The 72,089-nt window shown below is 42.8% G+C and overlaps 2 protein-coding genes and 1 long non-coding RNA gene across 8 annotated transcripts; all 3 read right to left on the bottom strand.

Moving 5' to 3' along the window:
* Positions 1 to 31,055: 31,055 nt before the first annotated feature.
* LOC103177465 lies at positions 31,056 to 38,822 on the bottom strand. 6 transcript variants are annotated; one of them, XR_006085056.1, is made up of 4 exons: positions 38,808 to 38,822; positions 37,686 to 37,763; positions 32,982 to 33,109; positions 31,056 to 31,526 (listed from the first exon to the last, which is right to left on the bottom strand). It is a non-coding gene; the product is annotated as an uncharacterized LOC103177465 (long non-coding RNA). The 6 variants fall into 6 exon arrangements; XR_006085052.1 differs by lacking the exons at positions 37,686 to 37,763; positions 38,808 to 38,822 and adding an exon at positions 36,347 to 36,404; XR_006085051.1 differs by lacking the exons at positions 37,686 to 37,763; positions 38,808 to 38,822 and adding an exon at positions 35,126 to 35,259.
* Positions 38,823 to 41,050: 2,228 nt separating this feature from the next.
* LOC103177589 (toll-like receptor 8) lies at positions 41,051 to 65,549 on the bottom strand. The gene is made up of 4 exons (XM_042334075.1): positions 65,402 to 65,549; positions 57,546 to 57,597; positions 56,351 to 56,420; positions 41,051 to 44,912 (listed from the first exon to the last, which is right to left on the bottom strand). Exons 1-4 carry the CDS (start codon positions 65,547 to 65,549, stop codon positions 41,775 to 41,777), a joined length of 3,408 nt encoding a protein of 1,135 aa, XP_042190009.1. The 3' UTR covers positions 41,051 to 41,774.
* On the bottom strand, positions 65,321 to 71,690 carry tlr7 (toll-like receptor 7). Its single transcript, XM_007891618.2, has 2 exons — positions 71,506 to 71,690; positions 65,321 to 68,905 (listed from the first exon to the last, which is right to left on the bottom strand). Exons 1-2 carry the CDS (start codon positions 71,506 to 71,508, stop codon positions 65,780 to 65,782), a joined length of 3,129 nt encoding a protein of 1,042 aa, XP_007889809.1. The 5' UTR covers positions 71,509 to 71,690; the 3' UTR covers positions 65,321 to 65,779.
* Positions 71,691 to 72,089: the final 399 nt, after the last annotated feature.

The following is a 72,089-nucleotide window of genomic DNA, read 5'->3' as shown; positions in this document are numbered from 1 at the left end:
TATAGCACGCTTCACGTGGAGTAGCATCTCACAGCGCTTAAAGAGTAGCAGTAGGAGGAGAAGAAACAGAATAAAGTACTTTTTTTCTTTTCTGGATTGCTGCACAAAACATTCAGGCTCCAGCCCCACATCCAGCACAAAGCTAAAGCAGCAATAGTGTCCAGAAGACCTTTATCAACTAGAAGTCTGGGGAGTTTCTATCGTTTTTCATAACAGTTTGCAACCATCCCTCTGGCTTTTGAGGTTTTGAGCAGGAGGTGTCAGAAACATGACCACAGATATCACTGGCTTGTAGCAGCCAAGTGTTCCCAGCAATATTAATGTTGGCTCTTCCTTTCCTGAAACCGAATTCACGAAGTGTTACATTGTCCATGGCCTAATAGGGAACATGAGCTGGAGTTACTTTTAAATAATACTCTTTGCACTTGATATAATAATAATATAATAATAATCCTTGCATTTGATATAGCGCTTTTCACGTCGAGAGGACGTCCCAAAGCGCTGATATGGTGCTTTATTACATTGTTGAAACATCTCAAAGCTCTTTAAAAGTTTTACTGTAAAGTCTAGTGATTTGTAGCGGAAGGTGATCTGTGCACAGCAATGTCGGACAAAGATTCAAAATGAGAATGACCAGTTTTATCTTGGTAATTCAAGACACCTGGAAAAACTTTTTTTTGAGCAGAATCCACATCCATGCCATGACAGGCACTGCCTACCACCACCTCCGCAACATTGCCAGACTCCTCCACTGCCTCACCCCTCAGGCTGACGAAACCCTCACCCACGCATTCGTCACATCAAGGCTTGATGACGGAAACTCCCTCCTCATCAGCCTTCCCAACTCTTCCCTTCACAAGCTGCAGATCATTCAAAACTCTGCAGCTCGTGTACTCTCGTGCACCAGGCTCCGCGACCCCATCACTCCCACCCTCACTCGACTCCATTGGCTCCCTATCTTTCAGAGGATCCAGTTCAAAATTCTGATCCTCACTTACAAAGCCCTCAATGGCCTCGCCCCACTCTACCTCTGCAATCTCCTAACTCCCTACCAATCCATCCGCTCCCTCCGCTCAGCCGGCTCCGGCCTGCTCCATGTCCCCCGACCCATCCTCCCCGCCATTGACGGGAGAGCCTTTATCCACTCTGCCCCCAACCTCTGGAACTCCATCCCCCAATCACTCCACCTCACCCCCTCCTTAGCCTCCTTCAAGTCCCGCCTCAAAACCCTCCTCTTTGACCATGCCATCGGCCATCCCCCTACCCCTCCCCTCCCTTCTCCCCCCTAACCCCAGCTCGGGTCTGAAATGCTGTACACTGTCCAGCGTCTTGGGACGTCCTCCCGACGTGAAAGGCGCTATACAAATGTAATCTTGTTTTTTTTAAACCAAATAATGTTGAGCCTTCGGCAATTTGCTCTGCAATAATCTCAATGATTTTTTTAAAAATAAAAATAAATATTTGTTGTTGGACCTTCTGGGTCCAGAGAGAGATCCAGTAACCTGGCTGAGATCAGCCCTTCTCTCTTCTCAAATGTTGCCACTTTCTTCTGAATTGCCAGTTATGACTTCTACAACTTTCTGACTCTGTGTTTTGTCTCCCGGAGTCCTGGTGGGAACGTTGAGTTTTTGTAACTTAATCTGAAATTCAAATGAAACATTTCATAAAAATACAGATGTTCCAGAATATCTGGACCACCGGTGAGAATAACAGCAGAAATATTCACTTCTATAAGCGTCTTTCACATAGGGAGAATGTCTCAAAATGCTTTTCAAAGACTGAGGGGGAGCGTGAGCTGAAACAGAGATAGGAGGGGTAGGCTTGAGGTGACTGAAGATACAGACACACACACACGAATGAAATAGGTTTGAAGGTGGGGTGGTGGTGGGGGGAGAGATAGGAAGCAGAGTGATTTTAGACAAGACTTTCAGAGGGTGTGGGCAAAGTGACTGCAACCATATTGCAACTTTCCAGCCAGATAATAACTAACGCAATGCAAGTGATAGTTCTAGATGCATTGTCTATTTACTATGCATCTGTTCTAAAATACAACATGAGATCCTTGACCTGTAATGAAATAGCTGATTTCAGTCTGGGCAGCAGCGGGAACAGTATAATTTGCCTCTGTGACCCATGGGAAAAAAAACAGCCGGTGTCCTGATCACTATCAATGATCTCTGCTGCGAAGAGTATGTGGGTGGAAGTTGGGAGAGGATAGGTTGTGATGTCCTGTCACAGTTGAAAACCTCTCGCCACTCACTACCCAGGTTAATATACGAAGAATTGTCCATTGGAAGTTGCCGACGATCCGGCATGATTCAGTGCCTTCAGGAGAGAAGTGGGAAAATTGGAGGTGGAAAGGAATGAAGAAAAACACATTGAAAAGGGGGACATAGTAGCTGGGAGGCGACCTTTTGCTGTGATAATGAATAGAAACTGTAGTTTTCTTATATCTTATGACACAATCTCCTCAGCTGGTGTATGCTAAATTGCTATAAAATATCTTGTGTTGTATCTATTACTTGTGTGTCAAATTTGTGATTCGTGTAGTACTTATCTCACTGAAAGCACAGCACCCGCCCCCACTCTCGATGCCGTTCTCTTAACAGAAAAGTTGGGAGGTTTTGGAGCTGTGGACTTTGGCTGGAAGATCGCAGCCTCTGACTGCCAATAAGCCTTGTTTTTTTATATAACAACAAACAAAACCTAAAAGCTGGTATCCAGCTGACAGGCGGTTGAAGGCCATGAAGCAGAAATGCAATGCCAAAAGGACCCAGGTTCTTTGACTTCCGAAAGAAAATATTACATGGACTGCAAATTTGACCCTTTCACGTCTGTTAAAACATGATTTTTTTTCTTGACAAAGTAAACAGCTGGGAAAGCGCATCATTCAAATCCTAACATTCCTGAGTTAGAATGAGATCAGATGGGCTGAAGGGCCTTCTTCGTCCGAACCAATCTTGTGATTTCGTGAAATATTTCACTCCTACACTATCAGAACCCTCACAAACCACCTAGCGCATTTTGAATCTTTTTCGAAATACTACTTGTGAAGCAGGGTTCAAACTGCGAGCGGTTGTAACTATTGCAACAAGAGAAATATTTCCCCGCTGCAATTTAGTGAATTATATCACAATTTTCTGTGCAAACCTTGCTTCATTCTCTTTTTAAAACATAGTGAAAGATTAAAATAAGTCTGGCCTTAAAGGGAATGGCACATTTTTGTAGATAATGGATGAACTCCCAGGAGTGTGACATGCCAGGAAATGGGATTTCTCAGAACTCCAAACATTGAGATTGGAATGTGTCCAGAGTCTGCTTACCATAACCACTCTAGGTGCAGGCAAGCATTCACAGCAGCAATTCCAAATCTAGGTCATCAAGAGGAATACTACCATGTTGTAAACAGGAAGTGCTGCTTGTAGCCTGTGCCCAATGTCTTTTTCTCATTGACAAGCAGTGAACTTAAACGCTGCACAACTGCGACCAAACTTTTACAAAAAATACAATCAAACAAAAGTGTACATTAATAGGAATTCATTGTTTTATATTAAATGGCAGCTCTCTATCGACTTGAGCTTGAAAGAGGGTTGTAGCACTGACAAAAATTAATGTCATCAACCACAAATCTACATTGCATGTAATCGCAGGTTTGCTAACCCGCAAAGGTTTAGGTTAAAAGACGTACTGCATAAAACAACAGCTTGGAGTATTGTATCAAAGCTCTTATTGACATGTAGTGGTTAGGCTATATTAGACAGACTCGGGCGTGTTGTGTCGTTCCCCCCCTCCCCCCGCCCTCCTCCTCACCACCGGTGGCCGAGTCTTCAAAAACTACTCCTTAACCTCTGTGGCTCCTTTTGTCTTGCCCCCCTCTCTATCGTTTTGAAATCCTGCCTTAATATCTTACCCTCTCCTGCCTGGCTCAGCACATAGTACCATCTCTGTGAAGTGCTGCGAGGAATTATTCAACCCGAAGGCCATTATATTAAGTGCAAGTTGCTGTATTTGCACCCTCACCTAATGAGGGCTCAAACCTGGACTTGCTGGATGTCAAATGACCAACCTGTGACAATCCTTCTTGGGGAGCATGTAAGTGAGATCGCTGTGAAGCTGAACTTGCTCCAAGGTGACATGCCTGGCAACAGAATGTCAGAATCAAATCAACCCTTTGTGCCAATTTCTGTAGTCTGAGCAGACTGGACCTCAGTACTCCGGGGCACTGTTCATGACAGACCAGCCAGCCTGGGAGCAGAGATGCTTCCCAGAATCAGGACAAAAGTGTACATTAATAGGAAGATCGAATCCCTAAAGGAAGGGGTGGGGTAGGGGTTGGTCCCAACTTGAAAAGCAGCAGGAAGCTTGTCAGCCTGTGTTCTCAATAGCAAACTTTGCAATTTTAGCTGGTTGAACTCCAGCAGTACCCCAAGGCACACTCTGGGGCTCACAAGCTTTGGCTCTTGCCAGCCTACACCTAATGCTCTCTAGAATTAATGAAGCAAAGGGAGAGAGTGCACATTCTATTCCAGATAGATGACATTTCCAATCGTGGGTGGCATATGTATGTGGAACTCTCAGTCTGGTTTGGATACTCTTAAGACGGGTTTCCACATGCCCCAGACAATTGGCTGACTGAATAAAACCGCACCTTTGGCTGTGAAAATTGTGTCCTGTGATGCATTTATTGATATCAGTGTTCACTGAAATAACCTAATTTACAACCGTCATTGTGAGGGAATTACTCATTGCGAAAGACACTGACTGGTTTTGGCCTTGCATTCGTGTGGTGTGTGTGTGCGTGTGTCTGCATGCATCTGTATTCCATTGTTTCATGAGCACCCAGGGTATTGGTGGGGACTGTTGCAGAGGAAGAAATGATCTTTGAAGCACATTCACACCTTATTAAAAGCAACAAATACACAGCTACTACACTTTACAATATATCCTAGGAAGTGTTTTGAGATGGTCTCCCAATGTGGGAAATGCTAGATTAAATGCAAGGGTAATTATTATTAACGACAGCATGCATTCAATGCAAGATTGCTTTCTGTCTGCAAGACATCTTGGGTTGGATTTTGTACTGATCAATAAATGTATTGTCCTTGACAGTTTGAGTTCATATGTGATTGCTGTCCACTTCTCCTACATTTACAGATTTACAGACGAGTGATTCTATTTGTGTTGCTCAGAGAGTTCAACAGCCTTGCTGGTGGAACACAATGGAGCCAAAGCTGGTAAATTTAACAACAGAAAAGCTTTGTATTGCATCCGTAGTGCCTTTACCCCAAGCGTATTTTATTGTTCAGTGCCGCTGAATTGGAAGTCATTCTATTGGATTTACTGCAACTCAGGAATGCCAAACTCGGTCTCATTCCTCATGGATGTCCCCAAACTTTACTCTCAGTATGAAATCTGATCAGATGAACTATGTTTACATTCAATTACTATTCAGACCATTGAGAGTGATGCACCAGTTTATTAAATTTTGCCAGATATTTTAATCCCATTGTCTCATTGCTTTGTCATACCACTTAATACCGTTACTACCCATTTTCTCAGTCTCGATCAGTTTACAAAGACAAGAGGCCAGAAATGCTACTCAGTTTTAATATAAACTAAAAGCCAAGGATTTGCTGTGATGGAAGGTAATTACAATAAATTGTGAGCATTAGGATTATCGCCTAACAAATATAGTTACTCCAATTCACAGCATATCCCATGAAGCACTTTGAGACGTTGTGAAAGGCGCTATAATGCAAGGATTATTATTATTCTCCCAGGAGACAAAATGAACTCAAATAAACCCAGGTTTCAGGTCAGTCTTACTTGTTTTGTAACCAAATCCCAATGACATTACACTCTGGGAGAAGAGCCAACAGTGATTTCACTAAACGTGAAATTCAAGTATCCTCTGGTGATGCACTGCCCTGCAAACACCAGTTCAGAGGATGCATCAGATGGGTGTAATTCAGTGATTACATTGGATATTTATCACATTGAACATTTTTGGATGTCAGAAGTGGGCACTATATAGCACCACTTTTAATGGGGATACATGGATAGCCGGGCAACCACTGATCAGCAGTTGGAAGCTACGATTCGTAATATATAATAATAATCCTTGCATTTGTGGAGTCCTGTAGCTCAGTGGTTAGAGCACTCGCTTTGCAAGTGAGAGACCTGAGTTCAATTCCAGGCAGGTCAGGGCGAAACCTTGGGCAAGTTTCCTTACTCCACACGCCTAATAATAATCCCTCCAAGAACCAAAAACAATAATTAAATTAGTCATTTTCAACCTACGACTGTTTGTGGGACATTGCTGTGCGCAATCGGCTGCCGCGTTCGCCCACAAATATACAGTCAATTCACTTTACAGTGTGTTCTGTGAAGCGCTTTGGGACGTCCTCCCGACGTGAAAAGCGCTAAATCAAATGCAAGGATTATTATTATTATTATTATTTGATAGAGTGCCTTATCACGTCTTCTAGACGTCTCAAAGCTCTTCATACAATATACTGCAAAGTGAATTGACTGTATATTTTGTGGGCGAAACACGGCAGACAATTGCGCACAGCAGTGTCCCACAGACAGTCGTGGATTAAATGACCAAATTATTATTACTATTTTTTCTTAATTTTTTTGAGGGATTATTATCCCCGAAAAAGCGATCTGCCAATTGACTAACAACCGTGTTCCTACTTACTACTAGGTAAGGAGGCGTGTGGATTAAGTAAACTTGGCCAACGTTTCGCCCTGCCGGGGAATCAACCCAGGTCCTCTCGCTTGCGAAGTGAGTGCTCTAACCATTAATAATAATTCTTGCATGTGATGTAGCTCCTCAACAAGTCTTCAAGACCTCTCAAAGCGCTTCACAGAATATATTGCAAAGGGAATTGACTGTATATTTTTTGGGGAAAATTGCTGAAACCCTTTAGTGAGCAATTACAGGAAATGTATCGGAAAATGAAAATCCTGTTCCAGCTTCAACTCTGACTTTACCTTAGTTACTCGGTTACTCAAAATGTAATATCCTTTCATTCTCTCGGATGGAAGCAGAAACCAACGGATAAGCAAGAGTTCCTTCCTTTTCTAAATATCTCATCACTTCCTCATTTTTATATTGCTAACTTGATCCAGGCCGCTGCCCTTTGCGTATTGTGTATCATTTCACACGTACCTTACAGCCAACCATATGTTCAGTGTTGTAGTATTTCGACATTCTGATTTAACATGATGGGGTTGCTGTGATTGAACACTTCCTGCACCTGCAAGTCATAGTGATTTTACTATCCACTCAAACATTCTCAACAGATTGAATTGTGTTACAGTGCAGCCCAGGGAGTTATTTCCCTTCCTTGTGAATTCTTTCCTGTGACCCAAGCACCATTCTTTTCAGTTCAGTAAGTTTTTGATCTGACTTCCCCCACCTCCGGAACATCACCGGGCTCCGCCACTGCCTCTTCCCTCAGGCCGCCGCAACCCTCATCCATGCATTTGTTACCTCTAGGCTCGATTATGCCAACTCTCTGCTTATTGGCCTCCCAAATGCTTCCCTCCACAAGCTGCAGATCATTCAGAACTCTGCAGCTCCTGTCCTTTCCCGCACCAGGCTCCGTGACCCTATTTAACCCCATCCTCGCCCGGCTCCACTGGGTCTCCATACTCCAGAGAATAGAGTTCAAAATCCTCATCCTCACCTTCAAAGCACACCACGGCTTTGCTCCTTCCTACTTCTGTGTTCTGCTAATACCATATCAAACGGTTCTGCTCCAGCCTGCTCCACATCCCCCGCCCAGTCCACCCCACTATCAGTAGTCAGGCCTTCATCCTCTCTGTCCTCACACTTTGGACTCCATCCCACAGTTCCTTCACCTCGCTCCCTCCGTTGCCTCCTTCAAGGCAAGTCTCAAGATCCTCCTATTCGACTGAGTCTTCGGTCACACTCCTAAACCTACCCTCCCTGTGCAGTCACAAATAGTCATAATGCAACTTTAAAGTCAAAATAACATGAGCCAGAATAATAGACAAATCACAACAAGGGAGGAGGTCATTCAGACCATTGAGTCTCAATTAATGCTGGGTTATCTTCGCCAAGCCCAATTCTTTGCTCTTTTCCCCTTTCATATTCTTCCACTGCTCAACTGTTTATTCATTTTCCCTTTTAAAGATTGTTGTGGTTTTAGTCTTAATTGTCACTCATGACAAAACAGTGTCAGCCTGCCTCAGTTGATAGCACGCTTGCTGTGTGCATTTGGCTGCTGCGTTTCACCCACAAATATACAGTCAATTCACTTTACAGCATATTCTGTGAAGCGCTTTGAGGCATTGAGAAGACGTGAAAAGCGCTATATCAAATGCAAGGATTACTATTACTCTGAGTCAGAAGGTTGTGGGTTTTAAGCCCCAAACTGCCTTCCAGTGTATAAGGGCTTAGTGTGGCAGTTCCTTCACAATTAGAATAGCAGGAAGTCCTATCTTAGTCTTTATTAATTGTTGCAGATATCATAATCAAATATCAGTAGAAATTTACTGGACTGAAACTTTCTTACATTTGAAGGCATGTGGGTTGTCTGCAATTGTTTTGCTGTTAATTGTGGCATCTAATAATTTCCTTAACCTCCAATTTATCATATTCCTATTTTATAATGTAATTCGGTGTGCTAAAGAATTTATTCAGAATTACAAATGTAACATCAATGCATTGATGCAGCAGATGCCTCTTTGCCTTCACCAAGCCTCCTCCAGTAATCCAGAGGATTGATCAACACTGAACTGGTGTATGTGTAGCAGAATTGTGTAGCAGCATCCTCAGGAATTGACTGCTGAGGATAGACCAGATAACGCTTAAAAATAAAAATTAAAAATAAAAATAACACTAACACTTGATGACATTCAACACACTGTTTACATAGTTAAAAATAAAGACCTCTTTGGTCAGTGAGGTGTCTGACACACAGGGAGGGGAAACCCAGCACCAGGAGGAGTCTCCAAGATAAACTCCTGAGATATGCACATAAAGCATGGTTTCCATGTTATAGTTTAGTTCCCAACCCGGTTGTGCCTTTACTAACTGAGTCATCAATAATCCACTAAAATATCTTGTTTTGTTTCATTGAAGTATTCTATGTTTTGGGCCCATATGGTTGACTCAGATTTATTCCCTGAAAAGCCTCAAACAGGCTGATACCAGCATTTCCGTGCTTCCTATCTATGTTAGCAAACTAAGCAGGACAGACGGCTTTCACCAGTAGTTAAGAAGACCCATGTAATGTGCAGCATTGATAAAGCCTGATAAAAATCTGCTTACTGTCCTGTTAAAGGATTCTGTGATCTTAAATATTTTCCTAATTTTACCTACAGAAGTGCCAGCAATCCTGGCTTTATTGTACGTGTTTGTGAAGTTTCTGAATTCAATATGTTAAGGCTTCCTATGAGATCTGGATATCTGTTACTCTGAAGGGAGCCATCCCCACCAAGAGATTTATGTTCTAAAATGTCAGGAATTAGAGGCACCACTCAGACTGAGCAATTAAAGAGGCTTTATCAGCTTTCAGCAAAGGCTTGGTAATAAGTTCACTTGTTTGATACCACTTGGTTGATTTCAACAACAACGTCGACAACATTACATTTGTATTGAACCTTTCGCGTCGGAATGACATCCCAAGGTGTTGGTCAAACAGTTTCGGACCTGAGCTGGGGGGTCAGGGTCGGGGAATCTGGAGGGCAGGGAAGCAGGGAGATCGAAAGCACGGTTGAAGAAGAGGGTCTTGAGATGGGTCTGGAAGGAGACAAGGGAGGGGGTGAGGTGGAGGGACTGTGGGATGGAGTTCCAGAGGGTGGGGGCAGAGTGGCAGAAGGCCCGCCCGCCAATAGTGGTGAGAGCGAGGCGTGGGACTTGATGCAGGCCGAAGCCCTCTGAGCGGAGGGAGCGAGCAGGATGGTAGGGGGTTAGGATGTCGCAGAGGTTGGGGGGAGCAAGACCACAGAGGACTTTGAAGGTGAGGACCAGGATCTTGAACTGTATCCTCTGTGTGATGGGAAGCCAGTGGAGTTGGACGAGAATGGGGATGAGAGGGTCACGGAGCCTGGTGCGGGAGAGGACTTGGGCTGCAGAGTTCTGGATGATCTGCAGCCTATGGAGGGAGGAGTTGGGGAAGCCAACAAGCAATGAGTTTGCATAGTCATGCCTCGATGTAATGAAAGCATGTATGAGGGTTTCGGTAGCCTGCGGTGTGAGATGGTGGCGGAGCCGGGCGATGTTACGGAGGTGGGGGAAGGCAGAGTAGGGTAGAAAGGATAGTTGAGGGTCAAACAAGATGCCAAGGTTCCAGACTAGCTTAGCAAGATGGGGTGTGGATGGTGAGGAGGCGCTGACGGGAGCCAATCAGGAGAACCTCGGTCTTGTTGACTTTCAACTGAAGAAAGTTCGCTCTCATCCAGGACTTGATGTCTGACAGACATTCTGTCAGGACAGCAGTGGTCCTGGAGTCGAGGGTGGAGGCAGAGAGATTCAGTTGCGTGTCATCCGCATACATATGGAAGTTGACTCCATGTCTGCGGATGATGTCACTCCCTCAAATGCCCCGGCTAATGCTCCTCATGTGCATTGAAAGATGGTTTCCTGAGAGGGTGGTCCATAAGAAGTTTAAACTGACTTTCTGAATTTTGCTGTACACTGGACGTATATAATGATATGAAGGTCAAGCTCCATGTCAGAACATGGATCTCATTGTCTAGGATGACACTCTATTGCAGTGCCGGATTGTGTTGCATTGTTGGGTGCTGTCCTTTGGGTGAGACGTTAAACCAAGTTTACCTTGCAGAAGTAGGAACCCAGTTGTTAGTCGGTCGGAGGATTGCTTTCCGGGGATAATAATCCCTCTAAAAATAATAATAATAATTCAGTCACTCAATCCACGACTGTTTGTGGGACACTGCTGTGTGCAATTGGCTACTGCGTTTCACCCACAAAATACATAGTCCTGTACATGGAGTCCTGTAGCTCAGTGGTTAGAGCACTCGCTTTGCAAGTGAGAAACCTAGGTTCAATTCCAGGCAGGGCGAAACCTTGGGCAAGTTTCCTTACTCCACACGCCTAATAATAATCCCTCCAAAAACAATAATAAATTAGTCATTTTCAATCTACGACTGTTTGTGGGACATTGCTGTGCGCAATTGGCTGCCGTGTTTGCCCACAAATATGCAGTCAATTCCCTCTACAGTGTGTTCTGTGAAGCGCTTTGGGACGTCCTCCCGACGTGAAAAGCGCTATATCAAATGCAAGGATTATTATTATTATTATTATATAGTGAATCCACTTTACAGTATGTTCTGTGAACCTCTTTGAGACATCTCAACAACATGATAAGGTACTATATCAAATGCAAAGGTTATTATTATTATTATTGTTATTATTATCCCATCTGTCTGTTCAGTTGGAAGTTAAAAATTCCATGACACTATTCAAAAAGAAAAGGCAGTTTCTCCTGGTGTCTTGGCCAACAATCATCCAGATAAAATGAATCATTCACTTTGTGGCTATTTGTAGGACATTTGTGTGTGCAAATTGGTTGCTGGGGTTCCCTACAAAAATGCACATCCCCCATACTTTACAGTAAATCCTGCAAAGCACTTTCGGACATCTTCCACTGGCTTCCCATCACACAGAGGATACAGTTCAGGATCCTGGTCCTCATCTTCAAAGCCCTCCATGGCTTTGCTCCCCTCTACCTCTGTGACCTCCTAACTCCCTACCATCCTGCCAGCTCTGGCCTGCTGCACGTCCTCCACCTCACCTGCCCCACCATTGGAGGGTGGGCTTTCTGTCACTCTGCTCCCACCCTCCTCTTCCACCGTGCTTTCTATCACCCTGCTTTCCCTCCTGCCCTCCACCCTCCCCAATCACGTACCCCAGCTCGGGTCCGAAAAACTGACTGTCCAGACCTTGGGACATCCTCCCGACGTGAAAGGTGCTCTACAAATGTAAATTTGTTGTTGTTCCTGACGTGTAAGGCGCTAAATCAAATGCAAGGATTATTTTTATCACTGAACATAGAGCAGTCGGCTTGAATTAAGCACGTGATCACATTGTTGTTCCACCAGTTGTGTCATTGTGACCTGCTCTGTTCACAAAGCACAACCATTCCCTTTAAAATGTTATTGCTTTGCCTGTGCTGTGCTCCTCCCGATTGACTTGAAAGGGATCTACCGGTGTGGTCGGAGAACACGATGAGCCTTTTGCTTACAGACCACGACCCAAGAGTCAAAGAAATAAAACATATTCCTGGACGAATAAGACCAATAAAGTTTACATAATGATGCAAAATATTCAGTTACTGTAGCCCAAGTCTTAACACATAATATTAACTGAATTTATATTACTCTAACAAGTGAATATTCGCTCTGATGGGCATCTATCCGATATTGGTTTAAGAGAAGAAATCAAATTAAAATGTATTTCATAACATGTCGGATTGTAAACCTTGGATAGCACGAGTGATGCAATTGACTCGCTGGGGTAAACTGTCACCAGGAATTGCTTTTGCGGCTCAAAGTTTTTACTATCAGACCCTTTATGAGGTACCTTTTGGTAAGAAATTGAACACTATGTGCAGTCGGATTAAATATAATATTGCTATGTGTTTGGTTAATTTCATAGCTGAGTTGCCAAGTTCCCAAATTACTATAGAGTGGCTTAGCTCTGCATGTTTGGGCTGTTTGTTGCAAACACTGGTTAAATATTGTGGCTGCATCAACTCCAAGTGCTAACTCTTTCATCATGTAATGACAAGCAGTGCTCAAACCTCATTAGTAATCATTAAGGTACAAATATATAGATGTGAGTCAGTGTACAGCATACGTGGCACAAAATACATTGACATGCACACTGCATGTAAGAGGAATTGCACTCACAGGAATATGAAAAAAAAGCAACACCGAATCATTAGTTTTTGGAGTTTCTCAGTAGAAACAATTGGCGTTGAGAGATGAATGAGAAACTTCTCCTGTTTCGTTCAATAATACCAGCCTCCCGGGCCCACCCTAGGAGGTGAAAGACAAGAATGACAGGCCGTCCTAGGTCAAGAAGGTTAAAATGTTCCTTCCCCACCCCCAGCTCTCACTTGTTGTCAGGGGCCCAATCTTAGGATTTCCGTGTAAACATACCAGTAGCTTGGATGAAAAAAAATCCAGTACAATATCAGCGACTACCAGAGAAACTGTGCTTGTCTCGCAGCAGCACATTACAGGCCAATGAGTTACGTTCGAAACCTGTCACAAAAGAGTTCAGAGTTCTAGGGGTGCAGCGTACTCTGATCACTGGAAATGTAATACACCCGCCAGTCACACTTGTTTTAAAAAGAACAATGTTGGATCCAGAGGACAGTATTGAGACTGACTGCTGGCTGTTCTTTGTGTCTGAATCAGCTGTCAGTCTGGGAAACGACCAGCTGGCAAATGCATTAGAAGAGGTTGCCCTTTGGCTACAGGGCAGGGGATTGGGCAATCCAAATGAGTCTGACTACATTGTGTGGAGGGTATCAGATTGCACTCAAGTTACAGCAGAAATGCATTAACACACTTGCACATTTGTCCAATTTAAAAATAATTATCATTTCACTTTGCCTTTATACTAAGGGAATTTTTTAATAGATCTAATTTGCAAAAAGGGTAGGAAATACTAGTTGTAATTTCAGAAAAGCAAGACAATACAAAACCAAGCCTGAGAACGACACTCTCTCCACTCTCTCCATTTTCCTATCCGGCTTTTGTTTTGCGGTTTCTCAGCTTTTAGAAATCGCTGACCCAAATCTGATCACTCAGGCCACTCAGGGTAGAACTTCTCCAAATATCACAAATTAGATCCTGATATCCTAATAACAGAGGAAAACCCACCGAGCGACTCCAATCATTATTTGCGAAATATCCTAAATCCTAATGCATTTAAATGAGAGGTTTGTGTTGTCTTTTCTCAGTAATAGTTACTGTTACCTTTTATTTACTACGTGGAGTCCTGTAGCACACAACAGCAACAACTTGCACTTATACAGCGCCCCTCACGCGTGGTAGCGTCCTGGAGCATAGAGGTTGGAGCATTCACCTCACAAGCGAGAGGACCTAGATTTGATTCCTAGCAGGGCGAAATGTTGGGCGAGTTTCCTTACTCCACACGCCTATGTTTATCTAGCGGGAACTAGGAACCAAGATGTCAGTCGATTGGCGGATCACTTCTCCAAAGGTGATAATCCCTCTCAATTTTTTTGAAATTATAATTTGGTCACTCAATTCATGACTGTTTATAGGACACTACTGTGTGCAATTGGCTGTCAGGTTTCTCCCACAAAATATACAGTCAATTCACTTTGCAGCATATTCTTGTATTTGAGATATAGTAAGCCTGATCTATATAAGTCATATAATCGCCTATGTCTTACATCTGCCCAAGTCCCATTCATCAGTTTATATTCTATGCAAGTTTGACATAACTTATGCTTTGTATAAGTCATATTAAATGTATGGTCCCAACTGATACGACTTATGTGAGGCTTACTGTGGCATCTTTTATGTCAGGAGGATGTCTCAAAGAGTTTCACAGCATATTCTCTATAGACTGTATTCTATATGTCAACATTTTGCTTCTGAATATATCACCGATTGTAGTGTTCATAAAATTATTTTTCATGTTGATGATCTTTTTCTCCCTGAAACTGTACAATATACAACTTGAGAAGTGAATGTGATACACGAAGAAAAGCATGCAGGGGCCACACCTTTGATCTCTGCACAACTACAGTTGTTTTCTGTCCACCTCAGCTCTGTATTTTTAATCTTGGGTTTGAAACGTTTCCAATAAGTGTCTTCACTTTTCTCAAACTTTCACTGTATTTCAGCCAGACAACCTGACTGAAGCTTTTGACTTAGAAAAAAGCAAAACAAAAGGCATAGATTTTCTCGTGTTGATTTTGTGCAGGCTTGACTTTGAGAGTTATAACCAATAGAAACTATTATCTATGTAGTTCAGACTTCTTAGATCTTATCTGTTTTGCGAACTAGTCCCTCCTTCCCCTCCCCCTCCACTTCCCCAACCTCAGCAAAACTATAAACTTTAAATTGCAGTCTGCACAAATTCCAATTCAGACTTTATCCTGAATTATATTTCTTGCCAAAGTCTTATGTTGCCTTCAGAGAATAGGGTTTCTCCAGTGTCCTGTCCAACAACTGCAGATAAAATTCAGCATACACTTCAAGGCTGTTGTGGGACACTGCTGTGCCTAAAATTGGCTTTTGCTTGGCCGTACAAAATACAGTCACTGTACTTTACAGTGAATTCTTTAAAGTGCTTTGAGACAGTCTCTTGATGTGCAAGTACCTATGTCAAATGCATGGATTATATAATAAGGATTATATTTCAATTCCTGTAGATTACTTCACAGTTGTTGGGGCCTTCTGTCAGGACAATGCCTGCATTTGTGCTGCAGGCAGTAATGTCTGTCCATGAAATGTAATTAGTTCCATATAGGAAGTATTGTTACCTAACACCTCCATAATTTGCCATCTGCTGTTGGAACCCAATGTGCGACAGAGGCAGTAAAGTGCTACGTGAGTGCTGTCTGCAAGTAGGCAACTGTTACTATAAATAATCCTTACATTTAATATATCATCTTTCTTGTCAGAGGGATGTCTCAAAGGGCTTCGCAGGATATACCATAAAGTGCAATACTTTATATTTTATAGGCAAATATAACAGCCAATTTATACACAGCCATGTCCCACAAACAGCCAGGAAGTGAATGACCATTTTGCTTAGGGAATTATTGGCTAGGACACTGGGAGGAATTTCCTTCTCTTTTCAAATAGTGCCATGGGATCTTTAACTTCCGGCTGAACAGGCAGATGGGATCCCAGTTTAACGTTTCATCCGAAGGACTACACCTCCGAGAACGCAGCACACCTCCGTCACTGCATTGGAGTGTCAGCATAGACTATATGATTTATAGTCCTATATACTTTTCACATAATAATAATCTTTGATGTTGATTTCCATTCAATTTCAACCAATTTCAGTTTCATATTTGAAATGGACTAGAACTTAGAACAATTTGGAGTCCTGTATCTCAATGGTTAGAGCGCTCACATTGCAAGTGAGAGACTTGGGTTCAATTCCAAGCAGAGCGAAACCTGGGGCAAGTTTCCTTACTCCACACGCCTGATAATAATCCCTCACCAAAACATACAGTAAAAAACAATTGGTCACTTCAATCCACGACTGTTTGTGGGGACGTCGCTGTGCGCAATTTGCTGCCGCATTTCACCCACAAAATAGACATTTGCTAATGATAATAATAATAACAATAATAATCCTTGCATTTGATATAGCGTTTTTCACATCTTCTAGACATGTCAAAGCGCTTCACAGAATATGCTGTAAAGTGAATTGACTGTATATTTGTGGGCGAAACACGGCAGCCAATTGCACACAGCAGTGTCCCACAAACAGTCATGGATTAAAAATGACTAATTTATTATCATTTTTTGTTTTGGAGGAATTATTATTAGGCGTGTGGAGTACACTTTACAGTCTATTCTGTGAAGCGCTTTGAGACGTCTAGAAGATGTGAAAAGCGCTATATCAAATGCAAACATTATTATTATTAATTTCTCCAGCTCCCACATCCCAAAGTTATGGATACTCTATGTAGAAAATCACAATAGACCCTGAATTTACAGCAGTGATGGACTCTGAATATAAAGGCAATGATTTCAAGTATCACAGGATTGGTTCAGATAGAAAAGACCAATTGACCTTAATACTCGTGGAATCCTGTAGCTCAGTGGTTAGAGCACTCGATTTGCAAGCGAGACACCTGGGTTCAATTCCAGGCAGGGCAAAACCTTGGGCAAGTTTCCTTACTCCGCACGCCTAATAATAATTCCTCCAAAACAAAAAATTGGTCATTTTCAATCCACGACTATTTGTGGGACACTGCTGTGCACAATTGGCTGCCACGTTTCGCCCACAAATAAACAGTTCACTTTACAGTATATTCTGTGAAACGCTTTGAGACATCGAGAAGACGTGAAAAGCACTATATCAAGTGCAAGGATTATTATAATACCAGCCCTGCCAGTTGTGGACCCTGAATGTACAGGCGGTGATAGACCCTGTATAAGGCAATGATGGACGTTGTTGCATTTCAAGTCTGTAAGCCAGGCCCATATGAGGAACATTGGCTGTATCTTGTTGAAATGTAGCTCTGCCTCATTCTTCAATGGTCTGTTCGACAGTTTATTTCTAAAAAAAATTCTCATCCCACCCCCACACTTCCCCTTCCCTGCCAACTCTGTTTGTTCTCGTATCCTTCCTTTTTCTTTGGTTCTTTTGCAGTTCCAATTATTTGACTAATTTCTGTAAATGTTCTTCAAATTTAGCTTGTGTTTTCCTTGAACTCTGCCTTGCACCTTTATCACAGATTTGTCTTAAGCCTGGTTTGCATTCCTGCGGGACACAGGAAACTACACAGTTCCAATACGGTTTCTGAGCAGAGAGTTTAAGAGGGTAAGGACTCAGTGGTTCCTGAGAGTCTGGCCTTCTGTAACACAGTTTGCAAAGCGATTATCGATGCAGCTTTATGATATGGTGCTGATGAGGTCATAGAGCCCTGCTGGCTATATTTCATCAAAAGAAGGATATGTGATCAGTGAGCCTCACAGACTGCCTCTGGCTAACAACTCAGATCACCTCCCCCATTCAACAGATATTCTAAAAGGAAAGCCCACGGGGAACTGACGAGAGTAGGCTCCAAAGAGTCAACTCCACTGCTCGGTTATCAGGTTATCATCTCAGCAGCAGTTCACAGAGCACTTAACTGATCTAAATGCCCTGTCTGTAATTGTTTCTTTGTGACTCTGCCATCAGGTTCTGGAGAAGGGAGCGGCTTTGGGTTGAGCCACAGAACAATCTTTCTAATTCTTGGAGAAAAAACACAAATAGCCTTTCATCTCTTGTAATATACAATATATATTTAAATATGTAGCAGGCTACCTGAAACCTATATGGAGTACTTAAAAATTGCACGAGAAAACTATTGTTAACACTGCACGTTCACAGAAAGCACTCTTGCACACTGCTGCATGCGTTTAAAATGGATCGCTCAAGCATTTAAAGGCGTATCGCCACAAGTGTTTATTGGAGCTATCCTTCTCTCACAAATGGGTTTTGAGACAGTTTGCTGCCTGTATAATATAATACAGGATTTACTTCCTGAAGTGGTTTTGTAATATTGACTCCTGCTGCTGCAGAAACCAGCCTGCTTTAAATTGAAAGGATATTGTCAGAGGTAGATCAACTTCAAAAGGACTGCACATGCACAGATGTTTCTCCCCCCTATCCTAAAGATACTTGACTTATTTTACTTTCTGGGGTACATATCCTATGCACCTAGTTAGTTTGTTTCCTGATGGCCGTAACTGTGCCAACAATGAATATTCTATTCCACAATCAAAATGATTTAATCAAAGGCAGACTCCAGCAACATGCATTACTCTATATGGCAGGTACTGTATATGATTTAGACTGAGCATCACAGTGCCTTGGCCTCAGGTTTGAACCTTGGCCTACACTGACTGAGCCAATCTCAGTCAGGTTACCGAATGCTACAACTGCTCTCAGCATTTCCAGGCTAAAAGGGAAAAATGTTCACCAGTCTTCCTAGGGACTCTTCAATCACCTTTACTGCTAACAACAATAACAACCGATTGCATTTACATAGCGCCTTTCTCGTCAGGGGAACGTCCCAAGGCATTGAGTGCATATAACTGGATGTGGGTATTAGGCCCAGATGTAATTCCCCATACGGAATATCCTGTTGACACTTGCGCATGTAAACAATTGTCTTGGTAGATAAGTCTTCACCCGCTCTGCCTCCACCCGCTGACACATCATCCTGGAGCCCTCCATTTTTGGTCTCTCCCTCTCCACCATCAAAATCTGTCTTAAGATCTATCTCTTATGACTATGCTTTGGGAGACTTCCCCGTTCCCTTCTTACCTTCTCCCCCCTCTTGCTTTAGCTCCCAGACAGTTATGTGAAATGCGTTGAGATGTCCTCATGATGTGAATGCAAATGTAAATTGTTGTTGATGACTTACTGGAGGGCAGCTGGTGCTTGAGTTCGAATCAATCCCAAGGGCTGAAATCCCCAGAGCTGTACGTGAAAAGCATTGACGATCATGGAAAAATGTTCATCTGCTGGGGCGACTACAGTGACATGTTGAGCTGACCACATAGAGGGAAGGAGAGAGGGTACACAGAGTAGTACCACTGTGGCTCAATCACTGCACAGCTTGAGATATGTGCTTAAATGTTTACTTGAAACAGCCGTATTACTTTATAGTATATCTTGTGAAGCGATTTGAGACGTCTCGATGACATGATAAGGCTACATCAAATGCAAGGGTTAATATTATAACTTAAAGGTCTCAAGCTGTTGAGCCCTGGCAATGGCTGAAGTAGGCATGGTTAGGACAAAATGGTGCTCAGAAAGGTCAATTTGCATTGGGAATAGACGCTTTATGGTTATGAAGGGGTGGGTGGGGGGTGGGGGAGTTCTTTTCTGTGAGGGTATTGTAAAGTGTTATAAAAACTGACATGGTAATAGGTGTACTTTCAGTGTGTAGCCATAGCAGACCCAACATTTGACAAGAAAGCAGGATTGTTTCAATGTAATACTATTGTATTTTGTTCCAAAGACGACAGATAATGTCTCATTACAGCTAGTTCACTCGCTGTAAGTGCCCAAATGTACTTTGGGGTCAGTAAGGCAGCGTACAATGCATTCCAAGATAAATGACACCAGGGAACAAGAAATAAAAATAATATTGAATAGAAAGATTTAAAACGTGCTATGTATTTCTGAGAGATCTGAACACGAATAAAGAGCCTGTGTTGACAGAGGGTCTTCACTACACATATAGGCGTATACATACAGTGACATTGAGTTAATCCTTTGGCTCATCTTTGATGTGGAACATTCCCTCCACAGTTATGTGGATAAGATTGTATATTGGAGATGTCCTTGTACTCTGGAGATTATTGGCGGTTGCACTTTCCTATATGGTGCGGCAAGAGAGAGCTTGTTTGCAGCTTAATTGCCTGTTCAATGCACCTGAGGATAAAAGCACTTATGGGTATTGTGTACTGACTGTAATATGCAGCTCAGAAAAAAACATATCCTGACACATCTGGAAAGATGCTCTCTCTGGTGTTTGGCAGCATGAATATTGTTTTCTTTGTGGGTCATTTCTGAAACGGTGGCACAGCACTATGCACAGTCTCCACGTCCTACAGGAGTGCAAAGTCTGGTAGGACTAGCCATACAAGCTTGTGTCCTTTTGTGTTGAATCCATTGTATTCATCAGATCTATAACCCCTGCTCTAGATTTTCAAGACCTTGCAACACTGGATTTAGTGGTTGTAAGCGTTTTTGATGCATATAAACACACAGCTGACAAGTCAGAGTGCACATCACACTTCCAGAGAAGGTCTGTAGCTATCATACAGTTCATACAATACAATACAAAATTACATTTGCATAGTGCCTTTCACATCGGGAGGACATCCCAAGGCATGGTCGAAAAGGAGGATCTTGAGACGTCTCTTGAAGGAGGCAAGGGAGGGAGCGAGGCGAAGGGAATGTGGGATGGAGTTCCAAAGGGTGGGGGCAGAGAAGACTGGGGATGGGATGGGGCCATGGAGCCTGGTGCGGGAGAAGACATGAGCTGCAGAGTTCTGGATGATCTGCAGCTTGTTTGAGGGAAGAGTTGGGAAGGCCGACAAGCAGGGAGTTGGCATAGTCAAGCCTAGACATGATGAATGCGTGGATGAGGGTTTCATTTCAGTGGCCTGAGGGGTGAGGCAATGGCGGAGCCGGGGGATGTTGCGGCAGTGGGGGAAGGCAGAGCAGGTCATGGCACGGTCGTGGGGTAGAAAGGACAGTTGAGGGTCAAACAAGACACCAGGTTCCGGACTGGCTCGGAGAGATGAAGTGCGCATCCCTGGATGGTGATGCTGCCAGTGCCTGAAGTGTAGAGGCACTGACTGGAGCCAATCATGTGAATGAACTTAAGACCTGAAATCTCACCTGGTCTTAACCTGTAAGATTATTTTGTGTTAGAATTTAGGATTGGGAAGATTTGTGGAAAATTCTTGATTTCAGACTTAACTTAGAAGCCAGTTTATTTTTCGGAGTTGTGGGAAATGACCTTCCAAACTAAGGTTGAATTCAACCGTTTTTCACAATATTGTGTCATTTTAACTTTTAAAACAACAACAACAACAAATTACACTTGTATAGTGCCCTTCATGTCAGAAAGACATCCCAGGGCACCGGACAGTCAGGGGTTTTTGGACCCGAGTTGGGGTCAGGAGGGGAGGAGGGTAAAATAGTCTTACAGGCTCATACTAGATGGAGTTATGGGGACTGAATTTATAAGGGAATGTTATCAACTCCGGCAACAGTCCGACTCAGTGACCAAGGCAACAAGCCCCTGGAACTTGATCAGTTTCACTGTTAATTTTTTTGGTAAACTGAAGATACTGACCGCATCAAACTATTTGGATGTACACTCCACTTTGCAGAGCCTGTGCAGAACCTTGGTGCCTTGTTCGATTCTCAGCTGAAAGCAGCTGCAAATGAATTGTATCAATCTGTCTTCACTAAGGTGTTATTTATCTCCCTTTAGCCTACTGTCACTCATTTTCAAAGTTTCATTTCTATTGACTGTCACATAAAAATACTATAATAATATCACAACTACATTACTTGCATTTTCCTTGCATAGTGTACAGGGTGATAGGCTCATGGAGCCTCATGCAGAAAAAGTCACAAGCTGCAGAGTTCTGGATGTTCTGCAACTTGTGAAGGAACAAGGCAGCTTGTCTGGGAGTAGGGAGTTGGCGTAATCTATCCTAGATGTGATGAATACGTGGATTAGGGTCTTGGCGACCCGAGGGGAGACATAGTGGCAGAGGCAGGCAATGTTATGGAGTTAGGGGAAAGCCGAGAAAGTCAGAGCACAAATGTGAGGTTTAAAGCTGAGAATCGAACAAAGCACCAAGGTTCTGCACAGGCTCTACAAAGTGAAGTGTACATCCAAGTAATTTGGTGCGGTCAGCATCTTTGGTGAGAAGGTGCTGATGGGAGCCAAGCAGGGGAGCCTCTGTCTTGCTGACATTCAACTAGATAAAGTTAGAGCTCATCCACTTCAAAATGTAATTATAGGTAATTGTTGTCAAGTGTAGTTGCCGTGTTTGTAATCCAATGCTGTTCTGTGTATTTTAAGTGCTGTATCACTTGAGAAACTGTGGGGGATGTACTGGAGGACTTTTCAACTGGATTCAGCGAAAGGCCTTTTATTTCAGAGACATTTTCGAACAATGTTTGTATCTATTCTGGGTAACAACAACTTCAAGGCCAGTGATAAACCTTATTTGTCTGAACTCTCCACCTCACCTCCCAAGTCCACAGTTGTGGAGGCACTGACACAAGATTTACATGTGGTCTAAAAGAGTTTGTTTGGGAATGGAAAAACACATAATCATCCACGTAACTGGTGGTTCCTCCTAATTACCACTTAACTGATTATTCCTCAGAACGATTAAGCCTTTGTGTTCTTTATACCATTTCCCACAGAGTCTTTAAAGTTAATTGACGGAGTCATTCTGTGAGGCTCATGCACGTGTACGTCCCAAATGCAGCAGTTAAGATTAATTTGGTGTAAGATTAATATGAAAATTCAGGACCCTGTAGGACAGATGACTGTGTGGGAGGGGGGAGGGGGTGAGCACTCTTCCACAGTTCATGTTGCAGTAGCTGCTATGTCTGGTCTGCTGCAAACTTGAAACAATGGTCCACTGATGTGGTAGAAAGAATCGTTCCAATCAGACCGTTTCAGGCTGACGTACGGTGTCCCTGGAAACTCCCAAAGGAGTTCAAAAAGTCTCGAATGGGAAACTGGCAGAATAAATGAAATGGTACAAGTGCTGGGGAAAGCACCTTGCTGGATCCAATGACTCTGTCTATAATAAATTTGGATTGCTGTGACTTGCATGGGTTTCCCTCGGGTCTTGTGCTCGTGCCATTACCATTGCTGTTTTCCCATTGCAACAACTTTTTGACCCCCGTCATGGTGATAATGTACCACTTACTTTTCTGCCAATGAGTGCTTAGGGAACATTTGAGTTAAACTTAATTCTATGTCATCTGACGTCTACACACATGCACTTTTCAGCGGGTGCACCTTGGTGGTAATTAGTAGAGAGAATCCTGACTCATTCATTAGGAGCACTGAGGATTCTTGCACCCCCACTGTCACTCTGGCAGATACTAAGGAAAACTGAGGATACTTACACTGTGGGGGCAATGAAGGATAATGGAGATCTCACTAAGGTTTTCAAGACTCGAATTAATATGTTTGACATCAACATACATTCTCTAACAAGAGGAGAAACATATGGAGGGAAGGTGAACTGACAGTTTAGATTTGATTACTTAGCAGCATCCTGCTTAGATTTTGGGTGAAAGAGGTGTGTGTGTGTAAGAGATAGAATATCAAGAGCACGCGGGTTTAGGGTTGCAAAGAGCAATTTCTGGATAAACACCAAGATTATTTCTTTATCTGGGGGAGTAATTGCCAATTGTCACTTGCAGGATGCGCTCAATTGTCAGAGGTGCTCTCCTTTGGATAATGTGGTAAACCAAGGACTGGCCTAGCTGTTCATGTATTTGAACATAAGAACCATAAGAAATAGGAAAAGAGAGAAAACATTCTCTTTTCAAATAGGAAACATTTGAAAAGAGAAGGGAGTTTCTCCCAGTGTCCTGGCCAATAATTCCACAAATAAGATTGGTCATTCACTTCATGACTGAAGAAGTCAGGGGGAGAGGGGAGAGTTGACGTTTGTGGAACATTGCTATGTGCACATTGTCTACTACTTTCACCTATGAAAACACAGTAAGTCCACTTTACTGTAAATCCTGTGAAACCTTTTGAGATGTCTCGAAGGTGTAATAAGGTTCTATATCACATACAAGGATTATTTATTACTATTTATGTTAAGTCCATTTACTTCCCTCACTTTTCTTCCAACACATTCCGATAGTCATGTAACGACTGAAGCGACTAAAGTGGAAGGAAAAAAATTCAATAATTTTAAGTTTGACTATGATGCAGATGACGACAAAAAATATTAGCGACGAGAGGGCAGATTTCCTTCAGATATGGTTTTCCAGTTTATAAGAAGAAAATTGGAATATTGATTCTAAAACATATTGAATTTTCAGATCAATATAATGATAGTATAGGCAATAATCCTTGCATTTGATATAGCATCTTATCATATCATCAAAATGTCCCAAAGCACTTCATGTAATTTTTACTGTGAAGTGTAGTGACTGTGAATTTGTAGGCGAAAAATCGAAAGACGAGAAAAGCACACCTCTCCGAACATCACTGAGGAGAACAGACATAAACCCAATCAAGAGTTGGATGCAGACAGAAACTCTCCTCTCTCCCCCTGCCTTCTTCAATTAAATAAATGTGCTAATGCTTTTGCTGCCAAGCCCTGAGTGCTGAAGCCAATTATGCTGTCTCTATAACCGCTGTGGCTGATATCAGCGAGCTCAGCATTTCGATTAAACCACTGGGAACACATGTCCTCATATTTTAAAGGAAGAGATTATTTTCACTCTGGCTTGATTCAAAGAATCTCGCGATGCCTTTCTTTTGAGTTTTAAATTTTTGCTGAACAGTCTAGTTATGAACTTAATCTGTTTTTGAAATTGCTAGAAAATCACAGGCGTCAAATATCTATTTTCTCCAGTGTGTGGCTGAGAATAGGTTCGAGCCCATCTGTCATTTCACCTTCGTTGAGAAGAACGAATGAATGTGGATCAGAAAGATCTCCACAGGCGAAATGAAGTTTTTGGCATCTCCACAGAGATGCACACGATCCTCCCAACAGATAATAATAATAATGATCCTTGCATTTGATATAGCGGATTATCACATTTTCGAAACGCTTCAAAGCACTTCACAGAAAATACTGTGAAGTCAAAGTAACAAATGACATTCTGGCCATCTGTGACCAGGGCTTCCTCTGCCTCCTCATCCTCCTTGACCTCTCTGCTGCGTTCGACACAGTCGACCACTCTATCCTCATCCACCGTCTCTTCACTTTCCTCAACCTTCACTGTTCTGTTCTTGCCTGGCTCAGATCGTACCTCTCACACCACCTCCACTTCATCTCTGCAAATGGTTTCTCCTCTAGCCCCCGCAGCATCTCGTGCGGCGTTCCTCAGGGCTCTATCCTTCCCCAGGGTTCCCCCTCTTTGACATCTATATGCTCCCTCTTGGTGATATTATCCGCAGACATGGGGTCAACTTCCACATGTATGTGGATGACACTCAACTGTACCTCTCTGCCTCCACCCTGGACTCCAGGACCACTACTGTCCTGACAGAATGTCTGTCAGACATCAAGTCCTGGATGAGAGCGAACTTTCTTCAGTTGAATGTCAACAAGGCCGAGGTTCTCCTGATTGGCTCCCGTCAGCGCCTCCTCACCTCAGGCGCTGACAGCATCCCCATCCATGGTTGCACACTCTGCCTTACTAAGCCAGTCCGGAACCTTGGCGTCTTTTTGACCCACAACTTTCCTATCTACCCCACATCCGTGCCATGACCCATTCTGCCTTCCCCCACCGCCGCAACATCGCCCGGCTCCATCATTGTCTCAAACCGCAGACCGCTAAAGCCCTCATACCCGCATTCATAACATTGAGGCTTCACACTGCGAACTCCTTGCTTGTCGGCCTCCCCAACACCTCCCTCCATAGGCTGTGGATCATCCAGTACTCTGCAGCCCGTGGCCTCTCCCGCACCAGGCTCCATGACAGTATCACCCACATCCTCACCTGACTCCATTGACTTCCCATCACACAGTTTAAGATCCCGGTCCTTGTCTTCAAAGCCCTCCATGATCTTGCTCCCCACCTTTCTCTGCAACCCCCTAATCCCCTACCATCCTGCCCACTCTCTCCGCTCAGCGGGCTCCAGGTCCCCCGCCTCACCCGACACGCCGTTGGTAGGCGGGCCTTCTGCCAAACTGCCCACACCCTCTGGAACTCCATCCCGCAGTCCCTCCGCCTCGTCCCCTCCCTTACCTCCTTCAAGACCCATGTCAAGACCCTCCTCTTTAACTGTGCTTTTGATCTCCTAGCTTCACTGCCTTCCTCCCCAATCCCCCCAACTCGGATCCAAAACACTGACTGTCCAACGCCTTGGGAAATCCTCTCGATATGAAAAACACTATAAAAATTTTATTTTGTTATTGTTGTAAAGTGAATTGACTGTATATTTTGTGGGCGAAATGCGGCAGCCAATTGTACACAGCAGTGTCCCACAAACAGTTGTAGATTCAGTGACCAAATTAGTATTTTTATAATTTTGTTTGGATGGGATTATTACCTCCGGAAAAGCAATCTGCCAATCGACTTTTCACATCGTTATAATAAAGATATCAACAATAAATCTTCTATTTGATACAGCATTTTATCATGTCACCAAAATGTCCCAAAGCACTTCATATGATTTTTACTGTGAAGTGACTGTGAATTTGGATATAAAAAGGATGAGAAAAGTACACCTGTACAAACATCACTGAGGAGAATAGACATACACCCAAACAAGAGTTGGGCGCAGACCTCAACTCTCCTCTCTCCCCCTGCCTTCTTTAGTCAAATAAGTCTGCCGACATTGTCAGAAAAGCATACTCCATCATTGAACTGGCAAGGATTAAAATCCTGCTTACTGCTAGGTAAACAAGAGGAGTGCAGAGTAATGAAACTTGCCCAAATTTTTGCCCTGTTGGGAATCAAACCCGGGGCCTCTCGCTTGCAAGGCGAGTGCACTATCCACTAAGCTGCAGGACTCCACATATATTTAGGGGACCAGATGAATGTCTAGCTCATCGTTCCTCTCACTTGATTGCCACAGAGAACTGAACCTACGCTGTTCTAATAGATCATTTGGGAAGGTCGCTGTAAAATTAAGCCATGGACAACAGGAAGGTCCCTGATTTATTCTCTGCTGTGTGCTAGGTAAGACATGATGATTGGCATCATTGGAGAAGGAATGGGAGCAAAATCAACCAAGGGTAATACTCCTCTAACCACTATCTATTTTTATCTCCTAGGAAGTTAACATGTTTGCACAACAGGGATGAGAAATTCCAATTGTTAATAAGTTACTGACCTTGTAGTGAGTGAACGTGTTTATAATGGTGAAATCACACTAAGTGAATATAACTTTATTGAACAGTGTATTTCACCCCACACATGAAGACAATATCAAGGGTAACTGGTCTCAATACTTTGAATAGCCTTTTGACAGTCATTCTCCCGGCTGGCTCACACATTAAGAATAAACGCTTAGTCGATGGATTGGAAGACAACTGGAACTTATCGAACTGCAGCTCATCATGAGCCCTTGGGAGAGGAGAAAAAAGTAATCCACATCACTGTTTGATAATCCTGTAGTCCTGTTGCTCGTGGTTAGAGCACTTGCTTTGCAAGTGAGAGATCTATGTTCGATTCCCGGCAGGGTGAAACCTTGGGCCAGTTTGCTTACTCCACACGCCTGATAATAATCCTTCAAGATAAAACAATAATAAATTGGTCACTTCAATTCACGACTGTTTGTGGGACACTGCTGTGCGCAATTGCCTGCCGCATTTCACCCAATTCATTTTACAGTCTATTCTGTGAAGCGCTTTGAGACGTCTAGAAGACGTGCAAAGTGCTAAATCAAATGCAAGGATTATTATTATTATTAATTGGTGAAATTGCCCAAATTAAATCCATTGTTGCTATTGGGCCACTTCATGCAACCCAAGGCATGAGTAGAGCATGAATAGGCCACAGCTTTACTTCAGGGCATTCACCTACAGCTACACAGTCACTGCATTTCACAGTAAAATCCTGTGAAGACTTTAAAAAGACGCTTTATCAAATGCAATGATTATTATTATTATATTACTATAAATCCAATATTTGTGGTGTATTCTACATCAAACATGTCTCCAAAACATTTTCTGTCTATTGTCAATATTAGTCATTTTATTTTGTTCCATGCCTGAAGCATATCCCTTGTAAGCACTTCCTGGTTTTGAAGCATTCAAGAATATTTTGCACTGTAGGACTTGAGACTGGCAATATCATTTGCCGTCTGCAAGTTAGCAGATGAATACAGTCTGGAAAGAGATAAAATTCATGGCTAAACACATTTTTGTACGATTGGGAAAAGCGTGTTGTAACACAAAAAGTATTTCTCCTTCAAACCCACCACATTGTGATCTGTAAAATTGCACTGACACTCAGTCTGAAATAAGATATGCACTGCTTGCCCACTCCTGCCTCAAATTGAACACAAATCTCACCTGTTCTGGGATCATTTCAATTTTCTGTCCTTGATAGGATCAAGATGACATGATACTTGTGAAAAGAGTTAGAAACAATTGACATTTATATAGCCGCTCTTTTGGTTCAAAAGGATGTCTCAAAGCACTTCACATAGCTGACTGAAGTGGGGAGGTGGGGGTGGGGGGAGGTGTAGGGAGGTAGCCAAAAGCACTGTTGGAGGTAGGTCTTAAGAGGGGCTGGTTGAAAGCGGGTAGGGAGATGGCAAGGCTTCCTGCGCTAAAATAAGGAGACTCTGGGGGAAGAGTTCCAGAGAGTTGGGACACAGTGTCTGAAAGCTGACCCAACAACGGTGGCGCAACAACAACTTGCACTTATACGGCGCCCTCCACGCAAGGTAGAGTCTCAGAGCGCTTAACAGTGGCGGAGCCTGACTCCGAGCCGGGGTGGGCAGTGATCACAAGCTTGGTCGAAAAGGAAAATTTTCAGGCAGGGTTTGAAAAAGGGGAGAGGGGATAAGGTGGAGGGATTGAGGTGCAAGACCTTTCCAACTTGCTATAAATCATGTCTCTATGTCAATCGGTTATTGAGATCCTTCTTGAAGCGCAGACAGACAGCCATTGTCGTTTTATTAGTGTATAGATGGATAGATAGAAGATAAAGGTGATCCTGCAGATTCCGAACCAGAGAAGTTTCAGTTTTACCGTGAAGCATTTGCTATGGTTAGTATAGAAAGATTACAAATGACAAATATTGAGTAGGTTTAACCCCTTGTTGCATTCTCACGAAAAGTGGAAATAAGTTGTGCATCAAGCAATTATTCACAACACCTAAAGGTATTGTATTTCTGTGGAAAAGTATCCAGCGAGTCTTGTATTCTGTATTTGTAGAACATTGTGACACGATCCCTGTGCTGCAAAACAAGTTGTGTCACTGCAGATGCAATGATATACAGCTGTTCTCACTTCCCTAGGGTGCTGCATGCAATCAATAGCTGACTGCTTTTCAAAACCTCTCAGAATTCATTTAAATTGAGGAAATCTATGAATCTTATAGTAAATTACAATTGCAGAATTGCACATTAATTCACAGTGCACATTAGCCCACAAGTGAGACAGCAGCAGCCAGAGTGGTTATCTACATCAAAGAGAAAGGTTAGCAGAACTTTTCTGGTTATGCCACCACTATCAACTGTCATGTAGAATGACATTGACTGTACAGCACTAATACAGATCATTCAGCCCAACTAGTCTATGCAAGTGTTATATTCCAATTGAGTCTTCACCCTTCCAGATTTCCTTTCCCTTGCCTGCAATCCTCCCTTCTCTCTCATGCATGCATTATATTTCTTCTTCTTCTTCTTCTTCTTCTTCTTCAGTACAACACTGTTTTACCAAGCACTTTGGGTTGGGGATATCAGGCCTTGTAAGCCTTGTATTACTATCCAGTGACCTGCCAAAAAACTGCACTGGGTTTGAGGAGTGACGCTTGCACACTCAAAAGTTTACCTGCCAGTTGAGTGAGGTATCCAAACCCAGATCAAGTGTAGTCTCTGTGCTAAAATGTTATTTCTGGAGCTAGTATTGCTAGGGAAGCTCATTTGTGGAGTCCTGTAGCTCAGTGGTTAGAGCACTCGCTTTGCAAGCGAGAGACCCGAGTTCAATTTCAGGCAGAGGGCGAAACCTTAGGCAAGTTTCCTTACTCCACACAGAGCCTAATAATAATCCCTCCAAAACCAAAAATAAATTGGTCATTTTCAATCTACGACTGTTTGTGGGACATTGCTGTGCGCAATTGGCTGCCGCGTTCGCTCAAATATCCAGTCAATTCACTTTACAGTATATTCTGTGAAGCGCTTTGGGACGTCCTCCTGACATGAAAAGCACTATATCAAATGCAAGGATTATCATTATTATATGTCCTGCTGAGGTTTCCGAACCAAATCTCTCATAACTGATGCATGAGAACAAGATTGCATTTATAGAGCGCCTTTCATGTCAGGAGGATGTCCCAAGGTGCTGGACAGTTGGGTCGGGACCCGAGGAGGGGGGAAATGGTGAGGGGAGGGAGCGAGTAGAGAGTCGAGAGGGGAGCTGAAGGCACAGTTGAAGAGAAGGATATAACCTCCCAGCTACAGCTATGCTTTCAGCCCTATGTTGCTTGGGATGGCTATTGCAGTAGTTACACTTTAAGAAGTTTCATCTGCTCTCCCGAAGAGGAAGCAGAGAATACTTGGAACTCGGAGCTACCTCGAGCAGTTGGTCACTCGGCTCAAGCAGGGCCTGCCCTGCCGGCAAGGTGATCCAGTCATCACCTGACTTGCTCAGGAGGTCGTGAAGACACAGTTCAGGTCCGCATTGTCCTTGGGACAATTTAGAAGGGTTGGGTTTGTCTGCGGGGACATACCCCTTGTTCCCAAAGTGGACAGTTTTGGTCTAATTCAGTTAATGGGGTCTAACCTCACTCGTCGCTAAAAAATAAAAAAACAAATGCAGTTGGAGCCCACACAACTGTCGTCCAGACTGACCCATTGCAGGGAAATGAAAACCAAGAAATCAATTGGAAAAAAAACATTGTGCATCAGTTAAGATTTTTCAAATCATTTTTATTTGCATATCAAAAACAATTTGCATACCAAGAGGCACAAGTATAGCAAGATGCACTCTATACATTTGATTTAAGTGGACACAGGATCTCTGTACATCTTTGTATCATTCATAAGAGTTTGGTTTTTCAAAGGATTCCTGTAGTCTTGTCTGGCTTCTTCTTTGACATGCAAGCTGTCAAGTGCTGCTAGGATCAAAGCCATAGATAGATGGACAACACTCATTTAGCTGAAGCTTCATCTGTAGCCTTATCTGTTGTCATTTCATGGAATTCAGGTGAGATTGGAACCACTCTTCAGCTCTTCACACTGCATCCAGATTATTATTTTTTTACAAAGATATACAGCTGATAAAAATGGAATAGAACATGATGTGGAATGTAGAGTGCAAACTGAAGAAGTTTCATTTTTTAGCTTCTTCCTCCAAAGCTTTCTTTTCCTCTTTGATTTCTAAAATATCGGGAGGGGAGAGAAAAAGGAAAATAAATTTAAAAGATTGGAAGTTTCTACATTTCCAACAGGGAAAAATAAATCTCAAAATTACATGGATTTAAAAGTTACAGTATGTTACACCACCACCAAAGTATTATAAAATATTCATGTTAAAAATCCCAAACTAGATAACAGTCCATTAAAGGTGAAAATGTCTAGTCAAGCTATTCTTATATTAACATTAGAAAAGTAGTTTTCCTGCATGAAGGAACATTGATATTAATATAGACCCTAAGACCAGAGTCTTGCTACTCTGGTAACATCTGGAGTAAGTTCATCAGAGTCCACCAGAAGTAAAACTGTTGTCCCAACTAGCCTGGGAGATAATTAGAACAGCCCAACTCTTGCAACTGTTCAGTAAGCCTTGCTGAAGCGAAACCCTTGGGTAAGGTGCTGACTTGTGTATAGCACAGGTCTTCTGTGGACCCAAACTAACCACCCAGCTTCTGGCACTGACTAGCTAGCCTCCCATGCTAAAATATGGTCATCAGAGCACAGTACACCTCACTTCCTGTACTAAAATAGTCATGACCACACATCACTTCCACTGCTAAAATATGGTAACGATGACTTCCTGTGCATTACATGCATGTGCACCAAGTCAAGCGCATGTCACTTTGTGCCAGACATGTACAGGAAGTGACATTATTAACGCTTTCTTTACAGAGCACATGCCCAGCACTCAGGAAGTGATGATGTTGATGGTACATCCTGAGCACAGCGAGCAGGACGTGGCATCGGTACTGACTTGGCAACCTGGAAATAGGACATTTTTCTGTGCCTCCTTAGCGAGACGTTGGACCCAGCTGAACGCATTACAGCAAGGTTTCCTTTTTTCTTCTTAAACACCTATTGGGTGTGTTTTTTTTGGGGGGGGGGGGTCAACAAGAGCTTCTGGTCCACACCACAGCTCCTACCCCACTAAATGCAATGAATTCCCCCATATCGACTCCGATAGCCGAGAACAATTCAACACACAAAAGGGCTAAAGGAACATTATGACTTTCACCCCCTCTTTAAACTTTCTTTAGAAAAAAAGTTCTGGAGGCAGCCCTCACCAGAGCAGAGGAGCCCAGGAGGAGATTCTCAATGGTCCACAGCTGAGTGCAGTCAGAGAGACCCTGTTACACTTTTGGTTCGGCGTTAAGGCGGATCAAGTTGGCGGTTGAACACCAATGCAGAACAAGGAATGAACTGCTGGCGTTTGAAACACTCAACTGCTAATACTTAACGCAAGAAACGATGCAAATTTCACACCCACCCCCTCCACCCATCCACCCCACCCCATTGCAAAGTCGCAACGAAACCGATTCTAATCGGCTCACGTGTTATGCAAAGGGGCAAAAAAAAACCACACCCCTAAAATAATGCACAGAGTGTTTAAAATTGCTGTGACCCCCCCCACCCCCTTACCTTCAGCGGTGGGCACTCTGATCGAGTCTTTCGTTTCTGCATTCTTCAGCTGCCCCTTATCGAATGAGAGTACCTCATCCATGTTGGCTTTGGGCTTCTCAGCGTCAGACATCTTCTCAGTGGGCGATCTGCATCACAGCACAGAAATAAAACTTATTGCATCCGCCCCTCAGCTTCAATGCAATCGGCACTTCCATCGCCGACTCGAATTTTTTTTTCCCCCCCCCCCAAGAAAAAAAAATCTGCAGATGCAGAGCATTGCACCAAAAAAAAAACCCCCCCACACACACACACACACAAAGCAACTGCTATATTTAATGCACGAAAGGTCACACACGTTCCCCCCACTCCCACCCACTGCAAAGCATAATTTAAATGGGATTTTTTTTTTGTGGGGGAAAGGGGGAAAAATATTTATTATTCTCGAAAAAGAAAACGCTTTGCAGAAAACGAATCGGTTCCGTCCCAACCGGATTCTCCGACCCAAAGTCGAGCCAAACGGCCCACTTTCTGTGCAGCAATAATAAAAAAAGCCACACACAAAAAGTGAGGGATATTGTGCAGATAAAAGATACCCCGTTGGAATAGCACAAGAGGTCAGTTGGAGGCTCAGCTCTGCTCTGCTCACGGTGCCGGGGACGGTGGAGGATTTTTTCTTTGCAGAGTGGCACAGGGGCTGCGCTTCAATTACTAACCGCTGATAAAACCCAAGGACTTCCTCCAGATCCTTTGCTCAACCGGGATTCACCCCTCACCCACACACAGCCACCAACACCCCCCCCCCACCTACACACACACACACACCCCACATCCCAACCCACCTACACACACACACCCCACACCCCCTACCCCTACCCACCAACACCCCCCCCACCACCCCACCTACACACACACACACACCCCCACCTACACACTCACATCCCCCCCACCCACACACACACACCCCCACCCCCTACCCCAACCACCAACACCCCCCCCACCACCCACCTACACACACACACACACCCCACCTACACACACACACACACCCCCACCTACACACTCACATCCCCCCCCCACCTACACACACACCCCCCCACCCCACCTACACACACCCCCACCTACACACTCACATCCCCCCCACCCCACCTACACACACACCCCCCCACCCCACCTACACACACCCCCACCTACACACTCACACACACCCCCACCTACACACTCACATCCCCCCCACCCCACCTACACACACACCCCCACCTACACACTCACACACACCCCCCACCTACACACTCACATCCCCCCCACCCCACCTACACACACACACACACCCACCTACACACTCACATCCCCCCCCACCCCCACCTACACACACACACACACCCCACATCCCAACCCACCTACACACACACCCCCCCACCCCACCGACACACCCCCCCCCCCACCCACCCACCCCACACACTCACACCCCCCCAACCCACCTACACTCCCCCCCACCCGCACCCCCCCCAACCCACCTACACACTCACCCCCCCCACCCCAACCCACCTACACCCCCCCCCCCACACCCCTTTTTTCTCCCCCATTCACATGCAGATGGAAGTCGCGCATTCATTCCGTGACAAAGAGCCTCGAATCCCCGCTCAGCTGTGGCTCAGCTTCGCAATTTCTTTAGGGATAAAGAGATCAAAATCGACGAAACCCGAAGCGTTTGAACCCAAATATTTTTCTGCAGCTGATAAATAGTTATATATATATATATAAATATATATATAAATTAAAAAAATCCCCCCAACGGGGTTCGGGCAACAATAATGCATTCGTTTGCAACCGATCAGAAGGAAATAAAACTCGGGTTTTTGACGCAGATCGTCAATGAGGAAGCGGTGGGGAAGAAAAAAAAAAGAGATTTCGTAAACGGGGGGAAAAAAAAATGAACTGCGCGACACACACACACAAAAAAAAAGTGAGCGCTTCTCAAGTCATTCCCGACCAAGAAGTTTGCAACGAAACCTCTGCAAAATGCACCGCCGGTGGTTCGCTCTAATGCTCGGATCGCCTCTGTAACGATGCAAAAGAGAGACACACAGAGAGAGGGAAAAAAAGCTCAGATGAGAAAGCAAAAGTCGATGCAGATTAATGTAACCCGCGGTCTCTTTACTCACCGTTTTAACTTCGAACTACAAAAAAAAGCGGCTCCGGACTGAGCGGCGGAGTCTGAGGGCGAGTGGTTATACTCCGATGTATGCAAATGGTGGACACGTCACTGTCTCACACCCCCACACCCCAACACCCCCCCTCACACAGTCCACACCCCCCCTCACACAGTCCACACCCCCCACACCCCCACACCCCCCCTCACACAGTCCACACCCCCCACACCCCAACACCCCCCTCACACAGTCCACACCCCCCCCACACCCCAACACCCCCCTCACACAGTCCACACCCCCCCACACCCCCCTCACACAGTCCACACCCCCCACACCCCCCTCACACAGTCCACCACCCCCACACCCCCCTCACACAGTCCACACCCCCCCTCACACAGTCCACACCCCCCACACACCCCCTCACACAGTCCACACCCCCTCACACCCCAACACCCCCCCTCACACAGTCCACACCCCCCACACCCCCCTCACACAGTCCACCCCCCACACCCCCCTCACCCCCAACACCCCCCCTCACACAGTCCACCCCCCCCCCCCCTCACACCCCACCCCCCCTCACACAGTCCACACCCCCCCTCACACACACACCACACACACACAGAGTCCACACCCCCCCTCACACAGTCCACCCCCCCCTCACACACCACACAGTCCACCCCCCCTCACACACACACACACACAGAGTCCACACCGCCCCCTCACACACACACAGAGTCTACCCCCCCCCCCCACACACACACACACAGAGTCCACACCGCCCCCTCACACACACACAGAGTCTACCCCCCCCCCCACACACACACACACACAGAGTCCACACCGCCCCTCACACACACACAGAGTCTACCCCCCCCCCCCACACACACACACACACAGAGTCCACACCGCCCCCTCACACACACACAGAGTCTACCCCCCCCCCACACACACACACACACAGAGTCCACACCGCCCCCTCACACACACACAGAGTCTACCCCCCTCACACACACACAGAGTCCACACCGCCCCCTCACACACACACAGAGTCTACCCCCCCCCCACACACACACACACACAGAGTCCACATCCCCCCCCCCTCACACACACACACAGAGTCCACATACCCCCCCCACACACACAGAGTCCACAACCCCCCCCCCTCCACCCCAGAGCCAACAAGCAACATGTGGCTCAGGACAGCTCCTCACTCACTCACTCTCACTCACTCACTCTCAGCAGTTCCCCAGCACCAGAGGGTCTGCAAGAGGGAACTCTTTCGGAGGCTCTGATCTGAGTCGCAGCCATTTCTTAACGAGAATTTCCTCTTTTTTATATATATTATATATATATATAAACACACACACACACGCACACAGCCCTAGCTGTTGGTGGTCACTAACTGGTGGTAACTGTTTTTTGAACCAACAGCGACATCAAGCGAGAAGGACAGTACGAGAAGACGTGAAAAGCGCTATATCAAATGCAAGGATTATTATTGCTTTACTGGGGCCGGCGATGGGACAGACTTCCGAGGCGGTGTTTTGTTCTCTTCCACGTGAAGTTCTCCAGCTTTCCTGGGCGGGTGTGATTTCTTGCAGCTCTTTGCAGCTGTAATGATTTATAAATCCAAGTCGTTGTTGATCCGTTTGTCAGTGGACAGCATATTGCAGCTTTGGCTTGCAGTAACCGATCGCAACTGTTCACATCAAAATCAGGAGAGAGAGGGAGGGAAGAGGAGAGAGGGAGGGAGAGAGAGAGAGAGAGAAAGAGAGGAGCATTTCAACCCACAACGTTTTACTCGGGTCTGGCACTCCAGCTCCGTACTATGTAACACACATTTCAGACAAAGATGTGAATACACACGTTCCCTGAACCCACTTAAAATAGGGAATGATGGATCAGGTGCACAGATCTCGAACAGGGACTTGGAACAGTTTCCGGAGGGTTCACCAGGGTTCTCCTCTGAAAACGCAACACAGTATTGGCAATCACTCTAGATATACCAATTTTGTTTTTATTTGGAGATTCGGTGTTTAAGTCAAAGCAGTCTGTTCCTGCAGCCTTGGATTTTCAGGTCAGCAAAAACACTGCAACTACCCAGCAGCTAAAACAAAAAAAACTACTTAACATGTCGGGTGGGACCTTTCAGCAGCACTCAAATGGTTGGAGTGGAAGAGCATCTGTGTAAGATGGGGGTGGTCAATTAGACCAGAACAACCAAACATACATTACCAAGAAGTTAAAAATACAGTAAACCTCACATAAATCGTATCAGTTGGGACCATGCATTTAATGCGACTTATGCAAAGTATAAGTTATGTCAAATGTGCGTAGAATATAAACTCTTGAATGGGCAGATGTACGACTTAGGCTATTATATTATTTATACAGATCAGACCTATACAAATTTTACTGTATATAAAACCAGTGTATATAAAACTACATGAAGGAGACGGCTGAAGTGAACAAACTCAACATGTTGGGAAAGGTTTGGATTTTCTTATGAGTTTTCAAAATGGAAAAAAAAGAAACATTTATAATATTTAAGTTTTATTCAAGCAAATCGTACCTTCTCCTATATCTTCACTTCACGATTCGCTCCCCCATTCCTCCGAACCAATCAAATAGACCACTTCATGAACTGTGTCTGTAAAAACAATTAAGCTATCATCTGAAAAAATACAGAGAAATAGTGTTGGAAGATCTGCATCAATCTTTGTAGGTTAAGGCCTGAACTGGGAATAAAAGTAGAGTTTGTCACAATAAGAAAAAAATCAGATTAGATTACATACTCTTTGACTATAATCTCAAAATGTCTCCATTATACCAGTTGAGAGGAAGACTTGTCCTAATAATAATAATTTTTTTTAGCATTTGTTAAAACACTGGTCATGTCGGGAGGATGTCTGAAACGTTTCATAGGATTTTCTGTAAAGTGTAGTGACTGTGTATTTTGCAAGCAAACCTGTTTGCAGTTCTTACTGTTTGTAGTTCTTAAGTGGAAGGCACATTGAGATGTGTTGCTTTGGCTTCATTTTAGGAGAGGGCGTGGTTTGTCAGCAAACTACTCTGTGGTTCATTTCTGATCACCCTTACTTTTCTTACCATTCTTTTATCGTTGAAATAATAATAATATATAATAATAATCCTTGCATTTGATATAGCACCTTATCACGTCTTTGAGATATCTCAAAGCGCTTCACAGAATGCATTCTGTAAAGTAAATTTTGTGGGCGAAACGTTGCAGCCAATTGCGCACATCAGTATCCCAAAAGCCGCCGTGGATTGAATGACCAAATTATTTTAAATGTATTTCGAAGGAGTTATTTGGAAGAAATGTCTCATAGTGCTCCGTAAGTAAACTTAGCGATTTTGTATTCATTGACAACCTCGGCAGCCAGGTTATACACAGCAAGCTCCCACACAATACTGAATAAAATGAATGATTAAGTTAGCCGGTGAACTTTTGGCCACGCACTGGGAAACTCTTCTTTCTTTACGAATAGTGTCGTTTGAACTGACGAACGGAACTTCGGTTTAATGCCAGCAAATTTACCGATCTTGACTTGTGTGCAGCATGGGAAGGTACCTTTGTAAGCACACACTGCCAATCTCAATACATTTACTTACCAAGGGAAAATAATAGGATTATAAGAGATCTGTGCAAATGATTTCAAGAAGATGTTTTCACCTGGGGAGACAAATGAGACAACGGACGTCGACTGTTCAAGCATTCTCTTTGGGTGTGTGACATGATCCAAACTTGCCAGTCAGATTGCTGCCCTTTAATCATTCCCATTGTCTATATATAAATTGTGTTGTTATTTTCTGATGATCAACTGTTGCTTATCGCTTGATGAGATTAATTATTGATCATCTTTGAAATCAAAGTTCACTTTAATAAAGTACTCGACATTACATCATGTTTATTGGTATTTCACTGTGGATTCATCCTGGCCACAGGTGTCTGCAATGTCTCATGGCCTTGGCCTTAAATGTATTGTCTTAATATTTGCTTGTGCAGAATTTTGGTAATTCTTAAAATCGGTTTTCATTGGAAGTTGGTCTTCCACAGATATTGTAATATTAATAATCCTTGCATTTGATTCGGCATCTTATCACAAAGTGCTTCCGATGAGTTTTACTGTGAAGTATACTCTAGTGACTCTGCATTTGGAGGACACCAGAAAAAATTCTCTTTTCAAAAGTGCCATGATCAGGCAGACAAGACCTTGGTTTAACATCTCATCTGATGGGCGGCACTTCCGACAATGAGGCACCGCTCCAGCACTGTTTTGGAGCGTCAACCGAGAATACAATCGGAAAGTCCCAACATGGCTCTTTGTGGGATTTTGTTTGTGCAAATTGACTGCTGTTGCCGCCTACAAAATCCACAGTCGCTGCACTTTACACTAAATCTTGTGATGCGCTTTGAGATGCCCTCCCATCGTGATGCTGTAATTAAATCTTAGATCATTATTAAGGGTCATCAATCCCCCCCAAAACAATTAAAAAGAGCTTCACAAATTTCACCCCAGTAATTCTAAGAGTGATTGACTGAACTCATAAATTGAGCTGAATGGCGCGTTTTAGTGCTGTAAACATTCTTATGTAATTCTATGTAATCCCATTTACTCCCTCCGCCCCCCACCCACCCCCCAACACCCCATTTCATTATTTTATCTATTGGCCAGCCTTTTGAGAAATAGATGTTCTTCAAAGTTAACTGTTTAATAATAATAATCTTTACATTTGCTATAGTGCGTTTCACATTGGGAGGATATCCCAAAGTGCTTCACGGGATGTAAAGTGTAAAGTGCATTGACTGAGTACTTTTGTGGGTGAACTGTTCATTAATCATAGACTAACTACAATGTAATTACATGATTAATAAATGACAACCTAAGATTTAACACCCCCCTCCTCCCCCATTGTGGAGTCCTGTAGCTCAGTGATTAGAGCACTCGCCTCACAAGCGAGAGACCTGGGTTCGATACCTGGCAAGGCAAAACGTTGGGCAAGTTTCCCTACCCCACATGTCACTGTTTACCTAGCAGTAAGTAGGAATCTGGTTGTCAGTCGATTGGGGAAATTGCTTTTCCGGGGGGATTAATTCCTTCAAAATAATAAGAATAAGAATAAATTGGTCACTCAATCCAGGACTGTTCGTGGGACACTGCTGTACACAATTGGCTGCCGCATTTCGCCCACAAAATATACAGTCAATTCACTTTACAGTATATTCTGTGAAGCGCTTTGAGACGCCTCAAAGACGGGATAGGGCGATATATCAAATGCAAGAATTATTTAATATTATTATAGCAATGCACGCACAATAATGGTCTGACTAAGAGACATTAAACACAATGCTGCAATGCTGCAACAGGAGCGCCCTCTAGTGCTGAATCTGAGAACTGATAGATTGTATTTGTTGTGATCCAGAAATCAATCAGTGTTTTCATGAAACGTAGATAACTGGCATTTGGAGCTAGGTTCTGTGACAGTTAACATCTGGGGATTGTTAGATGTACTGGCTATCGCATGAGACATTAAACCAAGGTTCGTGCTGCCGGTTTTCAGGTGGCCGTAAGAAAGACCATTGATACTATACAAAACCTGAGTGTCTGAACAAGGTCATCATTGAGTTGAAAGACAAGAATGTTTGAGGTCCACACTACTGCTGGCAGGTGATCACATCTCAAAACCACCTTTGAAGTTAGCTTTGAGTTGTTTTTATGGCCTCTGTATTAAATGTCTCAAGTGCCAGCCAGTACCTTTTGAGAGAGTGGTGGTAGGTGTGGGGAAGAGGGTGGTGGAAGGTAGAGGGTGATGGTTACCAATATTGGAGATAGATTACTCTGAAAAGAAATGCTTGATTCTCGTAGAAAACTAATACAAACTCAAAATTCATTCAGTGATTTTAATTCCACCCACTGCAATAGTTTAAATACACAACTTGGATTGCAATCATGGACTTTAAATGTTCATTTTCCAAAAGATCTTTAGTTCAGAGAATAAATCTTTGTACAAATTGGATTGAGAAAGTACAGCCAGAAGAATCCTTTTTACCTACAGCAAGGCAGCAGAAAAAGTGGTTACAGGTTTGGGCTTGCAAGGAACAATTTCAGGATTGACGACAGGGAAGATATTAACAACTAGAATTGGTTAGAGGAAGAGTAGATAAGACCAGGATGTTGGGACTCATTTGAGAAACAGCTAGATTCCGTAATTGGAAGACGATAGGAAAGACGGGATGGGTATTTTGTCAGGATGGGACCAAATGGGCTGAAGGACCTTCGTCAACCAAATCTCTCATGCAACCTCTTGTGAGGTTTTTACATCTTTAACATTAACAATACTATTCACCGATGATCTGAGATGCAGTTGCTGATAACTGGGGAGAGAAAAAGATTGGTCAGAACTTGCACCCATGTAGATCCTTCAACAAGGTGAGTGATCCACTTCCAGGGGTCAATATTCTGTGCAGCTTGACATGTACAACACAATACAAATGTACATATTTACATTTATATAGCATCTTCCACTATATTCAAAGTCCTCTTACACTTTTAGGTGGACGTCAAAATCTGTCTTGCTTGGGTGGTCCGTAGTTACCGAACATATACAATCTTAAAAGTCAAAGAGGTTTTGATGTTAGCTAAGTGGATTCCATAATCGTGTTGTATCTTCCATAATTATCAGTTGCAAGCGCATTTCTCAAACACTGCCAGAAGAAATCCTCAGCTTTTGGATTTTGAGGCCAATATAGCACAGAATTCTTACATAATCTCTTCCTCAGTCTCAGATATTTGGAGTTTGTTAAAACGGACTCCAGCAGTACTAAAACAACCACATCTTGATTTTGATCCATGAGTCTCTGGTGAGCCATGTAAAAGGCTGTTTTGAAATTTCCACTCTTGGCGTAGTTGTCTGTGAGCACAAACACAGTCTTTTTGCTCTTATGTATACTCTGAGAAAGATTGTCAACAATAGGCAGGCCTAGCTCCCAGTCTCTCTCCTGCAAACAGAGGGAGAAGCTTCTTTCTCCTTTCTCTTCTAGATGAACACGAAGTTCATTTACCACCCAGTCTGTCACAGCCAGATCCGAAGGGTCATAAGCTATGAACGCATCATAGAAGTAGTCATCTGTGGAAAGTGCTCGATATCCCTTCAGCTTTGCAGTGCAGAAATAGTACAAATACCACACGTCCCAGTAAAAGAGATGGTGGGTAGTTGCTATGACCATTGTACAAATAATGATGAAAGTAGTAACAATATTTAATAAAGTCGCAATGTCATTGTTTGCGCACGCGTGCTGATCAACAAAAATAATGCTCTGTCCTTTCTGATCTTCGGGTGAATCACATGTAACATCAGTAGCCAATCGAGGGATAATCACCTTACAGGAATTAATCCATACAATGAATGGTACAATATCGCAACTGCAATGAAATGGATTCCCTATTAAATCTAGCACCTTCAGGGAAATGGATCCATCCACTGGGAAAATTGATTGGTTTAACATTTTAATTTTGTTATAGCTTAAATCAAGATATTTCAAGGACATCCCAAATGGAAGAAACTTTTCAGGAAGTTGTGAGATGCTATTATGGCTTAGTAGCAGACGTTCCAGGGATTTGGTACAATTATTTAGCTTGCGAGGAGCTGTGGTTAGTTTATTATAACTGAGGTCGAGAATGCGGAGATTCTTAAACATTTGTAGTTTTTGCCATTCAAATGTCTCTAAACTGTTGTACGAAAAAGACAAAAAAGATAAATTCTTTGGTAGATTTTCATATGCTTCGGATGGGATACTTTTAAGTTTATTTTCTGATAAGTTGAGCAATGTTAAATTAGTTAAATTTTGAAACAAGTGAATATATCTTTTGTCTTCATCTTTCCACAAAATGTCCAACCGATTCCCTTGAAATTCCAAGTGCTGCAAGGAGTTACTTTTCAGGATTAGCCCCGTCAAGGTGAAAATGCGATTCCAACTTAACTTGAGGACTTTTAAATATTTAAGGTTTTCAAGAAAGCCCATTTTGTGTGTAACGGCTTCAACGAGAAAATAGTGTTTGTTGTTACTTAAATCCAGCACCTCGAGCTTCTCCAGTTCTCTAAAGGCGTTATGATAAGCTAGGTCAATGCGGTTATAAGACATATCTAAATATTTTAGATTGCGTAAGGGGGTGAACTCGGTGCCATTCAAAGCCTGACCCATCACGTTTGCGGACAAATTCAGGCACGCAATGTCTTCCAAGCCCACAAACTGCTCTGGTTTGATGAAGAAAATACTGTTTCGACTCAAGTCCAGGATTTTACCATAGGAAGCGCACGTCCACTTCTGTATCTCTCCGACATGGTCCTGATCTTCCGAAGACCGGTAGTCATTGCTGCTGTGTTCAAGTAGCAAACGTGTATCTCTTAATTCTGAATTCGTCAAGGCAAAATGATTATCTCGGCAGGCAGAACCAAAAGAAAGGTCATCGTCAGTGGAGGGAGGTGATATCCTATTCTCTGACAGGCCTATTACTTGTAATGATTTGATAGCTTCAAAAATCGTTAGATTTACCTGTTTAATGAAGTTTGTGCCAAGGTTCAGTTGAGTGAGATTTTGTAGGCTGAACAGAGGTTTGAGATCCTCTCGGGTAAGATCTTTAAAAACATATCCTTTGATGTACAATTTTTTGAGAGAAACTAGTTTGGAAAAATTTCTTGAAAGATTGAGATATTTCTCATAAGCTTTCAGTTGATAATTGTACGATAAATCTAGCACCTCTAGTCTAGGTAAATAATTTAAAAAGTCCCCAGAAGCAATATCAAGCAACAAGAAATTTCGAACAAGATGCAGAACTTTCAAATTGGTCATGTTTTGAAACCAGCTACTGTGTATTCGGTTAATGGAGTTGTTAGAAAGGTTGAGTTTACTTATCTTTCGAAGCTGTTCAAAAGCATAGGAATTTATTTGTATGGAGCCATCTCCGGGACAAGGTTTGCAAGGGTATTCAGCATTGTAACATCTCGGGCAGTTTCCATTTAAGTCAAGGGTTTCCAAGTGTACCAGCTCACCAAACTCACCTCGGTGTATGGTTTGAATCCTGTTCCCATGGAGGTATAGTGACTTCAGTGATCTTGGCAGATTCTGAGGAATAGACGTTAAGTTGTTTTCGCCAAGTTTGAGAACCTCCAGTTTATTGACACTTGAAAAAGTTCCTCTCTCTAAAGATATAGAAGACCAGCAGGGATTGAGATAATAACAGTTTTGATTCATAAACAATTTTTCCAGATTTGTCAGACTGTGAAGATTTTCTTTCGTTATAGACAAAATATGGTTACCATTTAGACCCAGAACCTTTAAGCCAGTAGGCAGTTTCTTTGGTACTGTGCAGAGTGTGTTTTCATTCAGGTACAATTCTTGCAGCTTGGTCAGAGAAAAGAATGCACCTACTGCAATTTTCATACCGCTATCACACCTCGCTTGCCGTTCTTTAGCCTTGTTGGATAAACAGTTGCTGCTTAGGTTTATTACAATGATGCTTTGTAAACTGGAGAAAGAGCCATTGGAAATGCTTGTGATCCGATTGCCAGCTAGATTTAGACTGATAGTTTTGGAAGGAATGTTTTTTGGCACCTGTTTAAGTTGACGGTTACTGCAGTCTAGCTGAATGATAGAATTGTTCAGGGCATCACATGGAAGGCTTCTGGGAAGCGAGCTGGGTGGAAACAATGTCAAAGCAAAATTGAGCAAAAGGAGGAAGTAAAACGTAGTCTGTGATGGAGCTGATCTTCTCTTAGCCTGAAAGGGAGGCAAAACACACAGTCAACACACTTTACAGTGTATTCTGTGAAGCGCTTTGAGACGTCTCAACGACGTGATGAGACGCTATATCAAATGCAAGGATTACTGTTATTAATATTATGAATAATGTAAAATCAGTTTAGAAGAACTGGAGGCTATGAATCATTTTCTACGATTAAACACGATGAGACAACTTTCACGTACTTTACAAAAGGATGCATTTCTTTCCTCCGCATTTTATCGAACAAATATTATACACACACACTACAGTGCTACCCACTTATCTAAAAAACCCATTTATACCGACATCCCACATATGCCAACAATAAAATTGAAGTCCCGGGCCCTTCCCCATATAGGAGCATATTAAACTTACCAGTTATGATGACGGCGACATAAATTTCTGGATGCTTATGTTGACAAATTGTTCAAGACCCCAACAGCATTAAGTACATTATGTTTTTACCGCTTATGACTGCAGGCCCCGAACGTCACACGTGATACGTGAGTGAGTGAGCGATTGAATTGGGTGAGTGTGGTTCGTGCATGCGTGAGAAATTGCACGTGAGCGCGTTGACACGTGGGCGTGTTAGGCCTATAAAGTAGCTGTGAGTGATCGAGTAAGTGATGCTTGTGAGTTCATGTGACACATGAGCATGTGCGACATGTGGGTGTGTTAGGCCTATAAAATATTCATGATGCGAGTATATACGGCCGAACCAAGACGGTTACCGCAACTGAAATGAAACCGATGCTTAATTTAAAAATGCTAAAAGATAAAGTTAGAGCAAGTGAGAGTGGAAAGTCCAGAAACTACATCTGTGAAACTTACACCGTGAAGCACAACACCCTACGTGGTTGGTTGAAATGTGTCATGTGTGAGATAGTATACTCTTAAATAGTACAGCAATTCTAAATACAGTATTTTATGTGGAATATATGTGAATAACTACTTCTAATTGCAGGATTTTATTTGAAATGCATGTAACTGCTTCTAATCTATCCTCTCGCGTTTTGAAATCTACGTTCCGTTTCATTCCAGTCAATAAATGCTTTAACCACAATGAATACGCGTGCGTAATTCATTCATCGGTTTATCTTGAAACCCACTTATGTCGACAAAATCCTTTCGGTCCCCACGATGTCGACATAAACAGGTAGGAATGTATCCGACTTAAAGCTAACCTCATGGTTTCAGAGCACTTCTTTAATATTCTGGGATAAATGAACTAACCTGGATAGGAGGGTGTGTAGGCAGCATACATTTGTGGAAATCTATCTGGTTTCGTTCCTGTTAAAGATGGTGATGGCCTTGCGCCTGCCTACTTCTGTGACCTTCTAAACCCCTACCAACCTGCCCGCTCTCTCTGCTCAGCGGGCTCCGGCCTGCTTCATGTCCCCCGCCTTGCCCGCCCCACTATTGGCAGGTGGGCCTTCAGTCTCTTTGCTGCTACCCTCTGGAACTCCATTCCACAGTCCCTCTGCCTCGTCGCCTCCCTCACCTTCTTCAAGCCCCGTCTCAAGACCCTCCTCTTTGACTGTGCTTTCGGTCACCTTCCAACCCTTACCCTCCCCGTCCTCCACCCTTCCTGATCCAACCACCGGCTCGGGTGCGGATCCCTGACTGTGCAGCGCCTTGGGATGTCCTCCTGTCGTGAAAGGCGCTATATAAATGTAATTTGTTGTTGTTGATGGATTTCTGCACTCATCTTATTCTTGGCTCCAAAATTTTCCCAAAGCACAAGTCAGTTGGGTTTTAGTGCCAGTCTTATTTCTACTTGTTAAGGTGCTACGTGATGGCCATCAATTGTCTACTGTGACTAGTTTAACACCATTCATTGTACTTCACTACCTGTAGGTGGCATGGAAATGCTGAGGGGAAATGCTATCATTCTGAAGTGTTTGGAAAAAAATAGGACAATAAATGGATGTAGTCATTGAAGTTTCCCATCCAAGCAAATATCCGATTTCGCTGTAATATTTAAAAGGTTATATTCTAGAAATATAACATTGATTTTGTGATGTGGTCGAAGGGGACTATAAGAAATGTGTGCAAATAGCCTCAATTTACTTGGTTATTCTAACATGAGAAAAACAGTCACTCCCCATGCTTTAAAAGCTTACACATAAAGATGTGAACAAGAAGATAAGCGAAACAGTGGGTGAACGTTGTCCGATAAAACTCTTGAGATTCCACTTGAATTACAGAGACTAATACAATGAAGATCTCTTATCTTCCCTCTGGTAATAAGGATCCTAAGTAAAGACACGGTTGCACAATCTCAACCCAATTCCCTGCAAGTATCAGCCTACAGCAGAAAACTACCCTGAATACCCTACATTGATACAAATACAACTAGATGCAAGTTTGCTTTGCCTATTATTTTGCTTGTATTAAAATAATTACAGATAGCGCAGATGTGTAGATCTCACCACTGTGTTTTACAATTCACCATTAAAATCCCACAGCTGCAGGAGGTCTTCCCTCCGGCTAATTATTTGAGTCAATTAGAAACAGAAAAGATGTAAGGAGGACAGTATTGAAGCGGGAAGTTAGCCGAGTTGCAATATCGAGAAATACTTTTCCAAATAATTATACATTTAAGAGAATTGAGACACTACCACACACAAAGTCCTGTAGCTCAGTGGTTAGAGCACTCGCTTTGCAAGCGAGAGACCTGAGTTCAATTCCAGGCAGAGGGCGAAACCTTGGGCAAGTTTCCTTACTCCACACAGAGCCTAATAATAATCCCTCCAAAACCAAAAACAATAATGAATTGGTCATTTTCAATCTACGACTGTTTGTGGGACATTGCTGTGCGCAATTGACTGCCGCGTTCGCCCACAAATATGCAGTCAATTCACTTTACAGTGTGTTCTGTGAAGCGCTTTAGGATGTCCTCCTGATGTGAAAAGCGCTATATCAAATGCAAGGATTATTATTATTGTTATTAAAGCGTGCTATATAAATGCTGCAGTTGTGCATAAATGAAACAGTGCTTAAGAAAAAGAAAGGCACTCACCATTGTCCTTTTTAAGTCAATGTCTCAAACTGTTCTCTTCAGTTCGAACAAATCTGTAATGTTTCGCAACAAACAGAGAACAATTTTTTTGTATAGGAACTTCAGAAATCTGGAATGTGAACCAATCTGTAAATGCTCAGCGATGAGTGAAGCAATGCTTTGCTGGCACGAGTTTGTACTGCAGGCAAGGAAATACTTACTTCCCTTTTACACTTTGCAGCAAACGTAATTAATTGTTCTAAACACCCGCCCTGTCCACTCACATCGATCGGGATTTTAGCCTTTACGCCCCACATAGTCTGGAAACTCCAATCTGGAGTCTCTCCGCCTCTCCCTTTCCCTCCCCTCCTTCAAGGTCCATCTCAAGAAGACAGATTAAACCCACCAGCTCAGGTGCAAACACCCCAGGTGCAGTACCTTGGGATATCCTCCCAATGTGTAAGGCTCTATATAAATGCAAATTGTTGCTATTGACAAAGTTTATAGTTGGTCGGCAAAAATCTGGAAATTAAAAATAGGAAAGGCTAAGTTACCACACTTTACTAATGTGTAAGTGAGCAGAATTCTCTCCGTGATTTTGTCATTTATTCCTCCTTTTTGGCCTTCATTATTTACCGAAGATCCTGACTGTATGCTAATATAGTGTAAATTGCACCTCTGTTTAGAACAATTAATTGACATTCTCTGTGAAGTGTAAGAGGGAAGTAATTATTTTCTTGTTTCCATGAAGTGAATGAATGGCATTATGCATTATTTGACTAGGACGCTAGAGTAAACTTCCCTCTCTTTATGAACAATGTTGTGGGATCTTTAACACATGAAAGCAACTTACTATATCACTTTCATGGGAGAATCATACTCCTCTCTTGCACTTCTCCTCTCTTGCCCTTCTCTTTAAGTGCTGCAACACACAACTCCACTGGAAGGGTACAATATAAATGCAAGTTGTTGGTGTTATTGTCCCCAAAAATGGATATCACTACCTTTGATGTTTTATGTCCTCTTTAGTCTTCTCAGCTGAAAACAGTTGGCTCATGACAGAGTACTATTCCATGAGTAATAGCTGCCCATTACCTTGACTAAATGCCTATTCTTAATATGTGATCTTAGAATTACAAAATTGTAGAATTTCTCAACACCAATACTCTTCTGCTTGCTTGTTAGCAAAATATCGGTGGGATCATTTCAGCTGAGCCACGTCCCACTTGACCTCCATAAGAACCTTCCTACTCGAGTCAGTAATTTTGCCGAGGAGCAGGAACCCTAGCTAACTGTTTCCCCACTCTAGGCCAGCAATAGTGAGGCTATTTCTAGCATCACAACTGGGATATTCAGCTAGGATTAACAGGTATTGAATCTCTTGTCCAAAAGTGCCTGACTCCTTATTGCAACACAGACTTCATTCTCTGAGCCATCGCAAGTATTTATTTTTAAATGATGACATTTAATGATGCTCCTTTGACAGTTTCTTATGAGTAGAACTCGTTCTAGCAAAATGCAAACGGATAAAGTTACGAATATTGCTGGACTCTTATTCTTTACTAATTATTTAAGTTCTTTACATTAAACATTAACATTTGCTACAAAGCATGAACTTAATTTAATATTAATTCAATCAAGCAAAACCAATCCCAAGTTTATAATAGCTCTAATTTAGGAATTAACGGGCAAATGACCTGTTTTTCTGTCTCAAACAAGAAAACTATGTTGCCAACAATTGGTCTTAACTTTTATTGTCTGAGAAAATTTCTTGTGATTAAATGTAATTTAATTCCTACATAACATACAAGGTTTCACAGTTCTTATCTAGTAAATGCCACCCATTAAAACTTTGGCTTCGGGACGCTACCCCATGTGAAGGGCGCTATACAGATGCAAGCTGTTGTTGTTGGTTGCTGTTGTCGGCTCATGTCCACCTCTAACTTTAATACAGTGGCCAACCATCAAGACTGGCAATGCAAAGACAGACAGATCTCTTTGAAACAAGTGCAAACAAGACATCACTTCAAATGAAGGACAATTTTATACGAGGTACTCATGTACAAAGTGCTGGAACAGATACACCAAGCCCCCTCGTTGCTATCCAAGCGATGCCCTCTGATGCAACTCAATGTTTCGTACTTTTGTTTTACATATTTGTTGATGAAAAGACAGCATGCAAACAGCAGCAACTGGGATCATTTTAGGATGAGCTGATTATAATGACTGTTCTCATTGCTTTGGAAATTTGGTTCATGGTAACTACACCATATGACAGCACAATTTTATTTGGGGATGGATTGAGTCATCAGTATCAGGAAGTTAAAGTTTCAGTATTGCATTTTAAAATTGGCATTAACAAGCCAACTTCCCCTCATGAACTATGCTATATTTACACTCATCTTGATAGACTTTAGGAGTAAAGTATACACATGAAAACACGGGTTTTTAACCACACTTTTTAATACTGTATCATGACTTTGAGTGAACATTGCTGTATCCTTCTATCCACACTGCCTGATTGGTATAACAGGGGAATTAAATTCAGGTAAAATAAATTATATATATATATAACTTTTCTAACTGTAGTATATTGAACAGCTATAAGTGAATTAGCACTCTTCTCAGCGAATACTGAGATTGCAATGAAACCAAACTCTGCATCTGGTTCGAGCAGCCTTAAGCAGTGCAGAATTTGGGTTTTATGCTAGTACGTCCAAACAAAAATCTATAGTATTGTAATAAGATGCATTGAGGCTGTTACAGTGTTCTGTTACTGCTAATTGGAGTAAAAACTACTAAAACTGGTCATGGACTTCTTGGCTTTTCGTGGGACATAGCTGTGTGCAAAATAGTTGTCACATTTGCTTACGCAGTCACTACACGTCACAGTAAAATCCGTGAAGCGCTTTGAGACATCTCAACCATGTGATAAGACTCTAAATGATATGCAGCGATTATTATAAAACACATACCTTTCATTATGTTTGGCTATTAGAATTAGTTGAATAAAGAGAATATTTTGCTCCCTATTAGTTGGTTATTGTTAACAAGAAATATTTATTGTGTTGCTAAATACTTACTGTGGTTCTGTAACAGTTATTTATTAGTATGTCCATTTGACAAAGGAGGAACAAGGACAGTAACAGCTGTAATTTTAATTTTACACTATTGTGGTATACAATGGGTTATCCCTGCTCTTTCCTTTCCTTTTTTTAAATAAAAAGACAGTTGAATAGTACACAAAAAGCCATGGTTTACCTAAAATATAGCCACCAAATGACATTAGATTATATAATCTGAAGTAAAAAGTTGCTTGACTTCTCCGGAAACTCCAGCAGTAGCAATCGGCCAGACACAAACTTGTCGCCTTTTTTCTAAACCTAAATAAACATGTGCGAGTGTGACAACCACATACACTTGGCATGCGCCAGATAATGGACAAGGCATTCAGAAATGTCGGCAGCCGTTCAGCTGGCGTCTCCCCTTCTGCCCTCCTCCCGACATCCCCTTCTATCACTAAGTGTCTGACCGCAGAGTGTAAAACTTATATAATTTAAACAGTCAATTCACTTTATAGTCTATTCTGTGAAGCGCTTTGAGACGTCTAGAAGACGTGAAAAGCGCTATATTAAATGCAAGGATTATTAAGCACAGATGACTACAGTTTTAGGCTCTGCAATTTCACGTTGCTCACCTTACCGGGAGATTGACAAATTGATGTCCAGTGGCCTTTTGATGACATTTATTGTGTTAATCAAGAACGCGTAACAGGAACACTATGCAAAATATCAGTCTGTGAGGTAGTGAACACAGACAAAATATTTTAGAATAATAATAATTCTTGTTTTTGATATTACACCAATAATGTTTTTAAAACACTTCGTTGTGATTGCTGTCAAGTGTAGTGACTGTATACTCATCGGTTGACCTGGCAACCAATCTCCCACAGTAACGTTCCACAAGTAGCCATGAATTTAATATCCAATTTATCCAGAGAATTGTTGTGCAGGTCACCAAAAGAAACTCCCTTCTCTTTTTAACTGGTGCCACGAGCTATCGAACATCCACCCCGAACAGAGATGGGACCTTGGTTGAACATTTGTCACCGCACGTGATTGAATCCACAACCTCATGACCAGGGTGCCATTTACTGAGATAATAACAATGAAATAATAATCCTTGCATGTGATATAGCATCTTACCATGTTGCTGAGAGGCCTCAAAGCACTTATAATGTAATAATCCTTGCATTTGACATAGCGCCTTATCACGTCTTCGAGACATCCCAAAGCGCTTCACAGAATATATTGTAAAGTGAATTGACTGTGTATTTTGTGGGAGAGATGTGACAGCCAATTGCGCACAGCAGTTCCCAAAAAACGGTCCTGAATTGAGTCACCAAATTATTTTTATTTATTTTGAAAGAATTATTACCCGCGGAAAAGCGATCCGCCAATCGACTAAAATCCGGGTTCCTACTTAGTGCTAGGTAAACCAAGGTGTGTGGAGTAAGGAAACTTGCCCAAAGTTTTGCCCTGGCGGGAATCAAACCCACGTCCTCTCGTTTGTGAGGCGAGTGCTCTAACTGCTAAACTGCAGGATTTGTTTTTAGTTGGGGGATTGTTGGCCAGAACTCCGGGAAAGAGAGTAACATCATTCTCTTTTTGAATAGTGCCATTGGCCCTCAAACATCCACCTGAAATGGCAGATGGGACCTCGGTTTAACTTCTCGTCCGAACAACGCCACCACTGACAATCCAACACCACCCACCGCCCCCTTCCTAAAACTGCATTGGAGTGTCAGCTTAGATTATGTGATTCCAAGGCCCGATGGGGGATTGAAACATTCAGTGATAGGAAAATTTTTAGAATCATTGATTAGGGATGTGGTAGTGCGGTATTTAGGGGAGCACAATATAATTAGGCCAAGTCAACATGGCTTTACAAAAGGGAAGTCATGTTTGACAAATCTCATAGAGTTTTTTGAGGATATTTCCAGTAAACTAGATAAGGGTGAATCAGTGGATGTGGTCTATTTGGACTTCCAGAAGGCATTCGACAAGGTGCCGCATAAAATGTTAGTCCAAATTGGGAGGAAGTGGGGGGAGCATATTAACGTGGATTGGAGAATGGTTAACGGGTAGGAAACAAAGAGTAGGGATAAATGGGTCCTTTTCAGATTGGCGGGATGTGACTAGTGGAGTGCCACAAGAATCAGTCCTTGGGCCTCAGCTATTTACCATCTACATCAACGATCTAGATGAGGACATCAAAGTTAATATATCTAAATTCGGATTACACAAAACTAGGAGGAAGTGTCAACACAGAGGATGACATTAAAAAAATGCAGCGCGACATAGATAGGTTAGGTGATTGGGCAGGTAGGTGGCAGATGAAGTATAATGTAGGGAAGTGCGAAGTCATCCACCTGGGTAGCAAAAACAGTAGAGCGGGTTATTTTTTAGAAGGGGAGAGATTGGAATGTGTTGGCGTCCAGAGGGACTTGGGTGTCCTTGTACACCAATCACAGAAAGTTAGTCTGCAGGTGCAGCAATTAGGAAGGCGAACGGTATGTTAGCATTCATTATGAAAGGATTAGAGTATAAGAGTAGGGAAGTCTTGCTGCAACTGTATAGGGCCCTGGTGAGACCACACCTGGAATACTGTGTGCAATTTTGTTTTTCTTATTTAAGGAAGTATGTACTTGCCTTGGAGGGGGTGCAGCGTAGATTTACTAGGTTAGTACCAGGGATGAAGTGGATGAGTTACGAGGATAGGCTGACCAATTTATTCTCTAGAATATAGAAGAATTAGAGGGGATCTTATAGAAACCTTTTAGATCATCAAAGGGCATGATAGAGGAGATAGTGGGAGATTGTTTCCCCTGGTTGGAGAAACTAAAACCAGGAGTCACAACCTTAAAATCAGAGGCCAGCCCTTTCGCACTGAGTTGAGGAAGAAATTCTTCACTCAAAGAGTGGTGAATGTATGGAACTCACTACCCCAAAGGGCTGTTGATGCTCAGTCCTTGAAGATATTCAAGACTGAGATAGATAGATATCTTATAGCAAAAGGGATTAAGGGATATGGGGATAAGGCAGGGTCAGGTTATTAGCTGGAGTTAGATTAGAAGATCAGCCATGATTGAATGGCGGGGCAGGCATGAAGGGCCAAATGGCCTACTCCTGCTCCTACATGTTATGTTATAAGAAGAACAAGGCTGTGACTTGGCCCATTTAATCTGCTCTACCATCACGTCTCTGGCAATTCAGTTTATTCCTCTTTATCCATATGTATTCCAATACCTTCCTCAACTTGAAGCATTTCATCACTCTTATGAACTCTGAAACAACTCTGTTGCATCTGAGGCTGCTTGTTGTTTCATCGATTTATGACTGTACACAAAAAACTCTGGACTCTCACAACTTTACCTTTAATGTTAAGATTTGCCTCTTGTCCTGGATTCCTCAAGCAGAGCAGACTCATTCTTCATTTACAGTAGAATGCCATAGAAATTTGTGTCAAGGGGCACATAACTAGCTCTTAAACAAATCTGTGGGTTTTCAAACATAAGTCTTAAAACTTTTCGAAAGACCAGAGAAGGAACTGTAATGTTTGACCTATCTTTTAAGTTATTCACTTCCCTCTCTGTCATTTTTCGAGGGGGGGATATCAGATTCAAATCAAGGAATCCAAGTGGTTTAAAGTTTCCACAGTAGCTTTTGTTCCAGATGCTCAATGTGCAAGATATGCAACCCCAAGGAAATGAAGTCTGCCTTTCTCAGATGTTTCCTCAGAGTACAAGTCAAACAATTCCTTGTCGAGAAGAGAAGCAGATCGACACATTCAGTTAGTAGTTTTGATCCCAAGCTAATGCATCTAACAAGATTCCTTTAAAAGGCAAATAAATGCCTTTTCAATGATCACTTTATAATAATAATAATCCTTGCATTTGATATAGCGCTTTTCGCGTCTTCTAGACGTCCCAAAGCGCTTAAAAGGGAGGGTGGGAGGAAGGAAGAGAGGAGGAGAGAACCAGGAGAGCAAGTCCTGCTGACCCTAAACGTGCAGTCCTGTAACGTATCGGTTACAGAACTTGCCTTGCAAGCGAGAAGTCCTGGGTTTGATTCCCAGGCAGGGCAAAATGTTAGGAAAGTTTCCTTGCTCCATACGCCTCTGTTTACCTAACAGTAAGTAGGAGCCCGGTTGTTAGTTGATTGGTTGATCCCTTTTCTGGGGATAATGATCCCTTCAAAAAAAAAAGAAACATAATAATTTGCTCACTCAATTCACGACTGTTTGTGGGATACTGCTGTGCGCAATTAGCTGCCGTGTTTCGTCCACAAAATACACAGTCGATTCACTCCTGGTGTCCTGGCCAACAATCCCCCAAGTAAAATTGCTCCTTTACTTCATTGTTGTTTGTGAGATGTTGCTGTGCGCAAATTGGCTGCAACATTTGCTAAAAAGATACACAGTCACTACACTTTACATTAAATTCCGTGAGGCACTCGGAGATGTTTCAACAATGCAATACGATGCTGCGCCAAATACAAGGATTATTAATGTTATAATAAAAAAATCCACATCAACAGTTCTGTTGTATATAGGATTCACGTCCAAAGATCAAAGATCAATATGATATTATCTATATTTCAGACTAATCACATGACTGATGCAAACGTACTTTCTCTGGCAGACTAGAACTATTGCTTCAGTAGATATGAAAATGGTTTCTGTTCATACTAGTTTGAAATTCGGTCCAGTCAAATGGAACAATATGTTCTTTTGGCCGACAGCTCTTATTTGCTGAAGTAAAATACATTTAGGAAGATGCAGTTCAATTTCCAAAAGATTGTTACCCATGGCAGAAGTTCCCAATAACTCATCATTAAACTGGGAATTACACTCCAACCCATGGGGGTTTGGTGTGGAAGATGGAACTACAAAGTAGTGAGGAACAAATTTGTTCTAAAAGTTGACAGAACGAGAAGAGTGTATGAACAGCTGTGGATTATATATCCCTTGTGCAAAAATCTGAAGCAGAAGTGCTCAATTCTATTATTGATGGCCTATTGAACAAGACATTACACTGAGATTCTGTCTGAAGTCAAAGATGCCATGGGAATTCGAAAAGATAAGGACATTTCTGCCCAATAATCCTTGAGATAAATTGGTCATTCACATCCTGACTATTTGTAGGAAAGTGTTTGTCTACAATTGCACAGTCACAACAATTCCAGAGGGGTGCTATTTAAATTTGCATTTAAATAGCACCCTTCATGTAGGATAACGCTTTAGAGCTTTTCATAACACAGAGGCCGAAACATGGGTGCACCAAAGGTGAGATGGGTGGCATACAGCAGGTTCGAATTATTCGAACAGAAGGAGCGAGAAGAACAGTAAGGCTGGACAAGATCACATCGGTACAAAGGAGCAAAGGGATTTGTAGGTGAAGAACTTGTATTCGATCTGCTGAGAGACAGGGAGCCCATAGAACCTGCCAAGAAAAGGAATGTTTAAAAGTAAAATTTCTGCTTTTAAAACTACAATAATGCCTCCTAAATTGAGACAGTCACGTGTGGTTTTGCTTTGATTTATGGTAAGGATCTGTGCTCATCCTTGCCCGAGCAACTTATGAGAAAACCTTGTTTGCCGTACCAGTTACTGTCACCTTGTCGACACGTAATCACAAACAACATTTGCTAGAAATGTATTTCTCACACCAGGGCAGCTCTTGATTATCGATTTCATGTCTTTTTTGATATCCCAGCTGATATAGGTCTGATTCAATTCATCCTCATGTGCAGGGAAAGGTCAATGAACATGAGCAAAAACTGAATCTAATTAGTGAAAAAACGTAAAGTATCATGTTCACCCACTCTTCCATTCTGGGAAATTACAGCCTTAGAGAAAGTGATGGTGAAATTCCTGCCTATCAGCAGATTTCTCTACGCAGCACGGTTTCATCTCGCCAGGATGAGAGAACAAACCACCTTATTAGCAATCTCAATTTTACATCTAGATTCATGAGATTACCGGGAAGCAAGAGTAGTGTATTTAGGAATCTTACCGAAACACAAGGAAAAGATTACAAGCAGAAATTAAAAGAAATATGAGGAACAATGTATTCAGGAAAAGATAAGAACACTGGATGTGACTCTGCAACGATTCCCTTCTTCGACACAGATATAAATTTTAAATTTTTTAAAAACATTTTCAGTGGAAATCTATGTTTGTTTTTTTCAGATTTTTTGTGTTTTTGTGAGTACCAATTCTTAACGAATAAAATTGGATTGCGACAAGCCTAGACCTAGGTTGAATTCAGAGCCCACTATAGAGTTACATTATTAATCGCAATATTAGTTTGGATGAAGAAGATGTTTCAGCCAATTTCATCTCATCCTTTCACAGTTTCTACTGTTTTTGCATTACCTGATTAATAACAGTACTGTTAAGCACCTTGGGATGTCCTCCTGAAATGAAAGATGAATGTAAATTTGTATTGTAAACTATTTCATAAAAGTTTACTGTTCTCAAACATTTCCTTTAACACATTCCTTGCTTGATTACACTCTGTCTTCTGTTCTAAAATTGCTCTTCAGAAGCCTGAACCTTTGCCCACTTTTTCTGTTTCTTGGCTATTAACCTTCGTTCACATTTAGCGATGTACACAACTGTATCAAGTCCAGTGTAAGTAATTGAGCCTGATACAACATTAATTTGCATTTAAATAGCACCCTTCATGTAGGATAACGCTTTAGAGCTTTTCACAACACAGAGTTGGGCGCCAAACGAGGGAGGAGTGGGACGGTGACCATAGGCACGGTCAAAGAGTTAGCTTTTTAGGCAGGATTGAAGGACAGATAGAGGGTCAGCCAAAGGAGCAAAGGGAGTTAGTGGCACAATGATTAAGAGAGCAAAGCGACGCAGTTACCGGCATTAATGCACAAGTTGATCAGCAGCATTCGCAGTAAAACAAATCAAAAGCTCACAAGCACATTCGTGACAATCTGCACAAAGTCTCAGATCAGGTGGCGATACCAACACATGGGAAACTGTATACAGTCAATGAAAGGGTGGCTGCACATCTACAAAATTCTGGCCCCTCTGAAATGCTAAGAAACTTGAGTACATTTAGGCTAGACCTGGATGGAATTTCTCCGAGTTGACTTATTCTAGAACATCAACATTTCAAATGATTTTTCACAGTAATAAAATTTGTGACATATGGACAGATATTTTCTCCCAGATGGTAATTATTTGAAACAATGATTTTATCATATTGTGCTGAATATTTATTAAATGCATTTTACACCTATGAAAGTTAAGATTGAAACACACTCCTCAACAACACGGGTAGTACTATGACAGACTCATTGCATGAATGCATCCTTCCACAAGTAAAGACAAAGAATGCTGAAAATGCACAGCAGTTCGGTCCACAGCTAGAAGCTACATTAATCCAAAGGAAGACAAGTTAACACAGAGGCCATCTTGGTTTAACACACCAAGTGTGCACTTTTGTCAGAGCTGAACAATCAAAGACATACGCAAAGTGTTTGGTATCTTTCTCTGCTGTGGATTTCCAGTGTTTTGTGGTTTTATCTTAGGTTTTCAACCTTTGTGATTTTTTTTTCTTTTTAAACCTGCTTCTGTAAGGATACACACAACCTTGTTGTATGTATCAAGGCCCTTTGACTGTCCACAAAATATAGTCACTCTACCTAAAAGCATCTCTTATGAAGCACTTTGAGCCGGCCTGCCAATGCGAAAGGCACAATATCAATTATATGGATTATTATCATTTTGTCACGAAAATTAAAAACGCAAAAAAAATTGCAGAAGATTCTTAAATTCTGACTTTGTTTGGAAGCCGTTTTCTGCAGTTCTTAAAAAAGGAAACTGCTTCTAGATTGAGACTGAATTTGCGAATTTTCCACAATTCTTAAATTTTCAGATAAAATGTAAAACGAAGATTAAGTCTGAGATTAGGTGGAATTTCTGGCCTGACACCCCTCAACATCGAATTCTGACAAACAGATGATAAAACTGAAATCTAGCCCCTTAGGGCAATTTCCCTCCGCACCCTAGTGTTACTGAAATGAGTGGGAAGGAATCTAGATGTGGAACAATTGTGTTCTGGGTTCTGGATCCAAGTTTTTTTTTATTAGGATTGTTTTTAAGTGAGTTTTAAACCTGTGTAAAGTGATACATTTGGACTAAAATTGCACTTGGAAACTTGGAAACATTAAAATAAAGAAACTATTCAAAGTCATGTTTCAGAAGTTCCCATACATGGTTCTACACAAACAGAAATGCTTACTGGACCAATAAACCAAACGTTATAGTTGTTCGGCTCTATAGAAAGTGCAATGCCAAATTTATTTGAATGTTTCCATTAAATTTAATTGAATGTATTGGAAGAAACTACAGCTGTACTTTACAACACTGGAAACGGCTGTGAACAGCTTCAAGCAAGAAATGTTGCTGTATTTTCTAAAGTGTACCTTGCTGTACATCAACACATAGGAATTGCGAGATGAAAGAAGACCACAGTCCATCCAGTTCGCCTATCACCAACCTGGCAGTCGCATGTACACGTCTCCATAATCTGAAAAGGCAGACCTGGAAGAGACGAGGGTGGTTCTGAAAAGCGGACCGGGTAAAAGCAACCGCTGATCTATCAACGCCTCTGTGTCAGTCAGGTTTAACAATGAAGATACTTGTATCCAGGAAGTGACTGCAAAACAAGCTTGTTTCCAAACAGAAGGCTCTGAGACTCGATGAGCCGAATGGCCTCCTTCCTCTTACACTGTAAATTTCTATGATTCTAGTTTGAAAATGTTTGAATTCATCCAGTTATTTTTCAAACGTGAACTTCAAAACACTACATTTAATTTTGCTTTTCACAATATAATTCATTTTATCAAAAAGCATTGATTGCTTATGATCTTCATTTACAGCTTCTAACCTGCCAGTACTTGGTTACGCTCTTACCTTTTCCTTCCCAGCACTGTGCCAGTTCCTCCCACCTTCCCATTCAATGCAAAAAGAATCCATTGGGACACTTTATTTGCTTTGATTTAAAGGCACATTCAAGCTATTAGCATTTCAATCATATTATTTTTGTTCCACATTCTGTGGAGTCCTGTAGCTCAGTGGTTAGAGCACTCGCTTTGCAAGCGAGAGACCTGGGTTACATGCCAGGCAGAGGGTGAAACCTTGGGCAAGTTTCCTTACTCCACACAGAGCCTAATAATAATCCCTCCAAAACCAAAAACAATAATAAATTGGTCATATTCAATCTACGACTGTTTGTGGGACATTGCTGTGCGCAATTGGCTGCCGCGTTCGCCCACAAATATACAGTCAATTCACTTTATAGTGTGTTCTGTGAAGCACTCTGGGACGTCCTCCCGACGTGAAAAGCGCTACATCAAATGCAAGGATTATTATTATTATTATTATTATTATATGTTTTGCAGCTTCCTTTGCAATGTTAGCACAGGAAGGAGCGTACACGGTTGTGCTGTTCTATACAACAACAAAATTATGTTTGTAAAGCGCCTTTCACGTCGGGAGGACGTCCCAAGGCACTGGACAGGCAGAGTTTCAGGACCGAACTGAGGGTCGGGATGGGGGAGTGGGTAGGGCAGGGGGGTAAGCAGGGAGATCGAAAGTATGATTGAAGAGGAGTGTTTTGAGGTGGGTCTTGAAGGTGGCAAGGGAGGGTGCGAGATGGAGGGACTGGGGGATGGAGTTCCAGAGGGTGGGGCAGGGTGGTGGAAGGCCCACCTGCCAATAGTGGGGCGTGCAAGGCGGGGGATGTGAAGCAGGCTGGAGCCCGCTGAGCAGAGGGAGCGAGCAAGATGGTAGGGGGTTAGGAGGTGGGAGAGGTAGGGGGGAGCAAGACCATGGAGGGCTTTGAAGGTGAGGACCAGGATCTTGAACTGTATCTTCTGTGTGATGGAAAGCCAGTGGAGTTGGGCGAGGATGGTGATAGGATCACGGAGCCTGGTGCTGGAGAGGACATGGGCTGCAGAGTTCTGGATGATCTGCAGCCCCTGGAGGAGGGAGGAGTTGGGGAGGCCGACAAGCAGTGAGTTTCTGTAGTCGAGCCTCGAAGTAATGAAGGCGTGTATGAGGGTTTTGGCGGCCTGTGGTGCGAGACAGTGTCGGAGCCGAGTGACGTTGCGGAGGTGGAGGAAGGTAGAGCGGGTCATGGTGAAGATGTGAGGTAGAAAGGATAGTTGATGGTCAAACAAGACCCCAAGATTCCAGACTGGCTTAGCAAGGTTGAGTGTGCAACCATGGATGGTGATACTGTCAGCACCTGATACTACTGGGAAATGAATCCAGTACCTTCACTCTCAGTCCACGTGGATCAATGATATGTTTTCTTTTCGGTTTGTGTTCCAGAAAATATAAATTACAAACAATCGGGAAAAAAAAGACAGAGCTAAAGTGACAGGAATCTGAGGAATTAGATGACATACCTATTACAGCAAAAGGTTGAGGGAGTGCTTTACAGAGGACATCGCTCTCACTGCTCTCCAGTCTCAATCAAAATTGCCGACTCACTCTCCTCTCTCTCTCTCTTCACTATGATTAGGTCTCTTTGACATCCTTAACCTGTATATGCATCATATCACAACCACGTTCAAAATAACACGCAGGCCTATATTGAAGTCAACATGACATAAGGATGACCAAATCCTACAGGCAATGCAAAGGAAAACAACAACCCTGATTTCAGATCAGAGGGATAAACTATGAGGAATGATTAGATACAATAGGGCTTTTCGGCCTTGAAAAGTATTGTTCCAGAGGCCATTATATAAAGTCTATAATACCATTTCACGTTTATATAGCACTTTTAATGTCACTAGGACACACCAAAGTGCTTCACGTAGTTAGTTGGAACCTGAGCTTGGGAAAACAGACAAGGGGATGACAAAGGTGGAAGAGATCAATATTTTACATGGAATTACATGAATTGTTACAGTGGGGAAATATACTGCAATACAGGCCATCCAACCCACTTATCTATGTCAGTGTTTTTCTTCTACCTGAGTAGCCAACCCTCCTAAGTCCCTCTCGCATGCCCATCTTTTCCCTTCTTCCCTGGAAGTAAAGCATTTTGAGCATTTCCAAATGAACAGCATGGTTATGAGCCCCTCTTGATTGTTTCAGCATACATTTGCTGACCTTACATTTAACTTTTGAACCCTTAAAATGTAACTCAACAGAAAGGGCTTTGGATGCCCTCACATTACACGTTGTAAGGATTTGTTCATAGTACCCCTGGTGCACAAATCATGTTTGCCTGCCTCTCTTTTATTAATCTCTTTTATTGTTGGTCTCAAGCAGGCCAATGGCATCCCACATGCGCTGACCACTAAAAACAATCTTATTTTGAACAAGTAATGACAACTTCCAACAATTGACAAGTGATAACTTCCCCTCCCCCCAGCCACACACACAGACACACACACAGCACCACCACCCTATCCTTCAAATTAAGTTTGTCCTCTTTATTTTACCATATGGGCAGACTATTTTTCTTATTTGTTGACCCGCGTCAGATAATAATACTAATCCTTGCATTTCATATACAACAGGAGTCTCAAAGCACTTCATTGGATTGACCGTAATGTGTATTGAAAGTGTGTGTATTCTGCAGAGGTAAACCCAGTAGTCAATTTATGCACATCAATGTCCCACAAACAGCTGTGAAATTAATGACCTATTTTATTTGCGGGATCCAGGACCTCGGTGTAACGATGCATCCAATGAACGGCACCTTCAATGATACAGCACACACCCAGCGCTGCATTGGCGCGTCAGCCTAGATTATGTGCGTTCAAAGTCCCAAAATGGCTCACAGCTGAGCAGGCTGACACCTAACGAAAAGGTATGAGGGATAATGAACACCTGGCTCTGAGAGGTGGTGCAGAATGAATGGGCTGAATGGCCTCCTTCTGCGCTGTAAATTTCTATGATTCTAGTGATGATTAGTTATACAGGGCATTACTATTTTGCCGCAATGAGGCCCCGAACTTTGCTCAGTCCCCCTCCCACCTGCAGTGGCACACTCAAGATCAAGAACTGGCACCAGCCTGATGAGATGATAGTCTCTCTTGCCCATCAGCTGTAAGGGTCCTGTGTGAAATGAACTCAAACCATCTCAACCCAGCTCCAAGTGGCCATAGACTCTCAACACAAAACTCCTCAATTCAGCTCAAATTGGCAATCTCTGTAAGCAGAGGGCAAATAACCAAGGGCAAATAAAGGGCAAGATAAAGTTTGTCAGTTTTGCAGCTGGTGTTTTCAACCACAGATGTTGAACAGACTGGCATATGTGACCAGAGACTTCTGGGTTCGAGGAAAAGAATTGAGCTTGGGAAAAGAGCTGAGTTTCGGGAACGGAGCAGCTAACCGCAACTAATCTTGAGGAAAGAGGGATATAATACAATCAACATGGACACACGCACATTAACAAGTCTATTCCTACATCCACTATATTGATCCGATCAATCCATTGCAGCGACCTTTACAACAACAACTTGCATGTATACGCCGGCCTTCACACGGGGTAGAGTCCCAGAGCACTTTACTAACCCATTGCAAGCATTAAGCGGAGTCCTGCAGCTCAATGGTTAGAGCACTCGCCTCGCAAGCGAGGGATCTAGGTTTGATTCCCGGCAGGGCGAAACGTTGGGCAAGTTTCTTTACTGCACACGCTTCTGTTTACCTAGCGGTAAAAAGGAACCTGGTTGTTAGTCGATTGGCAGATCACTTTTCTGGGTGGTAATCATTCCTTAAAAAAATAATAAATTGGTCACTTCAATCTCACGACTGTTTGTGGTCACTGCTGTGCGCAATTGGTTGCTGCATTTCGCCCACTACATATACAGTCGATTCACTTTATGGTATATACTGTGAAATGCTATCTCGAAGATGTGATAAGGCACTATATCAAACGCAAGCATTATTATTAGTAGTATTATTCATTTTATTTGATGAAACATAACTTTGACATGCGTAACCTTGCTTTTATGAAATCTTACAACAACAAAATTACATTTATAGAGCACCTTTCTAGTCGGGAAAATGTCCCAAGGCGCTGGACAGTCAGGGGTCAGGACCCAAGCATGGGGGAGGGGTGGAGTAGGGGTGAGGGAAGGCAGAGAGCTGGGAGGGTGACCGAAGGCACAATCGAAGAGGAGGGTCTTGAAACCGGCCTTAAAGGAGGCAAGATAGGAAGCGAGGCGAAGGGACTGTGGGGTGGAGTTCCAGAGTGTGGGGCCAGAGAGGCTGAAAACCCAGCCAACGATGGTAGGGCGGGTTGGGCGGGAGACATGGAGCAGGCCAGAGACCGCTGAACGGAGGGAGCGGGCAGGTTGGTAGGGAGTCAGCAGGTCAGAGAGGTAGGAGGGGGCAAGGCCATGGGTGGCCCGGAAAGTGAGGACGAGGATCTTGAACGCGACCCTCTGAGGGATGGGGAGCCAGTGGAATTGGGTGAGGGTGGGAGTGATGGGGTCACGGAGCCTAGTGCGCGAGAGTACATGAGCTACAGAGTTTTAGATGATCTGCAGCCTGTGAAAGGAAGAGTTGGGAAGACCGATGAGGAGGGAGTTTCCATAATCGAGGCTTCTTTACTGTTTCCATAATCAAGCATAATTTACTGCTTAAAAAGGAAATTTGTGTAAGTTCATAGTTCACCCCAGGGGTCACGAATTTAAGAAACCCTACATCCTGCACAAAAGGGCAATACGGAAAATGTCATTCTGGTGCAGTTGGTGGTGTTCCTGTTGTTGGGACTGAGACACATTATTACATGAGAAGAGAGGAAGCTTGAATCTGCATCCAATTGTGCTCGAATATTCGACAGTGAGTGGTTAACACTGACCCTCCATGGCTGATAACAACGACAACAACAACATTTATGATTTTTACATTTTGTATAGGCTTGCCACATTTCACTTATTTATAATAATAATCCTTGCATTTGATATGGCGGCTTATCGCATTGTTGACACTTCTGAAAACGTTTCGCAGGACTTTACTCTAAAGTACAGCGACTGTCCATTTGTAGATGAATGAGGCAGCCAATTTGTGCAGAACAGTGCCCCACAAACAGCTACAAAGTGGCTGAGGGTTAGTCTACAATACCAGACAAACTCCCTTCTTGTTTCACATAGTGCCGTTGAGAATCTTTAACGTACAGTTCAATACACACAGCACTTCAGTTTAACATCTCGTCCGAAGGCATCGTTAACAATGCAGCACCCACCTATTACTGAGTTTTTTGGGATCATTCGGGTGTCTGACAGGTATGGATGGAAACCCATCACCGTGCTTAAGAGTATCCAAACCAGACTGTATGTTCTACGTACGTATGCCACCTACACGTGAAAATGTCTGCGCCTGGAATGGAATGCGTACTATCTCCCAATTTTTCCCCAAATTGCTTGCCTGATTCCCAAGGGGTTGGCAGGTTGGCAAGAGCCAAGGCTTGGGGACCACAGAATTTTAGCTGAATACGGCCGGCTAAAACTGCATCCATCGCCAGACGTTGAGAGAACTCTTTGGCAAGCTTCTGTGGCTGTTCAGTGAGGACCATCCTACCCGTTAACGCTATGGCTTGCAGCTTAAGAGGAGCTGAGAATGAGGAATCCCTGCTACCAGTGTTTACTGACAAGCTAAGCTGGTTGATCAGTCATCAACGGTGTCTGTGGACTTGCACGATAATTGAGCCAAGCTGAGGTGATCATTTCTACATTACTTCTTCCGTGGTTACTTCTCGCCCACAGTACAAAGGAACTTAAATGGAGGAACCGGGTACACCTGGAACTATATAATTTCACTGAAGAGTTTGCCATAGTGCTTGCGATTGTCCGCTTTTAGTGCGTTTCTAAGGCACTGCCAGAAAAGAGGCTGAGCTCGAGGGTTGTTGGGCCACTCAAGGACTGAGCTCCTACAAAGTCTCTTCCTCAGTCTAAGGTACTTGGAGGTCTGCAAAGCTTTCTCCAGGAAAACCAAAATGATCACGTCAGCCTTTTCATCCATTAAACGCTGGTGAGCCATGTAGAAAGTGGTTTTGAAATTTCCACTTGACATGTAAGAATTGGTGAGCACAAAGACAGATTTCCTGCTCTGGTATACGCTCTGAGAAAGATTGTCTGCAACATGCTCGCCTGGGATCCAATCTCTTTCTTCTAAGCACAGGCTCAATCGTTGTTCTCCTTTCTCTTCCAGGTTGATCAACAATTCATTTAAGATCCAGTCTGTTACCAAGGGATCTTTTGTGTCATAAGCCACAAAGGCATCATAGATAATGTTTTCTGACAACATTGGGCGATATCCCCTTAACCTTGCAGCACAGAAATGATAACCGTACCACACATCCCAATAGAAGAGGTGGCTACTGATCGATATTACCAGCAAGAGGAGGATAACAAAGGATGTGATGGAATACAGTATAACCCCAAGGTAGTTTAATTGGCATGATTCTAGATCTAAGGATAAGATACTGTGGTCTTTGTGTATATTGGGGGAGCCACATTTGACATCTGTGGCTACATGAGGGATGTTCACAGAAGTCTGGTTGATCCACCACACAAACCAAATGGCATCACAGGTACACAAGAAGCCATTTCCATTTAACAGCAGCATTTCCAGGTGATTCATGACGTTTTCTGGGAAACTCGACTTGTGGATGATTTGTAAGCTGTTGTAGCTCAAGTCCAGGTACCGAAGGAAGAAGGCATCCTTGAGGAAATGTGGGGTCAGCTTGGCGATCTTGTTCTCAGTCAGAATAAACCTTTGGAGAGTTTTAGTGCAGTTTGACAGTTCATGTGGGACAGTCGTCAGACTATTTTTGCCAAGGTCCAGTGTTTCCAGAGACTCCAGTAAGTGCAGTCTGCCCCAGTTAAAAGATTTTAATTTGTTGCCAGATAACAGCAGTTCCTTCAGATTTGGAGGAAGATTCTCAAAAACGCCAGGTGGTAGAAAACTAAGGCCACATTTTGAAATGTCGAGACGTGTCAAATTGTGGAGTTTTTCGAAGAATCTTACATATCTATCATCACCGTCTCTCCACATGACGTCCAGTTGATTCCCCTTGAATTCCAAAACATTGAGCGACCTGCTTTCCAAGATCTTCTCTTCAGATGAGAAAATCTGATTGTAGTTCATCATTAGTTTGCTGAGCATGGTCAGATTCTGGATAAAATTTAGACTGTGAGATAAACCTTCCACTTGGAAGTAGTGTTGGTTGTTACTGAGATCTAGAAATTTCAATTCCTTCAGTTCCTGAAAAGCAGTTTCGAAAAGCAAATCAATGCGATTGTTTGAGAGATCCAAATACCTCAAGTGTCGGAGGTGCTTGAATTCACTGCCATTCAATGTTTGGCTGATTAGATTTCCAGACAAATTTAAACACTTCACAGATGACATGTTTTCAAACTGTATTGGATTGATGAAAAATATGTTGTTTCTGCTCAAATCTAACGTTTTTCCCATTTCATTGCATTCACTGCGTGAGAAAGTTTCCTTGTTCTTCGATTTGCAACTTCGGCCATACGCATCATAACGGAAGTAATACCTTCCGTTAGGAGAACCGTAGAAGTTCTCACCCTTGTAGTGATTGCTCGCTCTGCAGCTACCCGAATATGGATCGCTGGAGGAAGGAGATATTTTATTTTCTGAAAGATTTATCACCTTCAGACCCTGGAACTTGGAAAACACTTGCAAGTCAGCCACCTTAATAAAGTTTGTGCCGAGATCCAAAAGTGTAAGATTCTGAAGTTTGAAGAGTGGTTTCAGGTTCTGCTCACTAAGCTCCTTGAAAACATATCCTTTGATCATTAATCTTTCAAGCGACACCAACTTAGAGAAGTACTTGGACAAGTTAAGATACTCTGAGTAATATTTCAATTGAAAATTAAAGGACAAATCTATCTCCTCCAGCTTGACCAGATATTTTAAAAATGTAGCTGTGGCTATTTCCTGAATGAGGAAGTTCTGGGACAAATCAAGAATTTTAAGGCTGGGAGTGTTCTTGAACCAGGCACTAGGCACAGTTGTTAAAGAATTACTACGAAGGCGTAAGATCTTCAGTTTCTTTAGTGTGTTAAAGGCACCGGAAGGTATGGATATATTAGCATTGAAAGGACAGGGCTTACAAGGGAAAGGGGCATTGTAACATCGAGGGCAGTTCCCACTCAGATCTAGGATTTCCAGCTCAACCAAACCCTTGAAATCATTTTCATGGATCCACTGTATCGCATTGTTGTAAAGATCAAGTTCTTTCAAGGATGATGGCAAGTTCAGAGGAACAGAAGTCAAGTTATTGTCTTTAAGTGACAGAATTCTCAAGCTTACCAAGTTAGAAAAAGTATCATTCTCGATTATATAGGAAACGTTGCAGGGGTTGCGATAGTAGCAGTTTTGGCCAAGGTAGATAACTTCTAGGTTCTGGAGCTCTGAAAAGTTTTCTTTGTTGATATGAAAAATGCTATTCACCTCAAGACTCAACAAGGTCAATGTTTGAGGCAAGTCTTGAGGTATTTCACTGATCTGATTGCCATCTAAGTACAATGACTTCAATGCAGGTAAAGACGAGAAGGCTCCTTTCTCTATCTGTAATGGGTTGAAGCATATACGGTCCTTTGGTCCCAATCTGACAGGTATGCAGTTGCATTGCAGTTCAATTTCAGTGAGGCTGTTGAGTCCAGCAAATGCTATTTTGGTGATAATTGAGATGTGATTAATGGTAAGGGTGATGTTGGTGGCATTCGACGGAAAACCCTTCGGCACTTTTGTCAGATCACGTTCACTGCAGTCAACAACCACTGAGGCTACATCGTGCTTCACATCACATGGGAGACTTCTTGGAAACCAGCTGTTTGCAGTTACTTCAGAATTTGTGAATAGAAAGAGGAAGTAAAGCACCAGGTCTTGTGCGTCTATTAACATCTAAAATATAAAAAAAAGAACGATTTAATGTACAGATGCATTTTACAAGTGTGAGGTTTACCAATCGGGAGAATAAGGATTCTGACCAGATAACAGCAACTTGCATTTATATAGCACCCTTTACGCGAGGTAGCGTTCCGGAGTGCTTCACAATGGCTGCGTCTGACAACGAGCCAAGGGGAGAGAGCAGGAAGGGGAAGGTGACCATAAGCACAATCAAAACAGGAAGTCTTTAGGCAGGATTCAAAGCCATCCCAGGTCCTATCGAGGAGTCCTGCAGCTCAGTGGTTAGAGCACTCGCCTTGCAAGTGACAGACCCGGGTTCGATTCCCGGCAGGGTGAAACCTTAGACAAGTTTCCTTACTCCGAATACCTGATAATAATCCCTCAAGAAAAAAAAATTGGTCACCTCAGTCCACACACTGTTGGTGGGACACTGCTGTGCGCAATTGCCTGCTGCGTTTCACCCACACATATATACAGTCAATTCACTTTACAGTACATTCTGTGAAGCGCTTTGAGAGATCTAGAATTCGTGATAAGGCGCGATATCAAACAAAAGGATTATTATTATTATTATTATTTTATTCCATCTCACAGGTTGGTATCAACAAGGTTACACCATTGTTCCAAAAACATTGTAGTAAGAAATGATAATAAGAAAGGCCCATAACTTAATGGCTGTAATAAATGAAAGATCAGAAGTTGTGACCGCACAGATTAGAATGGATTACTTCACCTGGAATCATGCAAGATTATGATGGATCTTGTATGTGGGATAGACTGTCTAAGGAGACGATGAAGCAGATTGTGCCAGAAAACTGAAAAGGAAATTGCACAGCTGTTTGTTGAACAAGGGGATTGAGACTATGGGATATAGGAAAAATATATTTTTTCTTAACATCGGGACAGGCCTGTGAAGCACTTGGGCACATCCTCCTGATATGAAAGGTTCTATGCCAAATGCAAGGATTATTATTATAATTAAGCTACTGAACTATTGATATATAGAAACAACTTAATCCTTAAAAAAAGTCATTCTGTTTAACCTAGAGAACGGAATGCGGGAAGGTGTTTAACAATAATAATAATCCTTGCATTTGATATAGCGCTTTTCACGTCTTCTAGACATCTCAAAGCGCTTCACAGAATAGACTGTAAAGTGAATTGACTGTATATTTGTGGGCGAAAGGCGGCAGCCAATTGCGCACAGCAGTGTCCCACAAACAGTCGTGAATTGAAAATGACCAATTTATTATTGTTTCTCTTTTTTGGAGGGATTATTATTAGGCGTGTGGAGTAAGAAAACTTGCCCAAGGTTTCGCCCTGACCTGGAATTGAACCCAGGTGTCTCGCTTGCAAGGCGAGTGCTCTAACCACTGAGCTACAGGACTCCACGGCTGGGGAGCCACCCATGCCCCCAACCAACCGCCCGCCCCCGTCCACCAGCCAAACCCCACTCTTCTTCCACCCAGCCAACCCCCCGCTCCCCACCAGCCAACCACCCCCTCTCCTCCCCCACAGCCAGTCCCCCGCTCCCCCCCAACGGTCAGCCCCCACTCCCCCCCAGCCAGCCCCCGCTCCTCCCCAGCCAGCCCCCATCCCACCCCAGCCAGCCCCCGCACATCCCCCAGCCAACCGCCACCAGCCCATTAAGAGCACATGTGGAATATAAATACCGAGGGCCGAATGGTCTGTTTCGTGTGATACCGTTCTATGTAATTCTATGCGACCAATTGAGATAAACGTGAAAGATACCCTCTTCAAATCAGTCAGGCTGTTGGAGAGGGGTAAGAGAGTGAAAGGATGCCCTAGAGCAGGGAGCTGCTAAAACAGAGTGTGACTAAGAAACAGTCTCTAACCTACTGAAAATCTGTAATTATTGTCTAACATTTTAGCACATCGTACAGTGCACTGCTGCATTGTGAAAGATGGCCTTTCAGCTACACAGAACGCAGACTCACAAAACCGAATTGTTAAGAAAAAAGACTTCTAATTTTATTTGGTGGTTTGTTGGCCAGGACACCAGGAGAAAAGTCTCTTTTCGAATAGTACCATTGAATCTTTAATATCCTCCTGAAAAGGCAGATGGGGACTCAGTTTAACGCCTCATCTGAAGAATGGCATCGGTGACAATGCATCACACCCCAGCCCTGCAACAAGTGTCATTTGAGACAATGTTTGCCCAATTCCCAATGTGGGGCTCAAATCCACAATCTTCTGACTGAGAGGCGAGAGTGCTGCCACATTTGTGGAGCGTCCAGCTTTGGCAAACTGTTGGAATTTAGTCTTAGCTTTGAAATTGGTGTTCTGGAGCTCTCAAAATAATTTCCCCCTAACGTTCTGCATTCAATATGCAAAGAGGCCCGGCTTATGCGATGTGAATCGAATGCAGCAAAGAAACACACAATATGAAGAGGAAATGTAATCTCTAAAATTAAATTTAAAATTGCCAGACTGCTTGAATTGGTGGTACAAAGCACAAATTCACCTCAAAACTTAATTATTTCTTTTTACGATTTAATATGTAAAGGTACCAGATATTATTTCCAAATTACAAAGTAAAACATGCTAAAAAGTGGAACTGATGCAATACATACCATTTTATCTGCTGCTGAGTGGAGTCACGTTTGGCTCAGTAAGTGTTTGTCGTCTTTGAAAAGGAACTGTTCTGAAAGCAATTTTTGTTGATGACCCTATGCTTCGATACATGTGCCAAGTCCTGCAGCGGATGGAACACTTTTGCTTTTTGCAGAGTGCAGATGGTTTGTTACTTACTTTATGTCTAGGTATGTCTGAAACTTAACGTGAAATTAAATAAGTTCCACTTACGCAGGAAGAATGAAATTGAAACTTAGTACCCACTTCTGCAAATATCACAAGATCACATGAGAAGAACAGCTGAGTAGGCTTTTCGGCTCAGTTGATCTCACCTTACCAGAAGAATTATCTTCCCATGACAGGATTTAGAAGCATAAAAACAAAATCCTCAGCACGGTTGACAAACTACAGCATCTGAACTAATCACTACAAGAAGCAAATATTCTGGTACTTGGGCTACATCTGTACAATACATTAATTCTGTACACTCTCCATAAGATTTAGGCCAACACCTTCACCATCACCACAACAAATTGCATTTATATAGCACCTTTCAATGAATGAACTCTTTTGTATATCGGCA

The sequence above is a fragment of the Callorhinchus milii genome, unplaced genomic scaffold (assembly GCF_018977255.1).
Source record: "Callorhinchus milii isolate IMCB2004 unplaced genomic scaffold, IMCB_Cmil_1.0 Scaffold4, whole genome shotgun sequence".
Classification (NCBI taxonomy): domain Eukaryota; kingdom Metazoa; phylum Chordata; class Chondrichthyes; order Chimaeriformes; family Callorhinchidae; genus Callorhinchus; species Callorhinchus milii.
This window is presented reverse-complemented; position numbering and strand designations above follow the sequence as displayed.

What these genes read in the sequence shown, in the direction of transcription:
- LOC103177589 (XM_042334075.1), bottom strand. Translation starts at nt 65,549, where the DNA reads ATGGTCCTCACTGAACAGCCACAGAAGCTTGCCAAAGAGTTCTCTCAA. An exon ending in ATAGCCAAGAAACAGAAAAA is followed by an intron (nt 56,421 to 57,545) that starts GTGGGCAAAGGT and finishes TTTTCTTGGCAG; the next exon opens with GTTCTATGGGCTCCCTGTCT. An exon ending in ACAAATCCCTTTGCTCCTTT is followed by an intron (nt 44,913 to 56,350) that starts GTACCGATGTGA and finishes CCTCCCTTTCAG; the next exon opens with GCTAAGAGAAGATCAGCTCC.